The sequence below is a fragment of the Pocillopora verrucosa genome, chromosome 5 (assembly GCF_036669915.1).
Source record: "Pocillopora verrucosa isolate sample1 chromosome 5, ASM3666991v2, whole genome shotgun sequence".
NCBI classification, from domain to species: domain Eukaryota; kingdom Metazoa; phylum Cnidaria; class Anthozoa; order Scleractinia; family Pocilloporidae; genus Pocillopora; species Pocillopora verrucosa.
Window position 1 is genome coordinate 17,207,042 of NC_089316.1, and position 72,089 is coordinate 17,279,130.

At 39.1% G+C, this 72,089-nt stretch overlaps 2 protein-coding genes, 1 long non-coding RNA gene and 2 pseudogenes across 7 annotated transcripts; all 5 read right to left on the reverse strand.

Moving 5' to 3' along the window:
* Positions 1-1,526: 1,526 nt before the first annotated feature.
* Positions 1,527-2,285, reverse strand: LOC136280757 (integrase/recombinase xerD homolog). Its single transcript, XM_066166443.1, has one exon. It carries the CDS (start codon positions 2,283-2,285, stop codon positions 1,527-1,529), a length of 759 nt encoding a protein of 252 aa, XP_066022540.1.
* Positions 2,286-6,947: 4,662 nt separating this feature from the next.
* On the reverse strand, positions 6,948-14,187 carry LOC131787603 (tetratricopeptide repeat protein 28-like; annotated as a pseudogene).
* Positions 14,188-25,277: 11,090 nt separating this feature from the next.
* Positions 25,278-31,684, reverse strand: LOC136281016 (uncharacterized). 2 transcript variants are annotated; one of them, XM_066167193.1, is made up of 7 exons: positions 31,562-31,684; positions 29,954-30,294; positions 29,726-29,869; positions 28,782-28,904; positions 28,045-28,173; positions 27,044-27,424; positions 25,278-26,897 (listed from the first exon to the last, which is right to left on the reverse strand). In XM_066167193.1, exons 2-7 carry the CDS (start codon positions 30,276-30,278, stop codon positions 26,656-26,658), a joined length of 1,344 nt encoding a protein of 447 aa, XP_066023290.1. In that variant the 5' UTR covers positions 30,279-30,294; positions 31,562-31,684; the 3' UTR covers positions 25,278-26,655. The 2 variants fall into 2 exon arrangements, with proteins under 2 accessions (XP_066023290.1, XP_066023291.1); XM_066167194.1 differs by lacking the exon at positions 31,562-31,684 and adding an exon at positions 30,781-30,876.
* A 1,972-nt stretch (positions 31,685-33,656) lies between these two features.
* On the reverse strand, positions 33,657-38,758 carry LOC131787610 (uncharacterized). Of its 4 annotated transcripts, none has more exons than XR_009340483.2 (4): positions 38,676-38,758; positions 34,968-35,127; positions 34,752-34,860; positions 33,657-34,597 (listed from the first exon to the last, which is right to left on the reverse strand). It is a non-coding gene; the product is annotated as an uncharacterized lncRNA (long non-coding RNA). The 4 variants fall into 4 exon arrangements; XR_009340480.2 differs by lacking the exon at positions 34,968-35,127 and adding an exon at positions 35,292-35,363 and having other exon boundaries at positions 38,676-38,757; XR_009340482.2 differs by lacking the exons at positions 34,968-35,127; positions 38,676-38,758 and adding exons at positions 35,292-35,363; positions 35,591-36,728.
* Positions 38,759-43,824: 5,066 nt separating this feature from the next.
* Positions 43,825-48,231, reverse strand: LOC136280758 (uncharacterized; annotated as a pseudogene).
* Between the last annotated feature and the right edge of the window lie 23,858 nt (positions 48,232-72,089).

The window sequence follows — 72,089 nt, forward strand, 5'->3', positions numbered from 1 at the left end:
CTACAACAATAAAATATATGAGCAGATAAAAGTAATAAAATGTATTTGGACGTTATGACGTACCGGAAATGCATGAAAGACACAAAGGCTTTGGCAGGATTGCACCCTTTATTGTACTATTTTTCTTTATGGACAGGAAGGAGTGGTTTGGGTGCCTTTTTAATTGGGAATACTTTATTAAATTTGATGATGGTTGCATGGAGCAGTTTTCCATCTCCTTTTAAGGTACTAAGTTTTCAATATCCTTAGTTTCGAAATCAAAAACGCTCCATCTCTTGCGTCCTTCAAAAAAATAAACTAAAAAACAACTTGATTAACTATTATCAACTAGTTCCTTTTTTTTCCTGCTTTTCACCCTTGATCCAAACTGGCTTTACACCTACGACAGGGAATCATTCTCACCGATTTATAGAAATTGAAAGTTGTCGGATATCGTGTACTCATTGCGCGATAATGGTTTTAACCTCTCGTCTAGCCACTTTGCCACAGCGTAGTTGTACTTATTTATTGCAGACAAGATGGGCCGTAGTGAAGTGGCTAGACAAGAAGTTAAAACCATTATTGACCATGACGTGTGACGTCACAGCCCTTTTTACTCACGTACCTCTAGGAAGAAACTACTCAGATTTTAGCAGAGAAAGCATTTGACTGAAACTGGTTTAACAACACACACAAACTTAACAACAAAAGGCTTCTACTCCATTATCAGAGCCATATTGACAATAGATATAAACGATACCTGATAAAAACTATGCTTGATCATGCCAACCGTTTGTCATCCTCACCGGATCTTTTTTGAAAAGAATTTCAGGATCTGAGAACAATATTTCTGAAACTGAAATATCCTGAAAAACTCATTGATTCTATTTTCCAGAGTTTCCACGTTTCCAAAACCTAATTGAGTTAGTCGACAACTCTGTACGAATCACGTTGCTTTTCAAAGACCAGAAATCCGCCGACACCTAAGCGACGTTCGAAAGAAAATCGACAGTGTACAACAACCAGCTTTCACAAGCAGGAAAATGTCGGAAGATTTAAAAGTCATGGAAACAAACCCTTCTTGGTAAGCTTACAACGCGTTGAGTATGAATTTAAATGTAGTTTGTGTGGTGCGAATTATATAGGCTACACGAACCATCACCTCCACCTTGACATTGAGTAACACAAATATTCCGTCATCGGTAAACATCTCAAGGACGAAAAAATCAAAGACCGAAAAATCTTGGCGAGGGATTTGCCATCCTAGAGAAATTCCGCCGAAAGTTTGAGTGCTTTATTCTCGAGATGCTTTTCATAAGGAAAAAGAGACCGACTCTGAACACTCAATTCCAGCGAAACTGTTCTTACGTTCTAATTCGCTACGCTCAAACGAACGTAAATTATTTTCCTCTTAAATAAATAGATGAACAAATACAACAAATTGATGGTTGGATGCTCAGGCAGTCCAACAACTAACGTTTATTCAAGCTTCACATAAGCAGTCATAACAGTGTAGCTAAACTGAATATCACTAAATAAATGTAAATTTACAAACCAAGCTGAGAAGTTAGATGTAAACGCTTAGAAATATCTTCTTGAATGTACATATCCTTCGCAGTATCGGACTTCCACCGACCATGCCGTTTAAGTACCCTCTCCGAAAGACTAGGGTTATAACTAACAGCAGAGGCAGCTCCACCAGCCCTTAAACTATGAAGCCCGTACAACTTATGATCCACCCCTATTTCTTTAAGGCATTCTTTAAAGATTTCCCTACATTTGGTATATGATAATTTAACTCCGTATAACTTGTAAGTGTTGGTAGACTTAAATAACCTTACTGGACGGAAGGGAGCAACTGAACTTGAAAGTTCAATGTTACACATGGAAATATACCTTTCTAAAAGTGCAACAGGGCAATACTTGTTAGCTAACCTCTTAATATAGACATAATTACCTTCACGATAAATGTCATTTTTAGCCCTGGGAACAAACACTCTAAGATGATCAGGAAAAAATTCAAGATACATGGGCGCAATGTTACTAAGCTCATCATAACCAAAAAACCCCGCAAAGCCTAAAGAACAGATACAAGCAACTCCTATGTCCTTAAGATTAGCAGAAGATCCAGCGAACTTATCAATAATATCCTTAATAATTTCAGTGGAGATAGGCGCCTTTTTAACAGTAACTAGCTTATTACGCCTAGCAGCCTCCAGTAAATTATGACAGATCGAACTATCCAGTGGATTAGCGCCGTTACTTAAACCGAACGAGTGAAACCACTTAAGAGCTGCGCGAGCCATAACTAGAGAAGCATAAGAGTTAGAACTCTGATAAACCTTAAATAGATAAACGAATTTAAACGTAACAGGAAAAGGAGGCACTGGCTGAACGTTGGAGGAATTACAAAATTCAATAAACTTCGAAATCTCTTTCTTATATCTCCTCGATGTAGAACCCGCTTTAGACTTCAATAATGTCGAGATAAACTCTCTAGGTTAGGCTTTACACCAACCGGGATGCAACTCCAAACATCCTCTGAAGCAAACATCTGTAACGAGAAAACAAAAGAAATAACGCAAATTATGAAACCGCCAAAACAGTCGCATGCTGCAAAGACACTTCCACAACAACAGAGAATAACGACAAGCGCCTCCGCAAAAACATAGTAACAATACAAACCCCAGACCAGTGCCTGTTATCCACAAGAACATTGTAATAATACCAACTCGGGCCGGTGCCTCTTAACTACAAAACATGGTAATAATATCGACCCAGGCCAGTGCCTCTTATCTACAAAGATATTGGAACAATATCAACCAAGGCCAGTGCCTCTTAACTTCAAAACATGGTAATAATATCGGCCCAGGCCTGCCCTTTTATCCACTGAAATTTTAATGGTTAAACATCCCATGTAAATAAAGCCATAGAAACTTAAGAAAACTTCATACAAACGGCTAGGATGAAACCAGTGAACCTGTCACTACCCAAAAACGAATTTATATTCCGCCCTTGCCCTAAAGCAGCAGCCTCAAAACACTTATAATCCACAACAAATCTAGACAATTTTCTAGAAGTAATAGGCCAGAAATATGAAGACGGCCAAAAGGGCACAACTAAAGTGGCAACAGCCCTGGAAACGTGCAGGTAATGAATAGCTTTAGCAATAAGGCTCACAGGGGGAACAACCAGGCAATTTTCGCCCTCCAAGTTTTGTACGGAAAAATCCACTCCGCTACAGAGCGTGGGGGGTGGGTGGGTGGGAAAAGAAGTAAACGCCAGGATGGAGAGCGCGAGCGAGAGGAATCTGTCAACTCTTTGAAGCCTAAAATACTACACATCAACCAATCACAAAAACCCCTGGACACACGCCCTAACGGCGTGTTCCAATAAAAACGAAAAAACATAAAGTGCTAACGAACTGCATCAACATCATACCAGCGGAAAATACATATTCAATCATGTGCATTCTTTTGTGTTACTCCATCTCATTTTATTCTAATTTAGTTTCACACTTTCCTTTCTTTATAGAGCGTCACCAAACTTATAATAATTTTTACATTTGATGATGATGACATGTCGTCGCCGAAACCTCATGTTTTAATCTCGCTACTTTTATGGAACCTTTCAAACTGAAAAGGTTTCTGTATTCCTAAAGAAGTGTCTGCCAAGGCCCGCATTCTCGCAAAATTTGAAGATTTGCGAAATATTTCACCGTCTGACACCAAGTTCTTTTTTTCCGGTTTAGAGAAACTTGAACAAATCAACTTCCCTTCCTCTCCCGTTGGAAGTCTTAGCGTACATTTAAAACAAATTTCTGGCCTTCAAGGCTAACATCGAACTCTTTTTTGTAAAGAAATTAATTAACGGCAAAGAGTGAAAAAGAAGAAATGCTTCAATTGATTATATAATGCATATATCATTTTTCTCTATCGATTCGCTCAATTTCCCCTTTTCATCATTTTTACCCTTAAATTAAACATATTTTTTATTTTCTTTCCGTAATTTGAAATAATTGTAAGATCAATGTCCTCTTCTTCCTTTCAGTTCCTCTCGGTTTCCTTTTGAACTACCCAGAGAATCCTACGAAGAGATCAAAGCGAATTAAGGAAGACAAGCGATCATCGAAATGTACTAGATGAAGTCCGGTGTACCAGAAACTCCTGTTCATGAGTTTTGCAACATGGAATCGAAAGGTGAAGATTAATTTTTGTACAATCCATAGAGAAAGGAGACGAAAAGTATCTGGACACATTTTAAAACAAAATTAGGTGGAATAACCAATTAACATTAACAAGATATTCACTTTTCTCTTTAAACCTGTTTTAATTTAGTTTATGACCATGAAGCAGGAGTACCATGAAAAGTTCATATTAATGATTAGATGATTTAAATATTATATAGCAATAAATGTAAGCACAGTTCTTTTTTTTCTTTCTTTTTTTTCTCGTTTAGTTTGCAAACCGATGGGAGTTGAAAGTGAGACCCTAATTCCCGACGCCCAAATAACTGCAAGCTCTCATTACATGTATTATTATGCACACAAAGGACGTCTCAATGGAATTACGGGTTGGTGTTAAAATACCTCTAAAATCACCAATGACTTCATACAAGTGGATATGAGAGTACTGCGCTGGGTGTGTGCGGTAGCCACCCAGGGGAAGAAAAACGGAGGACTTAAGAAGAGCTACAAGATTATCTTTTCGGCAAATGGACTTGAGTGGATGACATATCAAGAATAACAAGTTGACAAGTCTGGATTAAAGTCACCTGAAAGAATTAAAGATGCCTTTGTTCCTTTTCGCTCACTCAACGTTCGTGCCAAATTTGAACACGAGAAAATCAAATTTGCGCCGTTTCAAACAACTTTCCTAGGGAAGCTAAGATTATCTCGGATAAACGAAGCTTGCGATTGTTACGACTTCGGTCCACTGCCCTTAGTGCCACTACTGACTGGAGCTTACGGCTCCCTGCAGTTGCTTGCGGCTGACGCTGCAGCAGTCTATTTCCATTAAGCTGTTCAGATCTTATGCTGCCCAGGAGAGCCCTATCTTACTTTGGTTTGTTTTTTTTTTTTTTTCAAATAGTTCTAGAGGAGATTTTTTTCCATCTTCTTTTTCATGGTGCCAAAATATCACTGATTATTCATATTTGTTTGCAGGTCTTTCAAGCCAACAAGGATTTGACAACGGTGGTGAAGAACATTCTGAAAAACCCGGTACTAGCAAGGAACGTTCGTTTTCAGCCATTAACTTTCTATAGCTATCCTTGTGTAAGGATTGAAATATTTGCTTATTACAAAAAAGGTCTGTGTAAATTTGAAAACTATATTTCCAATCCACAAATGTTTTTCCATTCTTGTTTAAGTTCTCGATATAAATGTTTTCGATTGTTTAGAGACATTTAGCATTGAATATAAAAAGTCTAAGCTACATCATAGGCTGAATTATACTTTGATTGCTTCTTACTCAAGATTCTGACTTGAAATTGATAAGAATTTCTTTAAGTTCAATCCCCCAACAGTGTACATTATACTCTAGTTGATACAAGTGATGCGAGCTTAAAGGTCCATCAGGAGGTAAAGATTACACCCGTCACCGAAAGACAGATCATAAATACAGCCGAAGCAGTTGCTACGAAAATAACAAAAACAGCTGTAAAAACGTCCTGAATAATTTATCAGGTAGATGCCAGTAAAGACAGCAAAGGAGCATAACAACTCTTACGCCAATTCTATCGAACTGCTTTACTGTAAAACAGAGTCTACTAACAATGGACAGAATCTAGATTTCCACTGTTTGTTTGAACTCCAGTATGACGTCACCCTAATGAGAACAAATGAGACCCATTACTTCACTTCGCTGAACATTTCGGATTCCCTCATACGTTTCATGGCTTCGTTAAAAATTACGAGGTACAACTATGATGGAATTCATTTAAGTGCAAGATAAATACGTTTACAGAAAAACACTTCAAAGGTAATTGCGTAATAATAACTTATAACAAAAGTAAACAGTTCAAATTTGTAGAAGGGCCTAACAACAATAACGCAAACTTTCTATATATTAACTAGAAAATAGTGATTCCAGTCACACTAATGGAAATCATTTCACAGGCTGTGAAACAATAGAAAAGATTATTTCTCATTAGCTGTAAAATATTCGTATGACATAGCTCAGGTCAAGTGACTCTGGAAATTTCCGAAAGAGATAGCCAGTAAAAACTAATTACAAGTTGTGAAACGATAGCCAAAATTATTATTACCGGTAGCTGTAAAACATTGGTTTGGCATGGCTTCAGTTCAAGTAGCAAAAAAGCGCAACATCAGATCATGGTACTAAATCAGTGATTCTAAAAATTCCAGGAAGAAATAGCCAGTTAAAGGCTAGTATTAGGTCAAAAGAGTGAAGACCAAAAAATAATTACTCAGCTTCATAGTCAAAAGAACATCCGAAAAAAGGAATATTGTACTTTAAAAGAAAATCAGTTTTAGCACATATAAAAGTTCGAAGTTAGCTATATCCCTTTGGGTTAAAACTGTACCAGAAAGTATTATCTAAATTACTGCAATTGAATAAGTTGTTCCACGCGTATATACTTAGAAGCCAATCCCGAATGCAAAGCACTTCCTTTCACATAATACCTCTACACTTTCATTCTAAAATAAACATGAACAATCGTTCAACTATTTGATTGATGTCAACAGTCAATTAATGCAACACCTGCCTACTAAAAAGGTGTAGACAATATTCAAGGTAACTTAAACAAATTCAAAAACAAAACACCAATCCCAGTTGATTGTTTATAAGTTCAAATTAGTTCAACAGATCCCGCAATCTCATTATTTAACACTGTGCATAATTTGACTCCTCTTCCTTTCTTTTTAATCTAGATGCAACTTCTGTGCGGAAGGAGAAACTTTAGAAGTTACTTATTAACTTCTAACTGAAAAATTTGAACTAATATTTCGCTACTCTTATAGGATTGGTCTCTTAGAAATAACAGCTTAAAGTAACGAACCATCCCCTAAAGCAAACTGCGCTCAAGACCTCCAGTGGTTCCACTGATTTTCTTATTGAAAATGTGACAACATCTCCAAACTATTTTCGTACTTAGACTTGAGTTTAAATGCAATTCCTATTTTACAAAGAACCAGTCACTTAAATAAACTTGGTTAATGAAATTGCTTCAAGACTATTACCGCAAATTAGGATCAAAACCACATTATCACAACGTCCATCGGCAGTATTTGGATGATCCATGACTTAAAATATTTGATAAGAGTTCTGAATAAAAATTGCTTGGTAGCTATTGTACCTTTTGAAAATCAAGAACCGATATCTCATTAATAAAATATATTGTTCGTATGTTTTGAGACCCAACCTCTTGTCTTACTAACTCCTAAATTAAAAGCATTCATACATTAAAATTATGCATACTTATGCTATAAAGCCGATTTTAAAATCAGATAAGTTAAAATATATCAAATAATATCAGTGACTATGGCTCTTTACGAATTACCATAAAATAAGCGTATACCTTTTCGAGTTAAGAGTTCACTTTCACCGTGCTAAACGGACCATTTTGCTTGTAAACTCCTAAATTATGATGAAGTATTTTGTTCAGTCTCTTAACTATTTCAAAGGTGAAACAACACTGTCCATCGCATTACATGGATTTATCACAACAAGGTCCATTCCAGTATTAGTCTAGGTTAAAGAACAACGATAATTCTAGTTTGAATCCACCTTCTTTGTTCAGCAACCATCTAAGGGGAGAAAAAAAGAGTCAGCAACAACAAAAAATCATGTATTTTGAGAAATAAAATCATGGTGTAGTTTTTTGAAAACCTCGGCCCTCTTCTCCTTTTCTCGGGGCAAGTACAATTCACAGCTGATACAATGTCTAGAAAAGTCACCTTTTTCCTCCACTAATCTACAAATTCTTCCAGACTGCGAAATGTGACCTTATCCAATGTTTAAAAGCCCCTGACCAAGGCCCAGCTATGGCAGCTGCGAAATCTCGAATAAAATGGTTAAAAAATAACTTCTGCCGCTTATAATTGAGATTTTAGAGGGTGGGTGAGAGATTCATATCGCAAACAAAAATACAAAAGCATAATATTTGTAAGATTTGATGTTAAAAGGCAGTTTAAGCATCCTAGAGAAAGTCTGTTAAAAAAATCCCAAAACAAGTAATAATTACATTGAGCAGCAACTAGATTGCATCGGTTCCATTCAGCTCAAGAGTGACATCATCCCCGATGAGAGCAAATGGTGCCCAATGTTTCACTTCCCTGAAATCTCCAGACTCTCTCATACATTTCATGGCTTGGTCCAGAGCTTCACAGACCCTTCTTCCTCTAACTAGTTCTTTATAAAAATGTTTCATGAACTGGAAAGTGGCTTCGTCATCAATTGCCCACAGGGACACCAAAACGGAACGAGCCCCGGCACCTAAAAATGCTCGAGCAATGCCAACTAACCCCTCAGCCTTTATTTCTCCACGAGCGCTATGACAACAACTCAACACAACCAATCTTGCCCGCAGCTGAGCCTGTAAAACATCCGCCATTGTCAGTAGAAAGTCTTTCTCTCTGGGACGATGGGATTCTCGAATAGGGTTTGGTGCCAAGGCAATTTCTCCCGTTTCCATGCTGCCATGTGCTGCGATATGTATCAAGGCAACCGTCGAGAGTCGCTTCAAAACTTCACCTTTAGTAGCCTTTTTTCCGATGAGGGGGGCCGTGCAGAGAATTCTTCCAATCATCTCTACTTCCTTCTTCGCAAATGGCAGCTCACACAATCTTTTACCATCATAAAGAACTTCCTCTAAGCACGGATCTCCAACAAGTAGTGCGCCGGTTTTATTGTGGGACTCTGTTGGACAATTAGTGACCAATTTCAAAGTGCTCAGAGATGGCATCATACGGATCTTATAAAGCTCAGACAGATATTTCAGGGTTGGGTTCACCAATGCTACATAGGGTACCAAACAAAATGGACCTTCAGGAACGAGTATGAGGTCATTTCCATGAAACCGATCAGCTATAGGAGCAATGATAATGTCACTCATCTTCTTTAAGCTTTCTCCGGGTGGAGTAGAGTGAGAAACACTAACAGGGGCTCTCTCAGTCGTCAATGTCACATCACAAGGCTCGTCAAGCGAGCGATTTTCGCATTTAATGCCATCTCGTACAGTTATCTCCTTAAGAAGACTGTGGTTTAAAGAGGTGATAAAAGTTCGCACATTCTGTTCTAATGAATGGTCTTCTATTCCCCTTCTTCTCAATTTGACCTCGCAATCGCTGTTTATAACCCAGAGGAAGATTTCTTTCTCACTAAACGCTACAAAAACTGTTGTCGATGGAATAGATGTAATGGAGAAGTTAGCTGACCTTTCGAAAAAGTGAGACTGAGAGTTTGCTTCCTTAAGCCCGTACTTATCCTCCATGAGATCCCTTAAAGCTTGGGCTCGTCCTTCCTCGGCATAAAACAAAGCATTAATTACTTCACCACGGTTTAAATGCAGACGCCACAAATTATTGTATGCATGACTATATGTATCGCGATAATTAATCTTCCACTCGTCTTTAAACTCGAGAGCGGCTCTGATTTCATTAAACATCATCACACTGGGACGATAGCATTCAAGAGCATTCGTTGACGATCCCTTACCTTCAAAGCTCTGACCGAGTTGATAAAATGAAACGGAAACTACAGCTTTGTCTCCTACTTCTTTAGCAACTTTTTGACGAAGTTCATAATATTCAATGGCTTTCTTAAAGTCTCCTGATTTATAGTAGGTGTTTCCGAGATTTCCATAAGCCCCTCCCTCTAAAGTTCTGTCTCCTATTTCTTTGGCAATTTGTAAAAGACACTTTTGGCACTCGATGGACTTACTAATATATCCTAATTTGTCATAGGTCGAGCCTAGATTTCCATAAGCTGCTGCTTGAACAGATTTTTGTCCTTGCTCTTCGGCAAAGTTTAGGAGACGTTTCCCGTACTCGATAGACGTTTTGAAATCTCCTAATTGATCATATGCATTTCCAAGGTTTCCATAAGCTGCTTCCTCTCCAGCTTTGTCTCCTACTTCTTTAGCAATTTCCAAATCCCACTTATAGCACTCGATAGCCTTCTTGAGATCTCCCAAACTATGAAAAGCGATGCCAAGATTTCCAAAAGCCCTTCCCTCTCCAGCTTTGTCTCCCACTTCTCTGGCAATTCGTAAATCGCGCTTGTGGTATTCAATAGCCCTTTTGAAGTCTCCTAAGCTGTGATAGGTATTGCCAAGATTCCCATAAGCCCTTCCTTCTCCAGCTTTGTCCCTCACTTCTTTGGAAAGTCGTAGATGGCATTCATGATATTCGATGGCCCTCTTAAAATCTGCCAACGCACGAAAATCTGAGCCGAGATTTCCATAGGCCATTCCCTCTCCAGCTTTGTCTCCTACTTCTTTAGCAATTTTTAGATGACATCCATGGTAAGCGACGGCCTTCGTAAGATATCCTAATCCACGAAAGACGTTTCCCAGATTACTATACACTCCTCCCTCTCCAACTTTGTCTCCCACTTCTTTGGCAATTCTTAGATGGCATTCATGGTAATAGATGGCCTTCTTGAAATCTCCCAACGCACGATACGCCAAGCCGAGATTTCCACAAGCCGCTCTCTCTCCAACTTTGTTTCCCACTTCCTTAGCAATCTTAAGACTACACTCATAGCACTCGATGGCCTTCTCGAAATCGCCAAACGCACGGTAGGAAATTCCAAGATTTCCATAAACCCTTCCCTCAAGTAATTTCTCTCCTATTTCTTTGGAAATTTTTTAAATGAAGCTTATGGTACTCGACGGCCCGCCTAAAATCTCCTGAACAATGGAAGAGATCGGCCAGACTTTCATAAGCCGTTCCTTCCCCAATTTTGTCTGGCATTTTCTTAGCAGTCTTCAGACGACGTTCATTATACTCGATAGCCTTCTTCAAATTTCCTGATTGGTTAGGATTATTCCAAAGACTTTCATTTGCATTCCCCACATCACCTTCTTTTTCTTCTTCTTTAGCAACTTCTAATTCTTGGAGTGCTTTTGCAATTGCTTCAGTTCGGTATGATTCTTTTTGTAGGCCTTAAGTAAAACAAATTGCGCCTTTTAAGTTCAGGTAACATATCAATAAGAGGAAGATTGAATAGACGGTCCCTCAGTTTCATCTTTTCACCTATACTAAGCAATTAGAGTTCCATCATGAAGTATCTATGTTTACAGTATATTTCCCCAGTTGGCCATTCCAAACTCTTAATGAACCAGTTATTCTACCAAGGCCATTGTTTTATCAAGAGAAGAACAATTTTCCCATCAAATATTGTTTTGAAGTCTCACTTTCTTTTCAAATTTCGTTGTAAGAATGAGAGAAGTTAAATATTTAAAAGGGCATCCCACATGATCCAGCCTTTGTTTTTGCTTGTTTTGCGTGCATTGGTGTGAATGAACTGATTTTCCAATTTCTTGCCTGGGATTTCTCGGGATTTATTGTCAGTTCGTCCTCTTTCTTCCATGTCTCCAATGTTTCTTGAACTGCGTGTGCCTCACCAGTACATAGTCTCCATAAGTTTTCCAAGACGTCATTGCACTTTACAATCTTCGTAGAGTAAAGACTGATTCATTTAACTTACAGCTCTTTGTTATCACTTGATACTTACACATTTGTCTTACTCGTATAGCCATAAGAATTCACACTTTTTTTCTCTCCCATACACATACATGGCAATTTTATTTCTCCCAGCCACTTGCTGAGTGTTCATAACCGTTGCTGCAAGATCGGGTCAATAAAAAATAAATATGAACCATAAATGCAAAGCAAATTAACCGATAGAGTGAGTGGTTATTAAGGGAGAAGTGTATATGCTCCCAGCAGTCAGTAAGATAATCTTGTTTCCTTTTTTAAAGGAGAAACGAGTGCACAAACGAGTGCAAACTTATTCTTATCCGTATCTTAAGATCAAATCCGTTTAAATATGATGTAGACTCTGTCTGGTCTGCGTTCATTATAATGTCGATTGAAAGACTCATGCAGTGGAAGTGTACCTCAAATACCAATCAGCAATTCATTTCTGATAATTTAACTTACCCAAACCGCTGAGACCATTTAAACTCCATATCTTTGGATGCCTTCTTGGCACTGACTGACTTATGAATAAAACATACGCCTTTTTTGATCGGAATGGAGCAAGCAATAAAAACAAATCGCCTAAATTGATTGAGATTCTGAAACAGTCAAGATGTGGGGATATATTCCTAAAACCTAAACAAAGGATACTGCCAGTCCCTTCTGACACCTCTGAATGGCCTCTGCTTGTAATTGAAGCTGCACACAAGCACTGGCTCCTAAAGACGAATGGCAATTGGTTGAATGCAGTTCGCTAACTTTTGTTAGGTAGTGAAAAAAATTCTTCTTTCTTTCATGAAATCGAACCAAATTCTGTTCACAAGTTATCAATCAGTGCATAGCCGCTGACGCCCTTTTGCTTCGGTCACATGACAAAAACACCTACTTCGATTTTAAGGAGAGGCGTGGTTTGATTGATTTGAACTTGCGTGCTGATACATGCATGAAAGTGAATGTGTCCTTGAGTGAAATAATGCGGAGGAAAAGCTCTCTCGAACATAAATGAGGGGGAGATCAAATTTAGCATAGTTTCAAATCATCAGCATTAGATGATTGTGTGACAGCATGAAGATAAATAATATTTCCCTTAGCAAAAGTTTCCAGTTCAGACAGTTATCCTATCGTTGATCGGATTTTTGAAAATAGCTGGCTCCGGTTTTACACAACCGAGGCAGATAGATTACCAAGAGAGTGATTAAGCCAGTTTTGATCTTATCACGTTAAGACATGACTTCCACTTATTATATAAAATCTGGTTATTTCAAGGATTTCCATCCCTTGGAAAAACCGTAACAGCACACGTATAATATTACGATAATAATTTACGTGTGATTGATATAGCCAATCAGCTACTGACACGTCACTCGCCTTTCGCGCCATTCTGTCAGGCCGATGAATGACTGGCACAGCTTTCATCATTACTTAAGTCGACTTTTCTCATAAGCAAAGGCTTATGGTGCTGATAAAATAAACAAATTAATACATAGTTGTCTGTGGATATTGAATTTGTCTTCTTGCGTTCAACTCGAAACATCACTCGTTCGCTGCACTCATTTTTGAGCTACCGAGTTACACATTCAAAGAGACATTGCGTATCTACGTGCGCCATGTATTATTCACCATTTATTAGTCTTATTTATGGCACCTCGTTAGTTACCTTGACTCAATTTATCGATTAACTTACCTAATTCTATGGCTTTAATCAAAGTTGGATCCAACGCAACAGCAACTGATGCATCATCCAGGGTTTCTTGGTAATAACCTGGAAAAGAAGGGATAAAACAATGAAGCAAAAGGAGGAAAAGTCAACATGCGAACATTATGAGCAAGAAAAAAGCAGCAGACATCACGAAGTGCAAGATTACCAAGAGAAAAACGATATTTTTACTTTTAATAGCCTCCCCTTAATGGCCACAAACTGTATGTTATGGGTTACAGGTCAACCTGTAACATTTACTTTCCGTATTCGAGCAAGAACTGAAGTCAAGCCGGGGATGCATTCGGAGGTTAAACCAGTACGAAAAAAAATTAAAACATTCTTACCTAAGTAGAAACTTGCTTCTGCCCTTTTGCTGTAAAGTTCGGCATTCAGTTGATCATCCCTACAGTTTACTTGGAGGCCCTCAGAGTAAAAGTGTATCGCGTTATGAGGCTGTTTATTTCTGTACTCGTCGTCACCCTCCATCAGATACACCTTCGCTATAGCTAACAAAATCACAAGACGATCATTTGCGCTAGCAGTGTATCATAGTTACTGTGCTTTGCCTATTTATTACTCCTCCACCCCTCATCGCTCCCCCCAGTAACAGAGTGAGGAAGAGTTTGTAAAGTAAAATCATTAGTTCTCAATATTATTCAATTTAACAATTTTTTCTTCATTAGCTGGCCTAATATTCTTAGTTCACTTACGAATCAGGTTATTTTTCTTAGTTTTTGACAACTTATCTTTTTTTTTTTGTTTTAATTTTTTTTCCATCTATGTTCTCTTCCATACCTATCGAGGTTTCATCGTCAAAATTTAAGCTTTCAGCTTCCGCCATATCTGAAATTTTTGAGAAAAAAGAGGTGTCAGCTGGACTTTTAAATCTGAGCGGACAAAAAGTAGATATGTACTTTACAATACGGAAGGAACTCTGTCAGAAAGAGATATTTATTCTTTACGCTTCAATCCGTGAGCAGTGCTTTACGATACAGCGACAGTACACTGTTTAAAATGTAAATCTTTAACAAATTTTATTGAAATTGTTTTGCGATATCATAAACAGACGAGGAATAGATTCCATGCTTTGACTCTGAGTGAAACTAGAAAATCGTGACTTTCGATGCTGCCGAGGATTACTAAACGAATGAGCAACGACCTGTGTAAGATATACCAAAGTGAGCAAACGCACTAAAAAGCTATAGGGTAAAGCCTGTACTCGAGCCAAGTGAACCATCCAGCCAAAGCATATCCCAGTTTCCATAGGATGAAGCGCCTAAGAGTATTACTGCTCCCCCTGGATGGGATGCCAGTCCATTGCAAGGTTACTCCTATCATCTCATCAGGCTTCCATAATAATTCGCTCTGGGCGGAGAGAGTAACTGTTAAAGTGTAGTGTTTTGCTTAAGAACAAACACACTCACCCAGCCTGGTCTCGAACTTGAACCTCTCAACTCAGAATCTAGCGCATCGTAAGGCAATTGCGTGTCTTCTGTCAAAAGTTATAAGCAATGACTACTTTCGCAGACAGCAGGACATATGCAGCCTTATCCACACTATAAAAAAATGGCGTTTCCCTGAGGATGGTTATATCCACAAGAAACTGAGACAACTAATTCTAATCTTTATTTCCACACCTGTGCTCTGTTTACTTACCTGATTGCCTTTGCGTTTTGATGGCTCCGTTGCTAAAAAGAAGGAAAAAAGCAGGAAGCCCTTAATTTTCTTACCTTTCATTATTTTACAGGATTTCTTACAAATTTATGTAAAGTATGGTCCCCGATCAAATGGCCTTACAATTTTAACTCATTTGCCACACTGCAAGAATTTTATCGGAGTTAATTCAGCGTGTTTCGTTCTATTCCACTTTAGCTTTAAGTTTTTGAAAATTGAACTGGAAAATCAGGACAGCTATTCCATCCGAAAAACACTGAACAACCTTTGTGAAGCGAAGAAAAGGACGTAATACTGGTTTCTTGCATAAATAGGCTTCGCATTCTTATAATATTTCACGTTACGTTTCGTTTCGTGACTGACAACAGTAACACCTAGTCAGCTGATTGATGTTAAATAAATCGCGAAGATGTGAAACCTTTGAAGAGGCAATGGCCCGCTTTTTGAAATTATACATGTTTACTCAACATTCGATTTACTAACTCTTTTCAAATATACATTTAAAGAAGTAAATTCCTAAGAAACAGAATAGGGACCTCTACAAAAATATACTAACAAATAACCACGAGAAAAAATGAATACAAAGATATAACAAGACAGAACTTCCCAAATGCCGAGGGAATAAAATGAAGCAGTCGTGGGAAAAAGTTTACATAGAAGTAAAAATAACACACATTACAAGAAGGAGCGTGAAACGTGAATTTGGGGCGGTGTAATTTTCATAAGGCGCGAAAATAATAGTGCATAACTCATAAGTGAAAAACCGAAATGAATAAGCATAAATCAATGGTGCGAAAAGTATTTAAAAGATTTGTACCTAAGGGATTTAGAAAATTAAAAAAACTCGCCACAACAACCAATAAGAAAAGAAAAGCCAAGTAACAATGTCATCTTAAGGGGAAACTATCATTAAATTTTATAGTATCAAAGTTCTATAGTATCAAAGTCTAAGCCACGTAGCACAGCAATTCACCTCAGTGCTTCATTGTCAATAGTCGCAGCGATAATGAGTAACACTAGCAGATTTCAGTCACTGACACGCGATGTGCAAATAACTTAAGACTAAATAATTTTGAATGACACTCATCATGTCACTTACAAAGCAGAGCTGCATGCACGACTGAGTCAGGATATTATTGTAATAAAAGGTTTTAAGTTATTAATTATTCTTGAAATTTCTATGATAAGAGCGAGGCCGTAAGGAAGAAAAAAAAATCATAAAACAATACAAAGCAAAAACAAAGGCCGGGTGCTCGCTGGTAGTCGTCAGATTTATCAACTGATCTCAAAAGCTGGTGACTTTAAATATTTAAGAAAATGTAAATTTTATGGAAATGAAGAGCCTCTAACACGGTGATTTCGGATAGCGGAGAAACTTATCAATAGTTTAATAATATTCGTCAATCCTGCCCAGCCATCAAACGGCCTAAAACAATACAAATGATGTGTAGCATAACAATACCCTATTGAAACCTTTCAATCACATCCGCACTGAATCACGCCTCACTTCAGATGTCCACCACTTAAACTGAATATTTTCTGTCGAATCGGTTTTAATTAGGCTGTATTTTGCCTCACTAAAGTGAATCAAATGATTAACTCACAATCTTCAAGCTTCTTCAACACTATTCCGAATTTAACTACAATGTTTAATTATGTGAAGAAAAAATATTGACAGGACTGCAATTAATATATGCACAGTGTACATGATAATATACCATAAACAATTCGTTGGGCTCAGTTATATTCAAATTTGCGGAATTCGTCTAAAAATTGAAAGAGGAATAAACCTTAAGTTTCAAAATTCTCTTCACCGTAGCAACTTGATTTCATGATAATTATATAACACGCATCTTTATCTACTATGCCATTTTAACTGAATAAACTTAGACCTAAGGTCGCATTTATAATATTTTTTCGTTGTTTCCCTTTGTCACTACACAGTTTGCAAAGCGGAAAATTCTCAAAACTTCGGACCTGTATTCTAACGGTTAACTTTGTATTCGATATTTCTGAACGAAATGAAATTAAATCTTGGATCAGTATTTGTTCTTGGGAAACTGAGCTCCGCTTTCTTGGCTTTTAGTTTAGATAAGCACTTAAAAAAAATTTTACCGAACTCTTCACGCGAATTATGCGCGGGCACAATTCGGTTCATTCGGCCTTGATTCAAAGGTAAGCGCACAAAACTTCATAGAATTTCGGCATACAAATAATTTATCAAAGAAACTTCGGGACTACATCATTCTCAAAACTTTATTATTTGAAATGTTCGGTGGTCATGCATCGACCACATTGCACATTTCCGCTCTCAGAAGAAGAAGTCTAGTTTAGTGTTAAAATTTTCTTTAAAAAATTTGGTTTGTCTTCAGGATATCGAAATGGAAGTCGTGGTGCAACTTTTCAACTCTTTAGAGCTCGCTTTCCCTTTTTTTTAATAACACTGGGTCTCATCTTTTGATTCTTGCCGCTTGTAATAGGCTTTCTCTCATTTGCTACCCACGCGTACTTCTAGGAAACGCTTCTTGGTTTCACTTCTCCTCGAGTCTCTATAAAGAGGCTGGATACTGTCTCTTACTCATTTTAACTTCAACAAGGAATTCGTGGCTTCCTACCTTAAGCTCCCCAGTAACCGAAAATAAGATAAGAATGTAGCAGAATGAACGCGCATGTTCTGTTAAACTTTAAGTTAAAGACTGTGACATTTATTTTGTATCAATCGCAATCTTTACGAAAGACACTCCTTGTCCTATATTTTTTTACGAATATAGTAACGAAACTCTCAGACAGAGTGATTGCAAGGAAACAACTAAAAACATTTCGTTTTACACCTCTCTTGTAATTAAACTCTGTAACCAGCGTGTATTCCAGTTTTGTGTAAATAGAAAAGTTTACGCAAGAAGGTACGCTGATATTAAAAAAAGTGGTTTTAACAAGGCAAATGCCAGTTTTTCCAGTTCATATAATCCCAGATACCCTTTTAGATGAGAAAACTTTGCAGTAAGTGAACTGAGTTAGGCATGATTAATATACAGAAATTGTAACATCCTTTACTGAACAATCTATTTTTTCATGTGCTCTTTTCGGTCTCTCGCTGACGCCGTATAACCAAACCATTCCAGTGGCTGACGTTATGGATTACTATTGCACATTTTTGCAGGCATTATTGCGATTATGTGGAAAATTGGTGTCATAGTTAAGCATAATTTAGCAAGGAATTGTCGGGTCTATGTGGTTTGTATACAGAGGGAAAGAGCTCTGCTATACATGGAAACATGGTAACCGGTAAAAAAAAAAAACAAGGAGGAATTGTTTTTCCTCCGGGGAAAACTCTAATTAAGAAATAATGGTGTAGCCAAGATGTAACCCAGTTGCAAATAACAGTTTTCCAAATAATACAATGGCCTAAAACCTGAGATCTACAGTCGCTATATTAACGACTGTATAAGCCACACTTCCTCTAACCATAACCGGTGTCAATTCGTTTCACAAGGCCCTGAACTATACCTGGGAAATTTCCGACCGATACTCCTTCGGCTTTTCTAGATATCAAAGCTTCTATCGAAAGCAACGGTCTGTGCACTGGCCGAAAGATTCCTCTGGTTTTTTTATTGTATTCATCTTCACACTCATCACATGTCAAGAAAGTCATTCCTTACTCTGTTTCCTATACTTCGATGTTTATCTAAGGATGACTCTGGTTTTGCCAACTTCGCGCCACGAAGTGCACTCTAAACAAATGTTCAACCATGAGCTTTTAAATACTCGCGCGCACGACGCAAAACTATTTCTTTAATTCATAACGTTGAGGAATATCAAGTACCAAGTCGTTCATTCTGATCACTAATCCTTTTATCTTTACCTCTGCCTATGTCATCTATGGCATAACTTACACTTATTGAAAATCTTTTTACATCGCCGAAACGGGAAGACGACAAGGCTACCGATTCCGCGAACACCTTCGTGACATAGAAAGGAATGACAAAGCAGTATCACCCCAATCGTTCCACTTCTCTCTCCACCATTCTCCTACAGTTTGAAAAGCCGCAAAAATCTAGAACAAACAATTATGTTTCAAATCGGCGCTCTTAAACCCAATCAACGAATCAAAGAACGCTTCTCATTTTACCGATTTATTCTTGTGTGTTTATTCCAGCCCCTTTTTTCCTTCTATCAAGTGAATCATTAATGCCTTTACCATTACCTTGATGTTCTGCGTCTTCGCCTTTTCAAATGGTTTTTAATCCCAAACGTTTTTGCGAGATAAGCGTAAGGTCTATGTTGCTCAATATCAATGAAACACGAAGATATCACATCTTGCCCTTCTCTTCCTCGACCTCTCAAAAAATTTTCTGAGACTCTCTCGTGGACTAACCCACGAGAATTTCTTTTGCAGAACTCTTGTACAAAAATTTAGCATATTGCTGTAATAATAATAAGCGGAGTATACTGAAGTTTGTTTGCCAGCGTCGCAACACTAGTTTTCAAATCAAATCAAAGAACAACGAAAGTTACAGTTATCAAAGATCGATACTTTATGCAATGTGCTGGAGTTTGTTTTCTTTTTTAATCCCCCCCCCCTTCAAACCTTGTTCACAGTCCCTTTCACCTCTAACTTTGGTTAATAAAAGTTAGGAAAATCTTTGCCACATTAAGTTAGGATTGAAACCCTAGAGTTGAGTTTCTTCTACTCTGCCATACACATATGCCTTGATATCACTGCAACATAACGGCTCTACTGCCTCATTAGTGCAAAGGATAATAATTGAATATTTTTGCCCATTGACCAAGCAGTTATCAATGGATCGTGTAATTTACATTCTCATATCAAAACTGAAAAATCTTGCTCAATCCATAGTTTTCATACCTTTAATCTCCATACTCATTAAACTTCACCCTGTATCAGTATAGGAATTAATTATTGCCCTTTTTTTGGTGTGCAAGTCGTAAGGGTCACCCTGATAATGAGTGCTGCTCACTGAGAAGTTAGAACATCCCTGATTTTATCACCATAGTTACTATGAAGAAAATATAAAACTTAAAAGCGATTATATATAAAGAAAACTCAAGTTTGATGTGTGTGAGTTGTTTTGATCAAGTAACTTCTATGAATCCAAGCAATCATTTCAGTGAATCTGTAATTAATGTTTGCAACTAAGGTAGTCGTTGAAATTTGCGCCTTGCGTTCATATTTTTGTGACCGCCCCCCGAAAAATGACTCTTTGGCTGAGAGCAAAAGAATGACCCTGTATTGACTATCATCGATGAAATAATAATGATAGTCATTTCCGCGGTATTTCTTTAGGATGGCAATTTGTTCGTGAAGATTGATCTAAGTATGTCCAAAACTACGGATCGACACAAGTCGTTTAATATATTCACGAGTCGTACGACTCGTAAGAGTCGTCTAATGTATTCATGAGTCGTACGACCCGTGCCTCTCACTAGGGAGACTGACAGTTTTTCACCTCACACCATCGAGCCCTGATTGTGGTGCGTCGATTCGTACGAGTGGTACGATTCGTCGACCATGAATATTCATTACGGAAACCATGGAAACGAAACGAGTCGTAATGCTGTGCTGTCTATCCATGAATGTCCTTAGGGAGACTTTTTCACCAAAAAACCACCGCGCGAAGTGCACAAACGAGAACATCCTCGCACTACTAAAAGTACAACGCAAAATGCACAAATAACGAGAGTATTCTTCGTTCTAAAAGCACCGCGTGAAGTACATAAACAACAACAGTCCATATTTAACAGGAGTCCATATTTAAAACACAGTCAACAAGACATATACTACTCTACGATCATTAAACCTATAATACTTTACGGCAACATGATTTGAACTTCTTGCACTAAAGGAAATCTTTTGAAAGTCCACGTCTTCAAAAACGTTAGAATAATTCTTGATGCTAAAAGAACAACACCTTTTGTCGCTTTATTTAACTCCCTAAAGTGGATTCCCTTTTATGCTGAATCGTACGTAATCGATGCACTTTAACCTACAAAAGGCTGAGTGGCATATATAAATTATTTACATTACATTATTTACATTATTTACATTAATTAAATATATAAATTATTTACCAATCAGAAACTCTGACACATAATAGATCAACTCGTTTCTGTAATCTTAACTTAAGTTGCCCTCGATATAAGAGAAGTAAGGGAAGTGGTCGAGCGTTTGTTGTGAGAGCAACAAAGGAATGGAAAAAGCTAAGTGCGGACCTCAAACGGAGTACTGATGTCAAAAACTTTAAGCGTTCCCTTTTTTAAAGTAATTTTAAATAATCAAATTCTTACGCAATTATTCATGTGAATATTAAAATCTGTATATAGCCACATTTTATAATCTTATTTTACGATGTACAAAGGCTTGTGTACTATTTTAATTACTATTAATATTGCTGCAACTATTGTAATTAGTTTGCTTGTTTGTTTTTTTTAGGGCCATTAGGTTATCAGTTTTATTACTTTCAAATGTTATCCTCATTCAATAAGGTCTTACCTACCTACCTACCTACCTACAGTAATCATTGATGTACTGAAAAGCAACGCGCGAAGTGCACGAAAAACATTAGTATCCTTCGTTCTAAAAGCACCGCGTAAAGTGCACAAAAAACAAAGTATTCCTCATTCTAAAAGCACTCTACGAAGTACACAAAAAACAAAGTTCCCGCGTTCTAAAAGCACCGTGCGAAGAGCACAAAAAACAAATTATTCCTCGTTCTAAAAGTACCGTGCGAAGTGCACAAAAAACAATATATTTCTCGTTCTAAAAGCACCGTGCGAAGTGAAAATATAACAAGAGAAATGTTTGCGAAGCGCACAACATACAAAGTATTCCTCGTTCTAAAAGCACCGTGCGAAGTGCATAAAAAACAAAGTATTCCTCGTTCTAAAAGCACCGCGCAAGTGCCTAAAAAAGTATTCCTCGTTCTAAAAGCAACGCGTAAAGTGTACATAAAGCAAAGTATTCCTCGTTCTAAAAGCACCGCGTGAGGTGCACAGATAACAAGAGAAATCTTAGCTCTAATGAAAGGCAAGGCGCAAAGTGCACAAACAACAAAAGTATTCCTTGTTCTAAAAGCAACGTGTAAGGTGCAGAAACACCAAACTATTCCTCTTTGTTCCCAAGAAAAGCCCTGCTCGCAGTGCACAAACAATCACTGCATTTTTCGTCCTAGCAAAAAGTACTGCGCAAAATGGATCAGATAATTTTCATTAGGAATGGTGTTTTCGAAGCCCCTTGGGCTAGAGGGTCGGCGGGAGATGAAATTATTTTCTTGCTGACTCTCATTGGCGGTATTCATGAATAATTTTATTGTAAAAGAAAATTTGTCACCTATAATTTGCTATAAATTGCAACTTCTACGGAACTTTGTGCAAGGAAAATGGAGAGACATTTCTATTATTATCAAATAACAACCAAAAGTAATGTGAATACAATGCAATGTCAATGAGCGGACAAATCCGACGCAAGTGTCGGAACACCGAATACATACATCGTTTTAACGATGATTAGGGAAGAAAAAAAGGGGGGTTATAATTTTTTCCCAAGAATGCCCTTAATGAGATCCAGCCAATTTTGTGTTGGTGTGAAAGATTAAAATAGGCGACGACACTTGAATCGCGGTGTCCTCGATGCTGATCAAAAACTTGTTCTTTAAAATGTTGTCGTACATGTGTCGCATTCCTTCGAACGGATAATATCCGTAATGGTCGAATACCTTACAACTTTTACATCGATTTGACATTCGACTGCCAAGGTAAGTTCCAAATTCGCTGTCATAAACCACAACAACGTTTGACTTTCCGTCCAAAATCAAAGACTTGGCAGAAACCTGATAAACCTGTTAAGTGATGAAGTGAAGTGGAGTGAAGTGGCTAGTTAGCTCAGTTGGTAGAGCGCTGCACCGGTATCGCAGAGGTCATGGGTTCAAATCCCGTACAGGCCTTAATTTTTTTCAGGCCTTACTTTCACTACTGCTCAAGTAGTGTTCATTACTGCAAAGATCGCTTTTATACTCATGTTTTTATCCGCAGTTCAAATATATGACTTTCATATCTTCACAGTTGTTAATTGATCACTTCACGGTTTTATTTGGAACCAACGTAATGACCAGCTCCCAGTTGGCTTGCTAGCTTAGAATGAGTTTAACTCTTTGTTTACAAGACTTCTGCGCCTTTTATCTATCGTTTTTATTTGCCTTTCATTGATTTTTTTAATAACCACCCCACAAACTATTCATAAGTGTCGAAATACACTTGTTACGTTTATCTCCACTGCCAATTATAAAGTAACAAATATATATGGAAAAAGACACAAAAGCTATCGACCACTGACCCTTGGGACTATTTTATATCTGAATCTCGCTTTTCAGTCATGAAATATCGAGTTGTAATTATCACCACTTTTAAAAGTTGTTAAAAAAAACCGCACTTTCCGTACTTACGCTTTACGAAGACAATTCACGTTATTTTCATAATACATACCAGCTGAATTTGTTTAACATGAAATGCCTTCATATTTCATAAATATTTTGAAAAGGACATACATTGGTCGTACATCCTCTCTTCGCTTTATCATGCGTCTGCAATTATTGAATCACGAAAAGTAAAGTAACTATTCGTGGTCGTATTCTTTCAACCTTGGGAACCCGCCGAGAACCGGCTTTCTTTTTCTGAAAAATTTTTCTCCGCTTTTTGTTTTACCTCATAATGTTCTTCTAAAACTTCCCCGAGAAAACTGATCCTAAAAATTTGGAAATCCGCCATTGTTTATATCTCAGAAATTTGCGTGGATTTGTTAGCGTTGCTTTACATGACACTTCATCTTTATCAGCGATAACCTTACTGACAATAGTATTCGATCAATGAGCGCGCGGTAAATTACGTTGAAGTGATATTCTCCCACAAGAAGTGAGCGATGCAAATATTAGAGCCTCCTAGCCCTTTTTTCTGGAATTTCGTCAATTTTTTTTTACCTTTGGGAATAATTCTGGCATTAGTTATTATAGCCGCAAACGTTAATCACTCGTATTTAAAACTTTACTAGAACAAACTTGACACATTGTTGAATACGGTAACTGAAAATGACAAAATTACAAACACGCAAATGAGCATAAAATAACTTACATCATATGAGTGAAAGTACTGGAAAACGACAAAGCGAAATAAACAAGGACACTTACAAGACGAATGTGACCAAACCAAAGACGAAAACATGAAACCCAGAGCTAGATATGTAACGATAATTTTCACAAACTAGACAACTAACCAAATAAATTACGCGCGAACAATATATATACGATATGCAAATAAATATAACAGGTACAAAACTGGTAACTGACAAAGGACACTAATGAAGAGGAGAAAATAAACACCTAACGCGAAACTATGAAACACCAACACTAACAAAAAATGATAATACAAATTCTTGCGCCTACAGTTATCACTCAGAGGTCTTCAATCATTTTGTAAACTGGAAATCTTAAAAAATGCAAGTTAGAAGGGTCAATATTTGTACGGAACTGAGTAAATTTCGCTTCCGAATTGCATCTATGAATTACAGGATGAACAAACTCTCACACCTGAGAACTCATTAAGCAATAAAGCAATCAGAATCACATGGAAAAAAGCTAGATTTTATCAAAATGTTTTGCTTAATAGGGTGAAAGTCGTTTCTGCACGGAACTTGCGCAAGGTGAGAGAAAAGTTCCATTATATTCTATATAGCGATTTACTTTGAAGTGAAAGCAGCATGAGCTCAGTTAAAAAAAGAAAAACAATAATTATTTCCATTGTATTCTATATAGCGATTTACTATGAAGTGAAAGCAGCAGGGGCTCAGTAAAAAAAAAACTAAATGTTTATTTATCGGGGTCGGCTTTCATTGTGAAAGTTCCTTAAGGAATTTACCTTCTGTTAATCATAATTAATGTTATATAGACCGCCATTGCGTGGGGGCAGGGGAATGACACTTAATCTAACGTCGAACTTCGTTTTGCTCGGAAAAGATCACAAAAATATACCTCCAGGGAGGCACTAGTCACAGTGACTTTAGGAGGCTGATTTCTAAGCCAATGCGCTCTGAAGACCCAGGATATCACTTCTGAAAGTTGTTGCGCTGCACGGTCATGCAATTGTTGCTCACTGTTTTCAAAATAGTTTTGCATCACATCGAAATTAAGAAACCATTAAACTCGTTTAAACACATCTTTTGTGTTATTCACTTTTATTCGCTTACTAAACTATTTTTCAAAGCAGGCATTTGTGGAGTTTTATTTCTCTCGTTATTAGAGGGCTGGACAAGAGCCTCAATCCATTTCTGGTTTGATTTGTCCAAGTGAGTAAGGAAGTAGTAATATGCAGTCTAGAAGTCTAGATCTGTAGTACAAGTGACCAAACGGAAGGAAAACCAGTAAGACTCTATTATCATAAGGATAAGATGAATAAGGATAAGATGATAAAAGCACAACAGGCTATTAAGAATGAAACTAACTTTTATGAAAATCATCGGTGACATTTTCAAATTTTAACATAAGCATAAGGTTTGACTTGAAAAACCCCACCACCGAATACGTTGGGAAATTGATGAATTAATCATCATAAAAAAAACAAATCAACACCGACTATTCTCTGTCCTGCTGTAAAGCATAGCAGAAGTGTACTCAAGAAAAAGTAGAGAAGCACCTGACTACGTGTTTTTTCGTGCTCTACCTTTCCCTTACAACGGCGAGAAGTCAAGACTCTGTTTGTCTTTATTTGTTAATTATTAAGTCTTGTGGTCGCAAAGTGAGTTCTTGCTAAGTTTTGGGTCTATCACATCGCAATAATTCAGTACAGATAAGTTGAGCCGATATCTTACAAAGCCATGTATTAAATACACAACACTAGGAAATTTATACCTAAACTATTGCGTAGGGCAAGGTAAGTGTAGTATTACTTATAGAACAGTACCCCTTTATATTTTTGACTTTCGTGACAATAAAATAGAATTAAAGTGCCTCACGCAAGGTAAGATAGATTTTTTTCTCCCTTTCGTGTGAATATCTGCCAGTCGTCAAAATAGAAAACCAAAATATTGTTATTCGATTCATTTCAGAGGTATCTAAAACTTGAGCTTTTGATAGTGCAAAGTAAAAAACATCAGGTTGTAATGTAAGTATATTTAGGATGAAAAAAAATCCACCTGTGTTCGTTGAGAATATAGTTCACGTCTGCCTTATGACTTCCAGACCATGCATATTCGGTTCCGCGTCTTACATTCGGTGGTCGCAGAACAAAAATTGACGATGCGTAAACGTAAATTTATTTAATGCAGGTAAAATTGGTTTTTGACGGAAAACAAAACATTTTGCTTCCGACACACTTAAAATGGAAGACGTATTTTATTTCTAAGGGTACGAAACTACTCAATTTATGAAATAATTATATTCTTTGCAATTACTGCTGCCTGTTTCTGTGACGTCATAGTCCTACGTGAGTTGTTCTCAGCGTGTAACAGGGAGGAAAAGAGAAAAAAGCCTTTCTTTATCACCCTCACTTGCCCCCAGTCCCCCTTCCCACTAACCAAGGCTTGACAAGAGATGACAGAGGTGGGAAGCAATTAAATATCTGTCCTCGATTTCTATAAGTTGATGGGTCTCATCTTCATTTCAGCTCTTTTGGCTGAGTGATGTAGGAATCCGTGCCACCGAATGCTATCAACACCAGTGTACTTTCCATGATGGTAAACACCATTTAGGCTGCTTTCGTAGCAACCTCTATACCACCAAGCTCCTTTAAAGGTCACAGCACAATTGGAAGAGGAAACATCTTTTGTCATGAATGGATAACCATTATGGTAAGCCAGCGAGTCACTAGCGTTTCCTTAAAAAAAAAAATAAACACCGACGGTTTGTTCACAGCATTAGCCATTTTAGAGGTAGGGGCTTAGACATCAGGGTAGTGGATTAGAACTCAATTTTTCAAACGTGAAGCACAGGCATTTTGAAAGGATCGTAACGAAAACTTACCTGAGTAATTGTTAACGTTCAGCTGGTACTTTGTTGCGTCGTTGCCAACCGTAAAGACACTGTACTCGGCATAGGCTGTATTTCCCGACATGTCTTCCAAATCAACACGAAGCTTGTTATTACTGCTATTAGTAAGGCGGTGTATTCTGTCCAGTCCAAGCCAAAACTCCCCATTCAAGCTACCAAAGCCAGTTTTGTAGTTAGTCCAGTTGAGATAGAAATCAACAGAGCCATCCAGTCTTTTCTGGAACACAGTCCACCCCCCACCAGCTGTTGTTTGGTCACAGAAAACATTGAAGGCACCCGAACCGTCCGGGTTGATAGAGTAGACGCCACTGCTTCGTTCGCCTGAATTATACTTATCAGCACAGTTTTTAGCATCTGTAAAATAAACAATAGGGTGGAAAATTGAAATGCGAGCGAGACTTTTCCAAATTGAGTTAGTGACGACTTCAAAATGCCGTGCGTGATCAAATGATATCCACGTGAAATAAAAGCAATAGGGGAAAAAAAACACGCGTTTAAGGTTCTTGTGACCCAAAGAAAGTATTTAGAAGGTCAAGGAGGTACAACTCCGATTGTCGAACGTTATGGGAAACGTTTTTGATTTTCCTATGACAGTTCAAGAACAAGCTAGGATGAGATAAATTGGTTGGCATTTGATTCAAATAATTCCTTTTTTTTTCTTTTTTCGCCCAAGTATGTATTTAATTTCTTACTTATATTATTTAGTAAACAGATTTGTCTTTCTGTCTATTACAACGACAAAAATACACTACACTGCAAACAGTAGCACCACTTTGTTGCGGCAGTGCGCTTTGATATTTGAAAATAAATAAAGCAGCCCGCTAATAATCTTAAAATGAATCTGAAGTATAATAGATTACACTGAGACTCTTAATCGTCACATCAACTCCCGATTTGGATACTTAGGGCTTTAAGATTGCTCAGAATAAAAATGAACACGACCGGGTTTGAGATGGGTTTTAAAGAAAGTTTACCTCGCTTTGCACATGTCATTCCATTACCAGTAAATCCAGGCTTACAGGAGCAGCTATAAGAGCCAAGGGTGTTGTGGCAGTCGGCATTTATGTTACACACCCGAATAGAAGCACTACACTCATCAATATCTGTTGGCAAATTTACCAATATGGAGATGAGATTTAAATGAGCGCTAGAATTTAAATGTGAATATGAAAGCGATTTTCGCAGCAATTATCTATTTTCATAGTCACGTCTTTATCCGCAGTTCAAATATATGACTTTCATAAAGTTACAGTCGTTAAAATAGAAATGTCCTTGGTGATAATACTAACCTCGAAATATTTGTTAAAAATTATCAACTTGAAATCGAAACAGCCTAATACCATAAATTCTCTTTCGGCTTACTTCATCTTTTTGCTGAGAATATTATTGAAATTTAACTCAATGGCGTGAAATCTTCAGACCCAAATGAATGAGGAAGGGGGGGGAGGCTAGAGTTTAATTTGCCACATACATGTATGAAAGTTATCTTCAATCTTCAGTTCGGTTCAATGAGATTTCAGACATGGCACTTGAGGATGATAAGGGCTTTTGGACCATAATAAATTACCATCTGCTCGAGGAGGTACACATTGTAAGGAGACGGTGATCGAGAAGCCAGAAATAGCATATACTGTGCCCCCCTCCTCTCTCTCTTTACCGCAAGGGTTCTCGCGTTACACTGAAGTTTATATGAATTAATGTGTCTCTTCACCTCTACAAGTTTTTCCATCACCCAGGAATCCGGCTTTGCACGAACAACTGTATGAACCCAGAGTGTTCTTGCAATCAGCGTTAGCGTCACAAACAGGGATAGAGGCATTGCATTCGTCAGCATCTACAAATAAAGGGATCATAACTTGTTTTATTAAAGTCGATAAATAAGTATGGAAAAGGACGGTTTCTTTTGTAGGTTTCACGCAAGCATTTTGTTATTGACGCAATTCATTGGATTCGAGATATCATGTCGCACAGTTCAAGGGCGACCCGTGTCCCCGCAGTTCTGAACTGCGCAACCGGCCAACATAGTATTATTCGCCTGATGACTTCTTTCATTTAACAGCATTCGTTTCAACTGCTATACGTCATTCACTATCATGCCTCCTCCCCCTTCCCCCTTTTTGTTTCTTTAAAGCCAAATCTTTAAATCTACTAAGAGTTTGACTCAAAAACGATATATTCTTTTAACAAGGCAAGGCAATGGTATAGCCCATCTGGGTACATTTATTTTGAAATGCAATCTATCGAATGTATCAATGTATCTATACGTAGTCGAAAGAAATCACAGAGGCTATTTGACATCAATAGTACCAATGACTGTAAACATATGAAAACCATATATGTGAACTGCGGTTTAAGAAATAATTTTGAAGATTTCGCATTAATGAACACTACTTAAGGAGTAGTGAAATAAGGCCCGAAAAAAAAATCAGGCCTGCACGGGATTCGCACCCATGACCTCTGCTATACCAGTGCAATACCCCAGTTGGCTTGTTAGCTCAGTTGGTAGAGCGTTGCCCCGGAGGCGCACAGGTCATGGATTCAAATCCCGTACAAACCTGTTTTTTTTAGGCCCTAATTTCACTACTGTTAAGTAGTGAAAGTAGTTTGAAGATCGCTTTCAAATTCATTGGCATCATTATTGATCAATAAAATTACCTTCGATCTTCATGTCACAGTGAAGTAGAACTGCTCTCTTAATGAGATTCACCCAGTAATAACCACTGACCGCTTGTCCACCTTCACTGGCCTTGATTTCCTTGCACGAGCCTGCGGGAAGCTCTGGAATGGCACCGAGGATGACTATAAATTGGAAGAGAGAAAGACTCTATTTTGTTTCCGTACTGGGTAACTGGTAACCTTTATTATTTTGATCCGAAGGCTTACCTCTATTCATGTCTCGTCTAAAGTAATATCTCTCAGAGTTGGGCACAAAATCTTCAGGTCTGGCTTCCTTTGTACGATTACTCAGCTCACACTTATCTTGGGTGAAGACATAGTTAAAGCTTTGGCATCTGATGTCATGATAACATTCCCGTAAACACTCATCGCCGAATGCAGCTCTGGTGATTGTTTTAAAGATGTGATTTTGTAACATCATCCCAAAGATGGAGTCTTCGCGAGTATCACGGTGGTACTGTGTAAATACTGAATGAAACAATACCAACAGGGAGAGGACAACTGGCAAATGAAAGAACCCTTGGACCACCATCGTGGTTTTTTCCTAACTGAAATGAAAATCGGAATTTAATGCTGCACGTATCTATACTTATGTAGCCATCCACAGAAAAACAGGGAGCATGTAATTATAGGAGCACGCGGGTTATAACACGATACGTGCAACGGGGCATGTAGTTCATGAACAAAGCAGAGAGGCATGGTGAATTTTGTTTGGCTTTGTTCCAAGCAGTCTTACAAACGGGACCCCGTGAAACGTGCTATATAACACGCATGCAAAAAGACCTAATGCGCAAGCGTGTGTGTGCGATGTGGTACGATCTGGTGCGGGTCGATAAGACACGGCTGCTAAAATAGTACTAAAGTGCGTTTGTCAGGGGTTCTAAATTGCGTCAGGAAGCTCCATAAATGCAATTACTGAATAGCACCCCTATGCAAGAGAGAATTATAGAGCACGACAGCTATATCTGAATCTCTGTGGGAGACACAGAGCGCTACCGTTTCAAAGCACACCCATAACACCGAAAGCCACTCACTCTGGAACGAAATAAAAATTTATTGATCGTAAGCCCTGTTATTCGTCACTTGCAAGGTAAAAACACGAGCCGCAGCTAAGTTTGTCACTGATGCTCTTATTTCATTTTGACGTCTTCTTACTTTTCGCGCGAGTTCAGCGTGACTTTATTTGCTGGTTTTTTTTTCGTTCAAACACAGCCTGGACTGAAACAAAAGTTAAAAAGTTAAGTTAAAGTTAAGTTAAAACCTAATAGGCGGGGCATTTTCAGTCTAATCTTAAGTCATTTTGATTACAAAAGGGAACATCTTTTTGTAAACCAATAAAAAAGCAAAAAAAACAGGCGCTTGAGTTGGGGAATTAAGTTCTGAGTCTTCGAGGAGAAACTGTGGCTCATTTTGAGTCATTTTAACTTATATCTATAACCTTCGTGTCTTACGATCTCCTCGACACCATTTTCATATTTAGAGGTACATGTATCAACCACGATGATAAACCGAACGTTTTCGATCATATTTAAACTGATAATCTGTTGCCATATTTAAACTCGACTTCAAATATGATTTTACCATAGATTCAAATTATAAGTGGCTAATAATGATGACTTAAAGATCTTACTTTCCAAATACTTTTCTTTTGTTTTTGATCCAAATACAACTTTCCCACAAAATTACAACAAATATTTTTTTGCCAACTTGAAAATGCATTTCCTACGCTTGGCAGCGCTGAAGATTTCCATTAAGAATGGAACTGTTAGTTAAAATGTATCTCATCGAACAACTTCTCTTATGCTAGAGACTCACCTGAGGGAGTATCACAGAATTCCTTTCCTTTCAAGATCAATACAAAGACCTTCCGTTGGAAACGTAATGGTCGTTTAAACCCAGCCTTCGCTGAGATAAGAACCTTCTAAAGGCTGATACGTGCTAAAATGATGCAGCATGGCAACACGATACCCTATTTTAAAACCTCCCTTAAAATGCCACCCGAAGATTTACTTTGTAAATTAATCTGAGTTGAATATCTGTTTTGGCGGGGAGTCAAAACATTATATCCTTGTCATAACGTAAAAAAAGAAATTAAATTTTTAATATTCCTATAAAAATCTCAGAATTCGTTCGCCTCTAAAAACTCGTTCCTTTCCATCTTCCATGAAAACACAGTTCATATCATAAAGGAGCTAGTATAAGGAGAAAGTCAAACTGGGTGCGCGTGAAATGTATCTAAGACAGGTTATGACGTCAGCGAATGATGTTTTGAGGCTATTTGTTTGAAGATTTGAGTAAACAACGGTGCTGTTAATTCTGGGTCTCCAATGAGAATTAAAAGTAAGAAAGATATCGTTTCATCCAGAATTACACCCTGTAACTGTGGTGTTTTTGGGACCCTGGCCGCCCTGTTATGTTAAGAATCATTTGTATATATTGAGTGGATACGATTATACAAATGAAGAATACTCCTTAATTGCAATTAAACACAACAGTTTACGACTTTTAATGTTAAAGAAAGTGTTTTTCTTTCCAGAAACAATTTTTCCTACCACTTGGCTAGAAAATGCATTTTGTAGCCAATTCAGCATCGAAATTCAAAAATTGAAAATTTAAACATACGTTTTGAACAAGGAAAATTGCTTGTATGTTTGTGTCATTAATTATTCAGCGCTTTTAGCCAATGGTTTTTTATCATTATTACCTATTTTGAAAATCTGAAGTTTACAGAGAGGTTAAGAGGAAAAGACAAAAGTTGATGATTGTTCAGGTCTACAGGATGTTCACGAGGGTGAACTTATAGGGAAAGTTCGGTTTGCCGAGGAATTGTTGCAAGCATGTTAGTTTATGAATAACTTTATATTCCTTTAATAAAGGAACAGGATAATTTTCTGGAACAGTACTGTAAAATTTTGGTGGAAGAATAATCTATCATAAACTATACCTTCTCCTTACCCTCTGTTTTGCGCGCAAATTTCGCACCTTTGAGATTAAACTGCCTTAAATTATCATAACAAAGCACTTAGAAGGAAAAAAAACAAGTTGTTTCTTTTGTTGAAAATGAGTGACTTTGCGGCATAAATTATTTTGTGACTAAGACTTAATTTCGGCTATTCCCGTCTCGATCTCCTGTCAACTGATTGTGATGTCATCCGTCAGCAGACAGGTAACTAGTTCGTTGTTTTTTCGTCACTTTCAAATTGATTGAGTTGACCATAAAGAACTTGAACGTTCATTTAAAACAAAGGTAGAAAAAGAAGATTGTGAGAAGCACGCACTTTTTTATCATAGACACGACTGAATTAAACTCTTTCAAGTCAACTCCTTATTACAAAGGTAAATGCTAAATTTTGCTTTCAGCAAGTGAATTCGTTTATTTGATACATGTATAGTGAGGGCACAATTCCTTGCTGAGTCACTGATCCGTAAAGTCTTATTGATGTTTGTTGAATGACTTAGAATTATTTCGCAACAAAAAATGTATTGGAAAGTTTTAAGTCAGTTAGCCATGACTGGCTTTATGGTTATTGAGCTGACTCTCTCGACTGATATTAGTGTGATAAAATATAAACCAATAGTTTCACTAGCAACCCATGTGGCTTTTTCAGTGTTGGTAAAAGGTATCTCAGATGTATGGGTCTCCTTTCCACTAATGGAGGATCAGTGGGTGAACTGAGAAATTAAACTGAATAAGAGGGTGGGAAGGTGTAAATAAAAAATAAAATCGGCGAGGATGAAAATGCAAAATTGTCCTCAGCACCCAATGATTAACTAGATCACCGAAAACAAACACACAAGCTAAAAATGTCGGGTTTGAAAAACAATATCCATTCGCGCGAAATGGCCGCTTGAAATGTGGACAGGTGAAAATCATTTATTGTTCACACACCAGATTTAATTTAGCAGGATGCTAATTGTCGATGCTTCATTTATTCTCACTGTTACGCAACAAAAGTTACCTCGCATATAAACACTACATAAATAGAGAACGTGATTATTTTCTTTACATCTTAAGAAAATGCACCTCGGTCATACATGAAAATAATCAATCCTAGTGATCTCCCCATTAACAAAAGACAAAGGAGAAAGTTAAAATATTCCAATTCCTTTTCGCACAGCACTGACAACATCTCTTATTTTGCAATTGTTCCGCTATTTCTCTTTGTCAGAAATTATTATGTCATTCCTTTCTCAAGTGTTACATCTTAAAAGAAAACTCCATTCAGGGAATGTAGACGTCCAGTGTGCACACATGACCTGTATACTTTGATTGTTTGTTGACTCTTTTCTTGTGCCACGCACGTGTGCTTAGGAAGTGCGGATGGTAAACGCGTTTAGGTCTCTGACAAGGCACGCATTGTTCTCATCGTTGAACAGAGGTAAACAAAGAGGCAGACATCTGAGCCATGCGCTGGCTTGAGACATTCCATACTCATAGTCCCTCCTTTCTCCGCTGCTGATCATTCCGGAAAATGAAAAGAGATGCTTTGAAGGAACCTGATAAGTTTCTCGTGGCATTCCATCCGGGAGGAGGAACAGTAACCCATGTTACTAAATCCTATAGAAATGGGGATGACTTTTTTTTACGGGAGGGCAGGTCAAGTCACCTGTAGTCAGGTTTTCAGGATACCACTGATGTTTACTGAGCGTGGTAGAATGTGGTGGTGTATTCCAATTGATTGTCTTAGGATGTTTCATCTTATCATAAACCAGATCCATGTGACTGACCTTGGAATCCTTTCACAAGTTATGGTAGCGAGTAATTGGGAATTTTGGGGGCTCTTCTTCTGATTACTATGCAACAAGAATGTGACTTGGGTGGTGCAGGTAATAGCACAGCCAATGTGGTCCCTATGGAATTTGCAAGGGATGGTTATCAAGTTCCTCTGTTGGTAACCGTTACGCAACTGATTATTTGACTTTAAATGGTGACAGCATTCTCTGCCTCTAGACATTTGGCAAGTTATTTAGCGGCACTATTTTTTGTGTCTAACGGATTAATTACCTGTAAATGTCTCGTGGGCTGCCTTTTTATCGAGAGCAGCACTGCCGGCTGAAGTATGTTTCTTATGGTGCTGCAAGTACTGATGGGTGCGGCTCCTGTCCCTGCGTTCCTAGTTTAGATGAATTTTGATAATATGGCTTTAAATTCTCTTTTCCAGAATATATCGGCACTCAAAACTTGTATTGCTGAACTGAATTGGACTAATTCTCCAAATACATGTCAGAGCCATTTTGGTGTCAATTTGTCAGTCTCACTGCCAACTTGGAAGAAAAATAAGTGAGAAACTTCTGGGATGAGGTGGTTTGTAACACACTGAGGAACCTCTCTGGGAACAAGTTTCTTTTGGAGGGGTTAAGCTGTGCCTGAATCTTACAGGCTAAAAGGAAAATGAAGGAGTACTGCAAATGAGTCTCTGAGTCATGAGGTTTTAGGAAATTGTTGGTGATTGCAATATAGTGGACTATTCCAATAACATGATTTGCAATTCAGGTGACATTTTTAAAGAAAACATGACAATTTTTATTTACCCTACATGTTTACCTTACATGTCTCAAGCAGGAGATCCTCAGATATGAAGCTTTTCCACAGTAGATCTACAAGTTATATTTCCCCCTGCATGCATAATGTTTTAAATAGTTTATAAATAATATTGGAATTGTAATATAGCATGTTTTATTTTATTTTAGCTTATTTTCTTGAAGATATTAGCTCTACAGCTACACTGTGAATTTCAAGCATAAATAAAGTATATGTATGTATGTATGTTTAAAATAATTTATGCTGGCTGTTCAGATTCACACAAGCTGATGATAAGTTTAACATTCTGAGTTTTAGCTCACCACTTTAGATCCTCAGACTTCTACTAGCCAAGATGAAGATGAGTTTTAAATCTTTAGCTCTCATGAATGACCAAGACAGAATTTCTCCTCAAAATATCAAAACAATATCAAGCAGACAAGTAGTGAAAATGAAGGAAAATATCAATTTGGAACTTATTAGTCCATGTTATCAAAAGAATTGTACAGTAGACAGTAAAGAGAACTGCTAATGAGATCTTGGGAGTGAAAGAGTTAAATAGCATTGCCATAAGAATGCACTGCTTTGTTTTGTGATGCAATTGATGGGGATGATATTGTAAATCAAAGTTCCTTTGTACTGTCCCTCTGGTCAGTAGGATCTTGGATAGCTTAGAAAATACTATCAGCCAGAAGAACAGGTTGTGGACAAACTCTGCTTAGCTTAAGTATATTCACAGATTTGGTAATATAAGAGTTCCACACATTCCTGTTAGACTAACAATTCCTTAGAATCACCCTAAAAGAAAATTTTAATTCTCTCCTGTCTCAACCCTCTACACACTTGCCTTATCATGCGTGTTATCACATATGTTCTCTTGACATATTCTAATGTGCAGACAATGAAAATTTGTGTAACAATTAAGAGCTTCCTTGGTAATGTGTACTTCAGGGGTAATATTGTAAAGAGAAACTAGATGCTAGTCACTCTTAGGGGTCAAAGGGTTAACTCTACAGGCTGGAGAAACAGCTTAGTACTTAGGAGCAAGGCTGTGCATTTACCCTTTGATATATAGGAATTGTGCACATTTTTCTTTCATCTTTCATTACAATTAAAAGAAGCTCTTGATTGTTAAACACATTCTTCTTGCCTTAAGAAATGTATGGAGAACAGTGAGAGAACATGTATACTGGTACTAAGATGTAAGGGGTTAAGTAATGTTTAGTCTTGTCAACATTATTTTCAATCATAAGAAAACATCATGGTGATACTGTTCCTTTCAAAGAATTTCTGTCCAGGCTTAAGCAGAATACATGTCAGATTTCAGTACAACTGGCTGAGGTGTTAAAGTTTACAAAGCCTTTTAGATTCAAGTCATTTTAAAGATTGTTATGGATGATACCCATAAAGATGAGTTTCTAGAAATTTCTTGAATACCTGGTCATGCTGACATGCATGCTATGGAACTTTCTAGAAATATTCAACTAGGCCATATAAATCATGATGTAATACTACCAAAATAGTTGTGTTGAAAGCTTTGAGAATGTTCTAGAATACTTTGTAAATGTATACAAGGATTAACTCATGTACTAGTTGTAGATTTTGTGATTGTCAACTGCTTGGAAAGCCATACTGACAGAGAGTTACTGTGCAAGATTGTTCATTCAAGAAACTTTGGAGAAAACTGTGAGTTTCTGTTAGTGGTGAGCTGGGATAGAGACTGTAGAGTGCTTAAACAAGTTTATTAACCCTTTAACTCCCAGATCAAATTTGTAATTCTCCCTACTGTCAACCATACAATTCTTATAATGTTAGTTCAAAGAATTTAACATTGTATAAACTAATTATCCCCAAACTGATATTTTCATCACTTATTTGGTTGATACTCAATTGATATTGTCCAGAGAAACTCTGTCTTGGTCACTCATGGGAGTTAAAGGGTTAAGGATAATTACTGTACAGCTTTAGGAATTGCTGCTTAGTTAAAATATTACAAGTTGGTTTGAAGTAGTTGGGTTTGAATGAGTATTGTGTTCTTTCTGCCAGATAACTTATACTGTAACAAGATGTTTAATTTTTAGTAGTAAAGAGATCTCCAAAAAAAGAAAGTACAAATCAAAGTTATGTGATACCTTTTTGAGCCAAAGCTCATTTTCAAATACAAAATATAAAAACTTTCTCATCATACAATTGTATTTTCTGAGCTAACAAGGATCATATTGATCTTAGTAACAAGACCACAGAGCATGAAAGTATTCCTGAAAAGTTATTCCAATGAAGAGGTAAACAAGAGGCAGATGTAGAAAAGTATCCCATTAATCAAACTGTAAATGAAAGTAAGCTAAGGCCAGGTAAAATAAAAGGTATCCTTCCAACTGGTGATTTTCAAAGAGGCTAGCAAACGGTTTATACATGATGCATGATTAAGGCCAAAATAAAAATGTAAAGCATGAATTTCATAGAAAAGCAAGTGTAATTAATTAATGCATTTATGAACCAGCATAAGGTGTCATCTGCCTCCTGAAATATACATGACTTGGAAACCTTTTCTGTCATTTCCACAAGATTCCCTGAAAACTTTTACAGAAGAAAAGAGATTTGAAGATTTTTCTCTTACGTGTGTAAAACCCAAAGTTTCCTTATACTTGTGCAAGAAAGAGGATCAGGACCACCCCTCCCCCCCTTTTAAGATTCTATTGACCAAGGCCCAGTTGTTCAAAGGCTAGTTCTTAGGTTAAGTTTAAAGTTTAACATGGGTTTCTATATTCCTTTGTTCAGAAGCCTTTTTGGAATAATTTTCTCTATCCTATTTAGAACATCCAGTTAATCACATTCTAGTCAGAAAGAATGACACTTAATTTTTTATCTAAAGCTTTGAGATCTAAAATCAGATTTCATAATGGTCCCAAGTTGACATAGAGGAATAAGATCACAACTGAGTATCAAAATTTTCGTGTAAAACAGTTCCAACTGACTTTTGGATAGGAGAGAATTGCAGAAAAGTTTTCTATCAATCAAATGGTTGGTAAAATTGGGCTAAGCTGGCTTTACATATTAGCTGTCCCTCTGGCTGTAGTATTTGGAAACCCTCCCTCTCCCATAAGTGATTAATCTTCAACCTCTCCCTACAATATTCATTCATTATCCAGCCAGTAGGTAATGAGAATACTCAAAGTTATCCGGCAGAAGTTGTTTTCTTGATCTAACATCAATTTCTTGTAACTTATTAATGAGTAAATGAGCAGGATTAAGAAGAGAGAATTATCGATCAGATCTCGCGAGTTAAAAGGTTAGCTATCCGAGATTCTATGACCCGACTAAGGAACCTTTGATTTAGAGGATCTCTCGAATCAAATGCAGTACAAAACATACATTCTTGTGGCAAAACTATTTAAGATTACATTTTACCTTCGCCATCGTAGGTCTCTCAACTGTATTCTTTACATTTGAGGTGACTAAACATGTTTGTGTCTAGTTCTAGAACCTTGACTGTTGGTAAATGGACTCTTGTAATAGCCGACAATTTCCGAAAACCATACGACTCGGAAACTTGTCAATAGTACTCCTCGACTGTTCGCTCGGTTTTACTACTAACCAATAGGATTGACAACGAATGATTCTCGGAAACTCGTTTCTAGTACTCCTCGGTTACAATTCTGGCAATGCGAGGTCGCAGTCGATTTCGAAGCAGGCTCATCAACTGGGGGCTGTCCTGGGACACGGGGGAATTCCTGTTGTTTTCATATCCATACATGGAGTTGTGACGCATTCGTTAATGTTTCGTTCCTTTGTGTACCGGTACACGAGGACACAACCTATCAACTGGGCAAACTTAACTGAGGCGTACGCCGCATTCTCCCAGTTGACGGATTTGCTGCTTCCCATCTACTACAACTTTTTAAAAGCTGTTTTTTTCGAGTGAATGGTTAACACTCATGAAACCGAAGACCTGCTAGTATTTTTGCCCTTCGTCGTGGACCTCGTTGAGCAGTCCAGCTCTCGTGGTTTAACACATGGCTTGAACACACACTTGCAAAACAAGGACCGAGCGCCGTGAAGTAAACTTTTCAACGTTGGTCTTACAGATAAACTCCTCAAATCAAAAAGACGTAGAAAATATGGAACACAGATACACTGAACAGGAGGAGGATAAGGTACGTTAAACGTTCGTTCAAATGAAGCTCAATTTCCTTTAAGCTAAATTGGTCACATTCCTGCTTGTGCACACTTTGCTGCATTAAACGCGAACACGAGATGAACGCAAAGAGCGAAGGAGCATAAATAGGTTTAAATGTGAGACCTCTGGTTAAAGACACAGATAAAACTTAACATTGATTTTATGGTTTCACAACTCTCCTGGAAAAAAAATCCAGAATTTGGGAGTTCACGTTGTATGGAAATTGTAATGAATAATTCATTAACTTTATTTTGCGACAAGTTTTCCTTCGTAACTCGCGCACATCAAGATTTTCTTTCCTATTTTATTGTTATTGGGGAAAATGTAACTTGCGTCATGAACTTCGAATTGACTAAAATACATGTACGAAAACGGAAAAAAAACAAAAAAGTATTTCGGAAAAAGCGTTCGCGCAAAGGTATGGTTTACCAGTGGTTGTGATAGTGGTAATTAAACTGAAATGGCTGGCGTAAAACAATTTTGTCTTCACAGAGATGTGAAAAGTAGATTTTATAGGTGTTGTTTTCATACAGTGGCAAGGAAACAATGAATTAAAAAAAAATGGAAATTAAACAAATAATTACAAAACAAAAATATGCTTAAGATCACCGGGTTTTCCTGTGATCTTTGTTCATGTCTTACATGGTTCAAACTCCATGTGTGGCATGCTGGTTTCTTAATTTCTCTTCCCCTACTAGAAACTGCTGAAGCCATGGATGTCTTTTCTTCTTGTGTGGTGTTTACACTTGGCTTGGTATTCACTGGTTCTTTTATAGTAGTAGTGGTGGTTGGGTTTGGCTGCAGAGTTTCTGGACCTTCAAAATCAAGTGGTTCATGTTTATCTGGGGATGCTGGTTGATTTTAATGACAGTGTTTCTTGTCTTTAATCTGGCTTCTTAAAGTAGGAAGTGTTGTCTGTGACTTCTTTCTGGTGGGTAGTTTGTCTGGTAGTGACTAGTAATCCTATGACATTTGGGATGGCAAAGGTACTGGCTCAAAGAGCAAGCTTGACTTTAACTGCAAGGTTGCAAGGCTAAGTGTGTTGTTTGAGGTCAGGGCAAACCTTTGATAAATTCTAATTGTTAAGTAGCTCTTTCAATGTGAAATATTGCCTGGATTGATTTGATCGTAATAATCATTGTCTGCTGCTCCACTGTGGGCTTTTGATTGCAAAGGGAAAAGTGGTGGTGTTTGATTGAGGTAGTGACAGACTATTGAAGCTAATTACATTTGCACCTTTGAAATTTTTTGTAAAGGAAAATTCACAGTTGTATTGAAGTCTCTTAAATTTATTTTTTGGTAAACAATCTTATAGTAGACAAGATAAAAGGTGCCAAAAACCTTTTCATTCATTACCTTAGTGGCTTAAAGTAGTAGTGAAGCTGTAGCTGCTTACTGCAAAAGGGAAAATTTAGTTGCAAATGGTACTGAAACCACAAGAGGTTCTTGGTGATGGACTCAGCCAACTTATTTGTGGTATTCTTCATATGCATGCGTCAATGACGAGTTGGCACTTTCTCTATGGGTATAGAAATGATAATAGTGTTTTATTGATAACACCTCTAGAGGGTAGCCGTATATCTATCAATTGAAATGGTTAAATGAGGGATAAATGAAAATTTAAAAAGTATCATTGTTAAATACCACATTACATCATGGATAAAAATGGAAGAAACTGGTTTACAAATTTAGGAGGTTGACCTATTCTAGTGGCTTAAGCTTTGCCAAGCAGAGAGTGCTTAACCTCTGGTAAAAATGTCAAGTTCCACATTGTTTCTGAAATCAGTTGAGAGCTTGTTTAAAAGAGTAGCAGCATGGTCTCAAAAAGTAGTTGCTCTTGGTTGGATTTGTACTCGAGCACCATCAGTAGATCTTAAGTTCCTGGATGACTCGTGTACATTTATATGCAAGTGCTTGGGCTGGGACTGGTTATAAAAAGCTTTGGGTCTGTGATGTTTCATTGTCTTTCTTCTTGTACTGAAACCATGGTTATTTAAAATCACATGATATGAGCCTGAATATTAAGCAGAAAAATACTGAAGAGATAAATTGTCCCTGCTTGTGTTTGGATTGCTGAGTTGCACCTTTTCCCAAGAAGTGATTTATAAATCCTCCTTCTTGAGACAATGTGGGTAGTACTAGAGGGTTAATTTAAAGAGTTATTTGTGCAAAGTCAAAGCATTGGCAGATGATGGTTTTCAGAATCTCTGTATCAGGGGTTAGATCATAAACACAATCTGATGATACAAAAGTAACAGTGTTAAGGTTTTTATTGGCTGTATCCTCCTAGAATTTGATTTTACAAGATTCCAAGGCTCTAGCTTGTCAAAAAAAGCTATCTGTACTTATGAAAAACAACTTCTCTCAAACGTTTAAACTAAATTTTATAAATTTAAGTGCTCTTAGACACAATCTAGTACATTTTGGGTGCCCAAATTAAGCAAATGAACAGTCCACGAACACAAGAAATGGTAATGTAATTAAAAAATGCAGCCATTTTCTGTTATATCATATGATATTTTGCAAAAAAAAATGAATATTACTATTTGATTCATCAATCACACGAATCGTCTGACATATTTTAAGCCAATAATCATCAAATAAGGCAGTCACCTAATTCTACAGCTCAGAGAAGAGCCGATCCAATATGAGGTGAAACAGACCTACTTTTTTTTTTTTGCAAGTGGCATCCCCAACAAGGGGAGCCCAATGGAGTTTGAGGGCCCATGATTTGTTGATGACACAGACCCCCTTGTTTCCAAGTGTGATGAAAGATATCACATTAAACCAATTCAGTTTTCCCACCCCACAAGAAGTTCCAAATTGCTTTAGAGACCGTTGTGAAGACCCATTTGGGCATAGTTACCATGGTAACCATGTATTAGAGACCAAAGGTGTCAAGAGTATTAAGAATCATGGACTTGCCTTTTAATGATGGGTGGGACAACACCAGAGATTAAGGTTTTTAAATTTTTCAGGTTTTTAAATAATTTGATTTTCGCCAATCAGTCCATCTAATTAGCTTGATCAAGGTTAGCATTACCAAGATAAATGCTGAGGATTTTAAGGTTGTTGGCAATCCAGGTGTGAGCCAATCCTTAAGCCCTCAGTTTTCTTTGGATCTAGTTGTGAGCCAGAGCCTTACTCAAAAATGTTAATTATTGGTTTGTTTGTTTTTTTAAAAATCACATTTAAAGAACAAGTTACAGACATAATTAAAATTACTACACAGAAACAAGGTTTGGCCAACAACAGCTGTGCAATTGCTGTTGTGAGCATTTCACCAAAATTAACATAATCGCTCTAAAACAATTTAATTATATTAATAATAAGACATTTACTGTACAGTGTCACTATTACAATGAAGTTAAATACAGTTACTATTGGGAAAACTAATACAATTATTGTAATGATTACTGATGAAAAGTGAAAGAGAGAAACACAAGATAAGAATGGAAAGTTTTCAGTCCATTTTTTAGTCTGTTTTTAATTTTTTTTAACAAAATGATAACAATGTTAAAAGCCTTGACAATGGAGTAATCATTTGCCAATATTTAAGTGGTTTCATTGGTGCATTGAGACACATTGCTTACTTAATTATGAGAGTCAGGGATTTGAATTCCCTGAATGCTTGAGTCTTGTCAGATAGCTTGACTTAAATCTCATCTACCTGGCAATATAAGAGAGGGTAAAGGGGGCATCCTTGCCTTTTGGGTGAAAGAACAAAGAGAGCCAGCAGCTGTTGATAACTGAGGAGGTTATGTTGGTGTAAATAACCCAAACCCACCAACAGAAGTCAGAACTGAAATATAATCTCGCCAGAACCTGTTGAAGGAAAGCATGATTCATGTGATGGTGTGTTCTAATGTTGAGACACCCTGAAAGTGCTGAGGACTTGAACTTTACTGAGGGCTCTGAAAAGAATTTCTCTTGTTTATTTTGTATAGAGTGGACATTGTTAGGGCTGTCCACAAGTTGCTTCAATTTTCTCTAAAAGTTGCTCAAAAGTTGCCCTAAAATCCAAAAGTTGCTCAAAAGTTGCTTTCAATTTTTTTGTGTAAGAGATTGATTAACAACTTAAATAAAGATTTAATGAATAGATTTCACTTTGCATAGATATTATATACATAATTACACCATACTGACTCGTCAATATTGTAAGACTGAGTCTCTCTCAACCCAAGTCGTAAAAAACTGATTCTCTGTATTGGCTTTCTATTACAATAACCACGTGATTATATGTGAACAAAACAAACTTTGCTAATATGCTTATTAAATATATAAAGTTTCTCTGGCATGCACGAGTGTATGTGGTATAAAACCACCGTCTTTCAATATTTACATCTTTGTGGATGTAGTACAGAGAACTGTCCCTGTTGGTCAATGTTTTGCACCACCAGCTAGTCCTCTACAGACATATAATTCAAGATTTCTTGTGTGCTTATTTTCATTGTAATGTAACACGACCAATGTTTCCTCTGTTTCCTCTAATGCTGCCTCTTGCTGCTTGCTAAATGCATTTTGCGGCAGGCTAAACACTCGTTCAGCTGATGCTGAACTAGGCTGTACCAACAAGATCTTTTTGACTGCAGCAGACCAATTTGGGAGAGCAGTGGCATGTGTAGCCCACCTCTGTACTTTGCCTTCTTCTGTTTCAATGGCTGCACCATCAGCAATGGACAGATAGTTTGGCAGCTCTTCCACAAGCTGTACAACTTCTGCATCAGTAATGAAACTAAATTGCTTTAGTTCCTGGACTGATGCAGCAGTTGGATGTAGTGCTTGCACCTGTATTGGGCAGCATAAGTGTGCAGCCTTAAATGCACGGACAATATTATGGAATTGCACACTGAATTTCTGTTGGTAAAAGCGGAAGCCTGGATTGATACATGCCTTTGCTTGAGCAACTAACTGGTTGTACAATGCCATATTTCTACCTGCATGTTGGCGAGCTTTGGCCTCAGTGTTTGGATAAGAGTCAATGTCTATTGCATGTGCTAATGCAAACAAACGCTCATAGCAAGTAAATACTAAGGGACCATCCCCCTCAAGATAATAAGTTGCTTGAACAAAGTGCTTGCCTGCATCAATCGTAGCAGCGAGCTCAATGTCTAAGACTTTAGCAGTAGCCGGATCATCAAAAATCTCCAACAGGCTTGCACGGCAAACAGAAGACAGTGTGACGGTGTGTTAGGACATTAATGTACCAAAAGTTCCAAACCTCGATATTTTATTACAATAAATAACGGATGAAGGTTATGACAAAATCTATGGATATGGATTGGAGATTCGAAATCTGTAAAGTAATGCGTTAACAAATTAGTTTCAGTTCATATCGATAATATCGAAAGAAATCAAGATAAATATTTACCCATTGGTTCTAGGTGTCCATAACACTGTCTAGCGATAGAAAATCTTAACAATTATATCTGTTATGTCATCAAATTATAATGCGCAAAGAAATTAGAATTTTGCGCAATATACTCCCCGCCGGCAATTACAGACTGTTTAAAGTTTTCGGTAAAAATCATTTCAGAATTAAACATAATAGTTCAGAGTTATTATTGCCAAAATGTTTTGAGATAGTTCATTTGTCTTCTGATGCAGGTAGGATAGTTATCAGCTTGTTAACTGGTCGTTCGATAGTTGTAAAGCCTTTCCCTTTGTATTCGGTCACTTTTTCGCCAGGCTTGGGATTTTTGTATTCGATGAGGGCTCGTCTGACCTTCCCGTCTTCCCCTTTGTAAACTTTTGATATTTTCCCAAGTTTCCATTGTCCTCTTTTCGCGTTAGAATCTTGGATAAGAACAATGTCATCAATTTCAAGGTTTCTCTGGGCCGTGTGCCATTTTTGTTGGACTAATAAGCTTAGAAAGTAGTCTCGAGTCCATTTCCGCCAAAATGAGTCAGTTAGTTGTTGTACAAGTTCAAAGCGCTGTTTGAGGTTGGACGGCTCTTTGAAAGGTCCACTTGGTACTCTTGATGTTGCTCTACCAAGGAGGAGGTCATTGGGACAAAGATAGGTATCATCTGTTGATGTAGGATGTCGGCCGATTGGTCGTTCATTTACAAGATTTGCCGCTTCGCAACAAATGGTTTGTAACTCGGAGAAGGTTAGAACGCTTTCACCAATAGCTAATGTGATTGCTTTTTTCACGGATTTAATAAGTGCTTCTGATACACCGTTTTGCCAGGGGGCATCTGCTGATGAGAACTTCCATTCAAATCCTTCCATTACTCCGAACTCTAATAGCTGTTTCTTATCTAAGTCGTTGATGACTTTCTTTAGCTCGGCGCTTGCTGCTACTAATTGGCTGCCATTGTCAGAATACAATTTGGAAGGGTATCCTCTGATCGATACAAATCTTCTTAGTACCATTAAGAATTTGTCAGTACTGTAATCAGGAGCTATGTCGATATGGACAGCTCTGGTTCCCATGCCTGTTTTGTTTGGTATTTCGTTGTTGTTCAACTGGATTGTCATCTTTCTTGTCAGTATGATTCACGGAACCCTTAATTTTTTCACTGCTCAGGCGTAACTCTGCGTTCTGGTATTCAAGAGCTCTCTTCAGGTTCAGTAGAAATCTCAATAGACTTGGAAACTTATCAGTTTTATCAATGGTGCTCGTGTCGTTGCTGACTAATTTCGCCCATTCTTTCATTACGTCAGGGGGTAATCGTTTCTCAATGATGCTGATCGAGCTAGTTGTAGTTATCTCTTTCTCCAATTTTAGGTTGCATAGATCGCGATAGCCTTCTTCAATGGCATTGACGAATTGAATGAACTTTTTGTGCTCACCTTCCTTAATACATTTAACATTCTGAATGGAATTGATGATGGCATCAGCGACTTTAGCAGGATCGCCGTATTTGGAGTCTAGTCGCTCCCACATTGCTTGGATGTCGTCGTCTACGCTTTTTACATGAGCAAGGGGTTCCATTCCTAAGCAGGATCTTAGCGTATAAGGTGCGGTATTAATATTCAAATTGGGCATAACTTGTTTCTCGAAGTCTCGTTTGAATTGGGGGTAATCTCTTAACTCGCCATCAAATCTCGGCATTTTGATCTTCTCAAGGTGAATATTGCTAGGTTTCATGGCATTAGTGGTAAGCTTAAGGGTTGCTCCGTCATTGGATTTGATGAAGGTTTTGCTTTCATTTTCATCGACGCGGGTTTCCATTAATTCTGAAATTTCACTGTAGCGTTGTTGAACGTCAAAAATCCACCCCAATTCTCGTTCTGCTGAGTCTTTATCAATGAGCTCAATTAACTTTTCGTGTTTTTGTTTACAGTCGACAAAAGCCTCTTCAAGCTGACTTTGCAAGCTTTTCATGTGTGTCGTTGTAACCTTTTCGTTTTCCATCGTATGGGAAGCATTACCATATAAGGCATCAAAGACTGCGCGTGCAGTGTTCCTTTTGTTGAGAATGCATTCCTTTTCTTTGCTTGCAGATTCGTCGCGTTCTTTTTCTGCGCGCGCTCTTGTTTCATTTTCTATGTATTCAAATTTTAAATTTCTCGCGTCCGTGTATAGGTTTTGTAGCTCTTCGAGCCAATTTTCTGCTGTGTTCATCTCGTCATCCTTCAGGAGCTCTATATAGGCGTTGTGTTTACCTTCTAATTCCTTCCATGCTTTGACGAGCTCAGCATAATCGTCTTCAATCACATCTGCTATTCTTCTGTCGCGGACAGATCTCAGCAGCTCATTCCTTTTCCTTGTGAAGATTGTTCTGGCATTCTTCCGGTCTGTTTTCGCTTTTTCTGGATCCATTATTTTTGTGTTCACGTCTCACTGGATTTCGAATGTGACGGTGTGTTAGGACATTAATGTACCAAAAGTTCCAAACCTCGATATTTTATTACAATAAATAACGGATGAAGGTTATGAAAAAATCTATGGATATGGATCGGAGATTCGAAATCTGTAAAGTAATGCGTTAACAAATTAGTTTCAGTTCATATCGATAATATCGAAAGAAATCAAGATAAATATTTACCCATTGGTTCTAGGTGTCCATAACACTGTCTAGCGATAGAAAATCTTAACAATTATATCTGTTATGTCATCAAATTATAATGCGCAAAGAAATTAGAATTTTGCGCAATACAGACAGGTTATCCTTTTCTTTTAGAAAGGGCTCAACATCCCCAAAAAACTCCATGACCTGATTGAGGACTTCCCATTTGCTCCACAATCTGGTTTTGGAATGAAGTCACATTGCTGTGCCAGTTCTTGTCTTCCACAACAGCCGAGCAGCTGGACTGAGAGAAAACATGGTGTGTATAGGACACTAAATTCAAAGTGTTTCCCAACATTATCGATTGTGTGTGAGAAACAGATGACATTAAGAATATTGGGGAAGAACAACATGACTTGATGCAGTCCAGCTTAATTTACCGTTGCACCATCTCTCATTGCTGGTAGAAGATGGTTTGTTTGCATTCCATACTCCACAGCCAGGCACTGAATCAGCCTTTGAGCAAGCTCTTCTGCATTCATACTCTTAGCTAGCATTTCTAATTTGAGAAGCCTCTGCTGTATATTCCAATCTTTGTCAATGAAGCGAACGATAATTGCCAATGCTTCTCCAAGTCTGGTGCTCCCATCAAAGATCGCAGAAAAAGCATTGTTGGCAGCTATTTCGGATTTCACAAAGTCTATCTCCTTTAGGCGATGTTAAGCGATGACCATATTTTTCAAGAAATGGTCGCAAACTGTTGACTTTTAAAAGGGGAATACCTGCCTTCAGTAGAGCTTCCACAAGCTCATATCGATAGAGCCTCATGTTTTCAGGTAATGTGGATCCTTTTGCTCCTCCGCTTGTTTTTGCAAGATCCTTGACATTTTGATCTTCTTGCTTTTCTTAATATTCTCCAGCGCTTTGATGTGCTTTATGGATGATACACGTTTCTTGACAGAACTCTTTATTTTGGAAAGAGTTTCTCTGCAGGCGTCATATCTTATATTTCCCAACACTGTAGTTAGGCACTGGTCTTTAAACTCATTCACTCTATCCCACACGGACATATTTGGATCAACTGATCCACGCACATTTCTCTTAGTCTGCACTTTTCTTTTCCGAGAGATACTGGCTTTTTCTTGAGTACTTAATCTAGTACTAGCTGCTACTTCTAAAGGATCTGAATATTCATCATCTTCACTCGAGCACGAGCATGGATAATCACTCACCTCCGTCATTTTGAATTTTTCAGCATATCTGCTGACCACCTTCGGCTGCTACCACAAGCAGACCACCAGGGGAATAGTGATTTTTTGTTTACAAAAGGTATTTTATGCAAAATCATGCATACAAGTGACTGATGCTTTAAATTAGAACTTGTATGAACGGTTTTTTGTTACAAATTGCCTTAAAAAAGCAAGAAAGTTATTCAAAAAAGAAAAACGTTGCATGAAATCCGAAAAGTTGCTTGAAGGACTAAAAGTTGCTCCAAATCTGAAAAGTTGCTCAAAAGTTGCTGAGCAACTTATGGACAGCCTTGGACATTGTGCTTCGTGCATAGGATGTGTAATACACCCCTTTAACTCTGATAAACACAGGCCACCAGTATCCACTTGCTGCACAGTAGGCAATGTCAGCTTTGCACAACCATGTGTGATTGAACAACTTTTCTTTCTTGCCCTTATCTGCCTCTAGCTGCCTGGAAATCTCCTCTCTGCTGAAGGTACAACCTGCATCACAAATATGATGAATTCCTGATTTTCTCCAGGAAAAAGGTCTTCCAAAATCTCTTGTGCATGTGTTTTGGGTGGATTATCCAATCACTTTTTGCTTACATTTTTCAGGGTCACTGAAAGCTGAACATGGGAGCTGTTGTCCTCTTAAACTGATGTCTGGTTGAGTTTTAATACATGTAAGTCATTCAGACTTTATAAACGAAAAATTCCAAACAAATATGGTCACTTTGTTTTACAAATATGTTAATTTATACAGAGTGAGATGTGCTGTGGAAGCATTTATTTGTAGTCACCATCTTAAAAGTTTTCTTATAACCTAAATCCTTAAATTTCTCAAGAGGCCATATCAGACTAAACATTGAAATTTCAGACAAGAATTTACTCTAACATCAAGCTTAGAACAAGTACACAATGAAAACATTAAATAGAATAACCTGTGTATTGTGGTGTGGGGCTTGTGATGCCTTCTTATCTTAGGCTTAAAGAAATCTTGAATAAATAACTTTGAAATATTTACAGAAAGTACAGTCCCATTTTTAAGTGAACTGAGAATGAATTCAAAGAGACTAAATTGGAAAATCTGTTTATGCAACTTACATTTTGCTATTAATAACCTGCGCTAGAGAAATGACATAGGTGAAATCAACAAGGTCAATTGAATATACAAAAATCACTTGAGTGTTACACCTTGCTCCTTCAACGGATGTTTTTACTTTAATCTTCAAAGTATTTTCTACCCTTGATTTAAAGGTACAAAACATATATTCATATTAACATAAAAGTCACTTAAAAAATGAAAAGTTGAAGAAAGAAAAAAAGGAAACCAAAACAAAACAAAACAAAAATTAATGTAAAGAGACAAGTTTCTTTCGGTTTTACTATTCATATAACAATAGAACGTGCAGGAAGGGCTGGCACAAGAAGGGCACTTTTCTGGGAAGGAAATGGGGTCTTCATCATCAATATCAAGGTCATGGACCCACCTGAAAAAGACTCGCCAGCATGGTTTTGATCGAGGTTTTACAACCATTGTCTCCTTCAGAGTTGAATTTCTGCACTTTGTTAATGAGACAGAGACCTACTACTGCCAAAATCTAACAGCAAGGGCAATGTTTTCTGATAAGACGATCATCTTTGCAGATACAGCAAAATTTTAGACCCATACATTCCCAGAGTTTGTGACTGATGCCCTCACAATTAGAGCATATTTTGTTAACACAATTGACATTGGTCAAGGCAGTTGCACCCTTACACATTGTATTATGATCTATTATTTAATCAGGATCTGGCCTTTTCCAAGCAGTTCAAGTATTTTAAGGGCGATCAAAATAACCACAGGAGTAAGAAACAATTTGACACCAAAGCAACAAGTGTTTGATCATGGCCAGGTCGGATAATTTGAAAGGCACATCATCAACAGTAAGATGCATCAAAGCACTCTCAAAATCTTGATCAGCATTTGCGTTGCTAACAATTTGAAGGGCAATCAAGGTTATAATGTGTTCTTTATTGCATTTGATTTAAAAAATAATGTCAATACAACCCTCCTTTTTTTGTAGGACCACTCATTTCTTTTCTCAAAACAGTAACACTACACTCATTGATGCCCATTTGTTCAACAGTGCCAAATATCGGCTGCTCCCCTAATTTCATGTCCCTGGGGGTGTGACCTGTAAGATTCCTGGGCTGTTTTGAAGCAGTGGAAGTTGACAAGCTGGTAATAGTTACACTCGTAGGAGGGTTGTTAGTAGTCTCTGGGATCTGTATTTGACCTTTGAAATTTGCACTAAAGAGGGAGTTGTCTGTGAATTCAGCCATGGTTAAGTCTGAGGTACTGCAGTGTTTCTGGTTTATTGAAGTGCCCATAATGTGAATTTTTTTGTGGGTATTTATTTAGCTTAATGTATGTACAAAACTGATCAGATAGTAAAAAGAATGTAAAGTCGTTCTCCATCAGGCATGGACAGTCTTTAAGGTGTCAAAGATGGTTAGGGGTAATGTCAATAATGCAGATGATAGGTGTGTAGGCACATCATAGAAGCTATCAAAATCCTTAGCCCAATGGAGTCCATTAGTATCTGCAGCGGTATTTTCTGAGGCCTTTTGAGATGTATGTGACTTACTATCGACCAAAGAGGAAGAGTCACTTATTGGAGGAGAGGTGGTGCCTTTAGAATTATCCACATCAGGCTGTGCACATTCCATGCTCTTCTCGATCTCAGCATCATTTATATCTGAAAAGCTCACGGAAACATTCTCAAAATCTCACCATCACAATCTAGCAACAGTTACAAACTAATGAGAAGTACAATTATGTACCTTCACATTCAAATCAAATATACGAATTCTTATAGGAAAATACTGTGTGGTTGAAGAAAGGAGGAAAAAGGGGCAATATTTCAAAAATTTGCCTATGTTTACGTCCTAATTTTGATTAACTTATTATTTCATCAAAAAACTGGCTAATTACGGAACATGGACATTCTATGAGGTCAGGAACATTGCAATAAACAACATTGCTTGTGCTAAATGAAATATCAAACTAGTATTGATACAAATCATATGATTAAGTTTGTTTTTGTCTTACGGATAGACACGACTTGCTGTGTAAGCCCAGTAGTTTAAGAGTTATTTGGTATCTTCAGTATAGCATCTTGCCGAACCTTCTCTTAGTATAAAACCAGCTGGGTGTATCTTTCCTGATATTTGATGGCTTTACTAACACTGTTCATTAAGGTTAACTAGTTACCTTAAGGATCTTTTAGCTCTGGACTTCTAAATATTTTCTCTAAAAGCCAAAGATTTAAATGCAGTAAATGCTGCTCTCTTTTGACCGACCTTGAAGCCTTGACTTTGTCAAGTCTGCTGGAAATGCCAAAAGCTAATCCTTTTAGTGTTGTTACTTCGCTTTGTTCCTCTGGTGTAGTAACCACTCCCCTCTTTTCCAGTTGCTTTCTTGGTCTAGGGTTACTCACTAAGCTTTTCAGAACAGCTGCCTTTTTGGCTTGTGAAGCTGGGAGGGTAATTTTCACCTTATCAGTAGCACATTTATTTGAGAATTTCTTCTACGTTGTGCTCCTGTCTCTATCTTTGATGATATTTTCGAACTCTCTCTCAACTTTTTGTGGCTTTGATCACAATGTCCACTAGTAGTTGCGATTCTTCTCCTTTTCTCTGTTATTATCTCAGTCTTCTCCCTATTATGATTTCTTTGCTTTAATGTGTCACCTTTGTCATCTTTCTCAGTAGTTCCTTTTGCTGAAAGTGTATTGGTGGCGAGTTGTGGGCCCCATGATTGTTTGTTGTATATCTTTGTTTTGTGTATTCATTGTCTTCCAGAGATTTGGTTTTTGCTGCTGCGGCATACCATGAGGGACCATGTGCAGCTATTTTGACATTTACACTGACAAACAGAAAAGGGCTTCTAAAAGTGTCATGTGTGGACCCCCGATGGATAGATCAAAGAGCAGTTCAAGGACAATCATGAATCCGGTGACCAGTTTCTTTGCAGTTAAAACTCCCGATTATTGTCCTCTAGTTAAGGGACCCTCTTCACTGCAGTAGTGACATGAACAGTTATGTGGCAGGAGCAGGGAATATATTTCTCTACTGGTATCGTTGCGCTTTAAATCTGTTTCAATCAAACAGGTCTTGTCAGATAGATGGCACTTTCCCTGGATGGGATTGTTGGTTCCTTTATTTATTTGTTTGTTGGAAAAAATGTCACTAGTACCTCGGTTTGCCCCATACTGGCTATGGCCCCTGGAAAGCATGAGTTTATGCACGTGTCTTTTTTAAAATATGAAAATGATTAAATTATTTTGATTGAAATTTTTTGGCTAACTAACCACCAAAATATTTATTAAGGGTAAGACTCTTGCTCACCCAAAGGCTACACACTACAAAGAAGTTTGTTACGGGTGAGGTAAACTTTATTTTACCAGGGTGGTCCAATCAGCGGTAAGGCTGGCATCCAGAGGGGCCCTGGACCAAATAGTATCATAATTTAAAAAATCCAATAAAGTAATTAAAAAATACAGGATGTAACAATGTTAAAATACAAAATGGTAAAAATTGAGTTTTAATCCAAAATTTTATATAGTTGTAGTGACATAAATACTGGGGTACCAGCTAATTTGAGCATTTATAAACTAAAACACATTTGTGTCTTTTCTATTTCATTCTAACTCAGCCCACTCTAAAACACTGAAAGTGTCTTTAGAGAAGTCATGCCTTAAAGGAATGCGGACAGCATGATTTTGTAACTGTGGAAGGGTTTTTTGCTGGGAGTGGCTGACAGTTCACCCCATGGAGTGTTGTTATAACAGAGGATTGCCTTAGTAACGGTATTAAAGACACACTTTGCTGCCCAAAGAGTAAGGCAAGATCTTATCCATAACTTAAGTCCCAAATGCTTGTTTACTTTGTGACAAGTAGAGCCCGTATGGTCTTTCCAGAGGGGCTATTTATCAGCATAACCCAAGATAACTGATCACTCTCTATGTTCTTGTCTTGGATCTGCAGCACAAAGTCTGATAAGGTTTGCAATAGTTGCCATCTTCCAAAGAGTAGGCTTTTCATTCAGCTCAAGTTTAGCATCCTACAATCAAAAGTACAGTAATATTCTAAGCAAGCCTATCTTAATGGACCTACATTTAATTCCTGTTTCTTTAAATCATGTTTTCTTTCTTTATACTGTTCCTCTCAACCCACCTACTCTTCCCCCGGTCCTCTGTACCTACTGTACCTCTGGTTCTCTAAACCCACAATTCCTCTTTTTCAAGTGTACCTCTGGTCCTCTATTGTTATTGTTCCTCTGGTCCTCTGAACCCACTGTTCCTCTTAACCCGCTGTTCCTCTAAACACACTGTTTTTCTGGTCCTCAATGTGAAGGTGAAGGGGGAGGCCAAACTCATTAGTGTAATCAACAAGGTCATGCAGCGATGCCACATTTTCACCATTAAAGTGCCAAGGAACCCCACATGTCTGTTTAGAGGCAACCGTGTTCTCAATGAAAAATATTGAGTCTCTTGGAGGCAGACAATGTCGGCACTCACAGAGAGACGGCAACCACTGCACAAAGCCAATCTTTTTGGATTGATTCCCAATCCTTTTACAGAATCCTTGGCCTCCACAGGGGAAGAAAAACTTTGTATGTCTATCACTATTTTCTCTAGTTTTGTCATTACTTTCACTGAGATGACTATTCTTACATTTGCTATTTTGAAGTTTTTCATTACTGTTACTACTATTTCTTACATCACTTTGAGGCATTTCACTAATATTACTATTATTGCTTTCACTAATTTTGTTAGTAATAAAGTTATGTAGAGGGAAAATACCTTAAAAGTTAAAAGAGAGTCAAAATTAAAACTAGAATCTCATTGAACTTTTGTGATTAAATCAGACAGAAATTTAAGAATTGAGGTGCAGAACTTGGTTGGGGTGAAAGCCCTGGGACTGGAATTGTCTTTAAAATAAGACCACCCCAGTCTCATCTGAAGGTGTAAATCTACATTGTTTACTTTTACTAAAGGCAATTACTGCATGGCAAACAGATTCTTTGACAAAATCCCACCATTGATGAATGGAAGAGATTGTATTCTGAGATCATTTGGACAAAAGAAGGATCCTCGAGAAGGTCTAAATTCAGATGCCAAACCCCAGTCTGTGAGAATCAAATTTATGCAAACCAGGACACAATAAATTGAATCATGATCTTAAAAAGACAGGTAACTTTTCACAAGAATCACTGAAGTACTGAATTGGAGGTAATGAGATATTTATCAAAATATGAATCAAGCCTAAATATTGGTCAGATTGAGTAGTAAATTAATCAACCTCATCTAAAAGGCCAAGAATCCGGCCAGGTCTATGCTTTTTCCACGAAAGGAAGAAATGCTTAACTCACTGAATTAGTAGAGCCTCAGTTTTTTAATGTATGAATGTCACCTCAAACCCCTGACTTCTCTCAGGTGGATGATGACTGCTCTGGAGACAATAATTATTTCTAAGGAGGCTTTTTGTGAGAGTTCCTTTCCTTCATCTTCCTTTTAAAGAATTTCTCTGACCTTGGGCTTTGTGATTGGTACAGATGTCATGATCATCTCTATGAACGTAGCTCTCAGCCTATGAAGCTCTGAAGATGAAAATCGGTTATGAACACCACTTGCCTCTGTTGTTTTGGTATGTATTTCCCAAGGTCGGTTTATCTTTACGACAAGAGATTTCTCCACTCTTTCTCCTTCTCTTGTTTGTCAGGGAGGTTCACAAGCTCTGATTGTGTGAAGGAAGGAAAAGTGCTACATCCGCATCTTGTCAAGATTATAAATCTAAGCCAATCTAGGATTATTATTATTAGGATGATATACATCAGCCAAATTGATGATTTTGAAGATTCTGAAGCTATTAATACTCAAAATGAAAAATGAAATTTTGCCCTTAATTTTATTTAATTGCAACACAACAACAACAATAACCAAGTTCTTAGCACTAGGCGGGTGTGTAACCAATCGTTACAATTATACATTTTCTCCTATTTTAGCACTGGATCGTACTTTCAAGACCCTGTGCAAATGTATGGCAGTATTTTAAACTTAACGCCCATGAGGGTGTTTTCCATTCAACTACTGAGGTTTCAGAACTAAATTGTAAACTTCTTTAAAAAAAACAAAAAAACTAGGCTATATATTCCTTTCCATAAATTTTCAGCAGTGGCAAAACATTTGATAGAAATTACCCTTGGTCTGGCCCAATCAAAACAAGTTACAAACTTTCAAGGAGGAGTGTCTTTCAACATTGCAACTTCTGGGGTTGACAAGGAAGTTAATTTCTCGCGCTTTCTTTGTGACTGCATGGTTGAAAGGGTAAGTGCTATACTGCACACGTTTGATAAGTACAGTTTATAGAAAATGGTTATTTTAAAGTGTACTCTAAATTATGAAAACTTACCTGAAAAACGTTCCACCAGGACTGGCCTGGCAGACGTTGGTGATGGAAAAAAAAAAAACCTCACTTTTGTGGCTGTTTAGGCAGAACTTCGATATCATTGATGGAAGAAAGATTTTTATCAAACTTTCTATGATAAAATAGTATTATTCATCTGCAAAAGAACTTGTCAATGCAATGTGGTGGAACCATGTTCTTAGAGAGAAGATACAAATAACAGCTTTTAGTGGACATGTCAGTCACAGGGCAGCCGACATGGGGACAGGATGAACCAAAGACAAGAGAATTGCAAGACGTGGCAAACAAACCGTTCAGGCCACACTAGGCCAGAAGGAGAGCGCTGTAAAACGGTGGAAAAGGCCTGGAAAAGACAACAGACGGCAAAACACCAAAAAAAGACAAAACCCAAAAAGACATGAGTGAGGACCAGCCAGGGGAGGAGGAGGCGAACCTCCTCACCCACTGGCCAAGAAGAGCCCACACCTTGTAAAGAACACTGACAACAGAAAACTACCAAAAAGAGGGGACTGGATCATGACAGAGCGAGAAAGAAGCTCACACTGGCCAGACCAGAAGAAAGAAAAAGCCAGAGAAGAGAGCTCCTTTGCCACCCAGGCAGGCATGTGGATCAAAGAGGCCACATACCACACCCAAGAGAGGGAAAGAGCATGAATGACCAGGGCCTGGCCACAGAAGGACAGAGGACGAGAATGTCACGATTTGAGAACATGGTCCACTGCATCGATACAGGGATGCCAATTGTCATCATCCAAATCCCCAATAGCAACAAAAACACCCAGAACCTTTATTTTGAAAGACGACCAGTCAAGAACGACAGGAGGGTCAGAGTGGCCACACCAGCCCCACAAGGATGACCACATGCAAGAGAATGAAGAAAGGCGAGATGTTGCCATTAACATTAATGCTAGACTGTACTGATGATAAAAGAGGTCCACCCAAGCCACAAAGGACCAGCCAAAACCCATCACTGCAAGAGTGGACCACTGCGCTGAGAAAGATAGAGACAGCCAGAATTAAGGCAGGAATTAAGTACAGAAACAAGATCAGAGCCCATAACAGACCAAAACTTAAGATAGAAGTCCATGGGAAGGCCATCAAGACCAGGGGCCTTAGGTCTGGCCATCCCACGGAGAGAAGACAGAACCTCTTCCATAGAGAGATGACCCTCACAAAGAGAGGACTGATCACCAGAGAGAGGGGATGACAAGTTCTCCAGGAGTTCAGCCTGGATGTGAGGGTCAACCAGGGAAGCACAGAAAATATCAGAATAAAAAGACGACAGAGAAGCACAAAGGTCACGAGGGGAGGAGATAATAGAGTCATCCCTATCCCTCAGTGCAGAGATCCACCTATCCAAACCACGCTTCCGTTTGAGACAAAAAGTACAATGAAGATGATTCACCCTCCTCTACTCACTTGGCATGAGAGCAGACTTGGGCCCCCTTAGCTGCATGGGAATTGATAGCAGCAAACTTAGCTAGGGCCGAGGCACGATGAAGAGTCAAGATCGACTTTAGCCTTAAGATGGTAAATCAGTTGGACCAGAAGGTCCTGGAGATGCGACTGGACCCTGGACTTTTGGCAACAGTGATGGATCCTAAGACCCTTCCCCCCATCCCACCACTTTGCCACTTTCGCATCTGTGAAAATTCAAATAGACTTGGCAGGGTAACCTCTCAATCTAAAGTTGAAACCAAAATGGCGCTCTATCAAGCAGCTGCCACTGCAACACTTGATCTGGAGGCCAGAAGAAAGGCAAAGGAAGCTTCGAAGGCTAGAAGAAGGAAAATATGCTGTCTGAAACAGCAACAACGGGTGAGACAGTTTTTGGTCTAGCAAGCACTTACCTTTGTTTTGGCCTTCCTGTTGATAGTTGTCGATCAAACCGTCGTGAGAACAGTTTGGAGTGAGCCAAGGAGCTAGCATTAGTGGACTTTGATTCAGCGAGAGTGGGATGATAAGGATTGGATGGAGCACTTCCGAATGGGGCAAGACACATTTAACAAGCTGTGTACTGAACTTGAAAATTACATAGTAAAACAAGATGCATGCTTTTGGAAGGCGGTGCCCTTGCAACAACGTTTGGCTGTGACACTGTGGAAATTGGCTATCAATGTAGAGTACAGAACACTTGCTCAGTTAATGGGAATTGGCCGTTCTACAGCTTGTCCAAAACACGAATCCCATGCAAGATACTAAGACAAGGGTGTTGGCCTGTGTCAGGTAAGTTTTTTTTATGTTTAAGGCAAACGGCCAGGCTCCCGTGAGGGCGATGCAATGCCTGCCGAACTAACCATCTAATTCAACCCAAGGCAGGGAGTGCAAGGCCTTGAGGTAGGGTTCACCATTAAACCCCAACTTGCAAAACATTAAACACACAAACACCGAAGAATAAACACACATGCTTGGTAATGATAACAAAATGATAATAATATCCCCTAACCAGCCAAGGGGCAGCACGCGAACAAAAAACAAAACAGTAGTCATAACCCCTAGCCAGCCAAGGGGTGGCATGCCAAACAAAAACAAAATAATAATAAAATCCCCTAGCCAGTCAAGGGGCGGCACACAAACAAAAACAAAACAAGCAAAGCGGCCAAGAACAAGCTAAAGAACAATAGTCAAAGCTTTACCACTTACAGAGGGGACGACACCAGGGGCGCCCCACTGACGATGGAAGTAACGGCGGCGGCGGGAAGACTGGAAGCGCTTAAAGAAAATAGGGAGATGGGACTTGAGACAGGCTTTAACTTTGGCAATGACATCCACGGCGCATGGCGGGACATGGTGAAAATGAAAGTCGTTTCGGGACTGCCAGATGTAGAACTTGCACAGATTTAGAAGGTATACAAAGACACGGGGGTGACGCACAGTTCCTCTGAACTGAAGACGAAGCGAACATGACGCACCAAAAGAGCAGGACACATGAAAGAAAAACTAAACAACAGCGATTGCAACCAGGACAGGACACTATGAGCTAACAGACAGTAAAAGAATAGATGGTCAAGGGATTCTACAGATGGACTGCAGAAACAAGAAAGGGGAACTGGCAGTCCGAAGGATGCCAGGCGCTGTGCCGTATACAACACGCCATGTGCCAACTTCTAGTTCAGATCCATGACCTGATGGTTGACGTCGAAGAAAGACCGGGAACGCCACATGGCGGGCTAGTTGAGCGGGCCAAAAGTGAATGAAAACTTACAGATGCAGTGCGGTTGGACCATTTTCTCCAAAAGAAGGTATAGATAACAGGACCTGGTGGACATGCCCACCACCGGGGTGCAGACCAGAGGCAAGCTTGATATAGTAAGCAACAAAAGCGTTATGTTAAGTTTTATGGAGAACACTTTGATGAGAAAAAATTCCAGCTTTTCACATTTTTCACGGTACTTTCCCCATGCAATAGAAACAAAGGAAAAGGCTACCTTTGGAAAAAATTGCAACCTGTTCCTCTTGGTTCAAAATCTCAGAAAAGGTTTTATTCTTAAGATCTGTGTCTACTCTACAAAACCCATAGGCTAACTTTTCAAAAGCGAAAGTATTTAGCTCACAGGATTGCCAAACAAGGGCAATTTTAGCCATTTTCAGGCCATTTTTTTTTTTCTTATCGGACTGTATGAAATGCTTGGTTGATTTAAATTTAGAGCGTCATGCATGAAAGTCGCGGATGATGTCGCCTAATTCTCCATGATGCAGACCAAACCCAGAGAGAGATGACTTATCCATTGTAGATTGGCCATACGATTATTATTATCCCTAAGGCTGTTGATATTGAGGGATATCCGTGAAACTGTCATGGCAATGATAATAAAGGAACAGTGGAACACTATTACATAATTTTGGAAGAGACAGAGTTTGCTTGTGCCCTTTTCCTTGGGACTCCCACTTAGGGGGTGTAAGTAGCTCTTTTCTTTAATTGAGTCACACTCATGGCGGTTGAGGGCATGACAACCCATTTGGGGGACTGCCTCAGCCGAGGAGGCCTATGAGAAGCTATTAAAAAATTGTCAAGGGAAGGAGAAACTCAGGATGTCTGCACCATCAGTGTTTTTAAGCCCAGTGCTATTATTATCATTGCTATTATTTAAATCATAACTATTTGATTCACAATTTGTTTCACTATTTGTTTTATCATTATTTGTCTCGATTTTCATTTGATAATAACTTTATTGATACTGCAGAAATAGATCAGCTAAATTTAAATATAAAGACAGCTGGTAAAACTTACGTGCAGTTTAAAAAATATTTCTAATTAGTGTTAGCAATAAAAAATATTTAGAACTAAAAGGTAAGATTTGGACAACGGTAACAGAGATATGTATATATATATATATATATATATTATGAGAGGAAAAAAGGACGCAACTACATTTCCTGACAAGCCTGTTTCGTGAATCGCTTCACTCTTCAGGGGATTAAACCCCTGAAGAGTGAAGCGATTCACGAAACAGGCTTGTCAGGAAATGTAGTTGCGTCCTTTTTTCCTCTTATGATATTTATTCTGCTCTGCTTCAACGTATTGAGCACTGTTCCACGCGAAAATCGACTTGCAGACCTCCCACATACATATATATATATATAGATAAGGAGGAAAAATAGAAAAAAAACATGCTGCATTTGTGCTGTATTCTGTCTTGCTCTAAAATATACCAGAATGTTTTTGACTTAAATGATCTAAGGTTAAGTCTTAAGCCTGCAATTCTTTACTTAACTTAAGTGATCTTTATATACAAGCAAAGCCTAGACAATTACTCTACAGTTTATTGTGCACAGAGTGCTGGTGCAAAAAACCGCTGCCACGATTGAGTTGTGTCATTCGCAGGGTGACCAAAATAAAATTGACTGTTACTCACCAGTCATAAAGTTGTTCACTGAGAAACAGATCAAAGTGGAAGTAGTCATGTATTTCTAGGAACTGGCCATCGTCATCATAATCAGTGTTCAATGTTTTCATCATCTTGAGCCTTGAGCCTCTTGTAACTTCACTTTTAAATCCTTTTGAAACTGATGATGTTTCTGTTTGTCATCTGGTTTGCTTAAGCTCTTGTTGGCATTATAAAGTCTTTTCTTCTTCCTGAACAATCTTTAAATCTCTTGTGAGCTATGGGATGTCCCTCCATGTACCCAATTTCTTTTTGGGAACTTTCTTGTTTAGCATTTCCATTTGACCAGCTTTAATGAATTTCCAATTCTCCTCAATGGAGTGGTCCTTAGGATTTCTAGCTAAGAAAGCTTTTAAAGAAAGACTCAAGAATAGGGTGTATTGTGGATTTGAAGATACTGATAACCGTTACACATAATATCTGGTACATTGAAATCACCTGCAAGTACTACACGTGGGCATCCATTGGATTGAAGAGAGAGCCAAGATAGTTTGAGCACATCAAGAGGTCCTTCTTGGCATCCCGGTGGTCGAGAAATAAATGCTCAATGTAGAGGGTTTTGCTTGACAAATACTATTTTAACCTAGGTGGCTTCTGTTTGATTGTCAAGGTTTGGTTGGTGTGTTGCCAGAATAGTATTAAGACAGTGATAAGAACTCCTCCACCAGGATTGTTGCTTATTCTGTCCTTAGGAAAGATCTCTTAATCCAGTGGGAAAACCTCACTGCTGGAAATTGAAGAGTCCAACTTTGATTCACAGCCCGAGTAATATGAGGCTTCTCAGAGTTAAGGGTTTTGTTAGAAGTTTTTAGAAGAACACTTTAATGTTGACTTCTGATACTATTACAATTGAAATTTAAAAAAATTCAGTTTAAAATTATTCTAGTTGGAACGTCTCTTCCTCTTAGGTGTAATTTTAGAGTTCAGTAAAAGTTGACTGTTGTAAAGATATAAATTCCTGCAATAACGAATAAGGAATTGAAAAGATCAAATGATGCTTCAAAGAAAAAAACTGGGTAGTCCACAGTCCACAACGTATCTATGTACAAGGTGAGCCAGCAAGGATATGGTACATTTTATCACTATCTGAGCAGCATTTTGTATGATACCGCAAATCACTATCACACTGGATATCTTTGCAGTACTTTCCCAGGCGATTAATTATGGTGGAATCAGGCATTTCGTATGGGCAATCGAAGATCTCTAGATAGGCTAGCGGGCGGTCAATATCTTGTATGGCGAAAGGTTGGCCATTAATCTGTAGGACACTTTTAGCGAGAAAAGCATTGCGTTGAGAAACTCCTCGGAAGGTTAGATTGGCGTTAAATGCAAGACATCGTTTGTGGATCCACTTGTGCTAGCTGGAGACTCAAAAAACTCATCCGGCGTGAAACAAACACGTGGGTTCAGAAAGGCAGAACATGGGCGATCGGGGAGGTCGTTTTCCTTATCATGTGCGGGAATAAAATTCTGGTTGTCATTAAGTGGTGGTCGGGCAGCTGCTGCTTAACTTGGCGGATCAATCGAAGCGCGCGGGATAAAATTTTCTGGTAAAAATCCGGTTCCAATCGGGGAAGAAGGCTCCCCGTATTCTCGTGACGCTACATCTTGTAAATCTGACACTTGCATGTCAACTTCCATCATAAGTTATAGTTTACTCACCAGGCCAAAGTAGTTTCCCTTGTCTGGGGAGCTTGATAAGAACAGATTTTAAGTTTTGAAAAAAGATTTATTTGGAATAAATCATTATGTACAGGATAAAAGTGCGGAACGCACGTGGGCTTGGCCCTTACTAATTAATTACTAATCGAAAGTAGTTCCAGAAAAAAAAAACTAATTAAATACTAATAACGTCCATATTAGCTAATCGAAAAATGTTCCAAAGTCCAGAAAAATACTAATTAGATACTAATAAAGTCCAAACAAAGTCCATGACAGGTCCATATTTACAAAGGGAGGATCTCTTAAATATTAGACCTAAATATTGATAAACTTAACTAATATACTAGATAAATCGTAAGATTAACTAAAGCCAATAATAGAAGAAAACTAAACAATAGGACCTAATATTAGAATACTAACCTAACTTAACCTAAATAACTATTTACAGAAATATTTACAGCAGCAGTTTGTAAGAGTCGCAGTTCAAGCGGCACAAACCCGGAGCTTCCCAGCAATTTTTAAAATCGGGGAAAGTAAGCCGATAATAATCGCAAGCTACTCTGTTCTTGATATCGCTGAGGATATAACAGATCATACCCTCAGGGGTATCATTTCCATTATGAAAAGTAGCTTTATTACGAAATTTCCAGATACCGTACAGGATCGTTTTGATTAAAAAAGGAATTAGTTGACCATTTTTAGGGGTGACGGGAGCCTAACGGAAAAAGAAGACACGAGTACAAGACGGTAGAAACACATTACCAAGAAGAGAAGAGAGGACAGGAGAGAAAAAGGACCACACACGTTTCACACGAACACAATTCAGAAAACAATGATCAATTGTCTCTTTACGAGAACAAGACGCGCATTTATTAGAATCAATATACCCCCAATTTTTTCATAGAGTCGCGCACTTTAACCGCGCGAAGGACAATTTGCCAGAGGATGTCGTTCTTATAGTTTTCGGAGAAACCATCCCGCACATAATCCCAGAAGAGGTCGAGATCAAAATCAATCAGGAGGAAGGAAGACCAGAAACGGTGCAGAATCGGTGAAGCAGAATTCTCTCTCAAGAGAGCTGAATAGCACCTCTTGGAGGAGAAAACAAAATCCTGCCACTCTTGGCGGGAAATAATCCTTCGAAGAGTGGTGAGAACCGAAAAACATTTCTCATAATAAGGTGTCAAATTTTGCGCACTTGGAGTGGAGTTATCGCGAAGAGAACGCCACTCCGGACGGCAAGAAGCGAGTCGAGAACCAAGAAAGTATTTGGTTAGAAAAAAGGACTTTGATTCACGATCCTCAAGGTTACAAATAAGGGAAGCTAACTTAACAGAGTCACTTTTGGTCTGAAAGTTCAAAATGCCAAGACCACCTTTCCCTAGGGATTGATGGCAAGTCATCCGGCTAACCGTTTCAATTCGAGATCCCCAGAGAAAAGGCCAGACTAGATTGTTTACCTTTGAAATAACCCATTTAGGGACACACAAAACGGCAGAAAGATACAGAAGTTTACTAATTCCCAAAACATTGATTATAAGCGATTTGCCAACAAGAGAGAGAGAGCGAGATTTCCAGAGATTGAGATGTTTCTCTAATTTCTCGAGTTTCGGTCGCCAATTATCTGTGTCGGTATCTTGTCCAAAAACAACACCTAGAATTTTCATTTTCGTCACCCATTTGAGGCCAAGTGGCTGGTCGCCGCGAGAACACCATGCTCCCAGCCACATGGCCTCCGTTTTTGTGACATTGAGACGAGCTCCAGATCCACCCTCATACACATTAATCATTCTAAACAAACATTAGAGAGAGCAATAGGACTTTACAATACAGGTTGTATCATCAGCATACACACCAACTTTGTAACATAAACCTCGTGCGCCCGGAAGGAGAAAGCCTTCGATATTGGGATTATTTCGGATCTTACACGCAAGAGTTTCAACTCCCTGTCTCACCCCGCGGGATAAAGGTATCGCGTCAGACAGCCACTCATTCACAATAATGCGCATATTGGCGCCATTATATAAGGTATTGATCCAAAAACAAAAGGATGGACCAAAACCGAAACGGGACAACAAATTTAACAAAAAGGTGCGATTAACACGATCAAAGGCTTTCTCTTGATCAAGGCTAATCAAAATGCCGGTTTCAGTAGTGCGATCGATATAATCTAAAACATCTCTAAGAACGTGTAAATTCGATGTAATTCTACGTCCGGGCACGGAACAGGTTTGGTCAGGATCAACGATAAATTCTAAAACCTTAGATAGTCGGAGAGAAAGAACTGTGGAGCAAATTTTATTATCGACATTCAGAAGAGAAATTGGTCGCCAGCTTTTCAAATTTTTGTGATCACCTTTTTTAAAGATGACGCACGTGTTACTTGTCTTCATAGACTCACACATCTCCCCAACACGATAGCAAGCATTAAGGACACGGCACAGGTACGGACCTAGCTGATCCCAAAATTTGCCATAAAATTCCACAGAAAGGCCGTCAGGGCCAAGTGCTTTATTAGCGTTCATGGTTCCTAGTGCAAGGGTCATTTCGTCAAGCGTCATCTGGCCTTCGCAAGACGATGCTTGATTGGAAGAGAGTTGACGTGACAACGAGGATGAAAGATCATCTTGCAAAGCTGCGTCAATTGGCTCCTCGGAAAAGAGCCTCGAATAAAAGTCAACATGTGCCTTTTCGATCTCCTCCTGGGAGGAAACTTCAGTGCCATTTAAATCGTAAACTGAAGAGATGTGAGATCTCTGAGCTCTAATCTTTTGCAAATTAAAAAAGTACCTGGGCCGTTCGTCCTCCTCCAGCCATTGTGCACCGCTACGAATCATGATCCCTTCGATCTCTTTGACGCGAAGAGCTTTCAATCGACTTTCTGGATCGGAAATCAAAACGGAGACGGTGTGGTCCCCATCAACTAGACGTCGACGGAGACGAATTAATTTATTCGTTAGGAACACTTGTTCTTTACGTAAACGTCTCTGCTTATTGCGAGAGAAGACGATCGATTCCTCTTTGATGGACAGTTTCAAGAACTCCCACCAATCCTGGAGACTCGCGAAAGACGGTCAAAAAAGTAAATGACAATCAATCAATTTCTCAATAGACGTACAGAAATCCTTATCTTTCAGCAGAGAATTATTCAAATTCCAAACACCCGGGCCGCGTTTGATCCCGGTGGTGTCATTTTTCAACGATTCATATTCTTTATGAATAGAAACATTTCCACCAAATTTATCTAAGGCATTATCGTAGCAATTAAAATCTCCGATGATGATCGCAGAAGATGGAATAAAAAAATCGTGAAGAGAATCAAAGGAAATCTTTTGCTCTGCAAGATTAGTGGGAGCGTAAATATTAACTAAATTAACATCTACATCGTTGCTCCTGACCAACAAACTGACGATACGGCCGTGTGAGTCCTTTTTCCAAGAAACCATTTCGTCTGAACATCTCGACGAGATCAAAGTGATGACACCCCCCTGTCTACCAGAGGCCGGAGACCAAAGACTTCGGCCCAGCCATCTGCGAGACAGGGACTTATGGTAGATTCTGAACTAATTAAAGTTTCCTGAACGAAACAAACATCACAATTGGAGGTCTCAATCAAATCGAATAATAGATTGTAAGTAAGGGAGTTAGCAAAACCCCTTGCATTCACAGTTAGAAGCTTGAAAGGCTCAGAAAAGACACTCAAAAACCAAAACACTTACTTTGGAGCTTTCTTAGCTTTACTCTTTCCTTTCTTAGCGCGTTTCGGCGAGGAATCCGAAGATTTTCTCTTTAAGTCTGTTACAGTTTCCCTCTTCTGGGAATCAGAAAGAGAAGAAAGACGGGCAGGCACTCAACGGGGAGGCGGTTTCGGCGGGGAAGGAATTAAAAGGCCTTGAGAATCTAGAATATTAGGGGACGGAGAATCGTCGGAAGAAGAAGGCAAGAGTGTAGCAGTGGAAGGTGGGTCGAGAGCAGCTGGAGCAGCTGTTGCTTCTTCGATTTCGGCAGGTCCGATAGTTTCATCCGATGCGGGTGGGACAGAGACGAGAGACGTGTAATCTTCGTCTCGGCTGTATTCACTCATTCCATCATCCGAGGATTCAATGGCCACATCGGTATTCTCATCCGTAGAAATGCCTCGGGTACAGGGAAAAAACCAGGAGTAGTCGCAACAAATGCCGTGATGTCCTTCCTCTTTGCATATACAACAGAGCGTCGGCAGATTACAATATCGGGCCTCGTGGCCGATATTTTCACAGATGAAGCAGATTTTGTTTGGGCATGCATTGCTAAAATGCCCAGGAAGGTTGCACTTTCAGCAAGTGGGAATTTGCGAGGTATATTTGATATAGATCTGGTATTTGCCGAACCGCGAATAGTTTATCCACAGCAATCTCATTCTCCCCAGGCATCTCATTAGCGATCGTCACAGGCATTTCACTATGACCATCTTCTATTTCTTGACTGAAAACTCTATCGCTCATGAATTATGAGTAAGGGGGTTAGCAAAGCCCCTTGCATTAACAGTTAAAAGCTTAAAAAGAAAACTCTTGGAAAAAAAGACTCACGCATGACAACTAAACTCACTTATGAGCAGGTTTTTTCTTCCCTTTCTTTGTGCACTTCGGAGACGTGTCTGCCGATTTCCTCTTTAAATCGACGGTGACGTCCATACCGTTATCCAAGGAGTCAGGTGACGATGAAGGGGGATCGGGAACAGGTTCAGAAGGAACAGAAGGCGTCGATTTTGCAGTAACAGGAGAAGAGGAACGTCTGGAAACGGTTGAGAGAGTCAGGAAGAAGAGCAGGACACACGATTAGGACACACGTTACTAAAATGACCGGGACAATTACACTTACGACACGTAGGGACTTGAGAATTATGTTTAACAAAGATTTGAAATTTACTAAAACGGAGGAAGCTGGCGATCGGTTTCGAGATCCTGACCCGATAGTGACGGAGGCAGTTGTAAATATTTGGAGCCAAGAAATGTTTACCCCGACGGTAATGTAGGACTTCACAGTATGGCGAGAGGTGTTTAATGATAGCAAGGTCAGAAAGCTCGAAGGGAGCGTCGTAAATGGTGAGAAAGGACAACGGTTTGTCCACATCTTGAAGAGCAAAATGCTCGGCGTCTACTTGCAGCGAGTTAAGGCGGGGGAATTTCTCCTTTGCTGAAATAGATTTGAAGGTAACGGTGACCTCTCCATTAATTTTTCGTTGGAAGCATGCGATCTCCGCTGCGTCGATTTCGGCTTTCTCAAGAGCTTCAAAGACCGACTTGGCCGTCGTGTTCTTGCTCGGTGTAAAAAAAGCAGTTCTTGGCCGCTATGGCATAACATTTTCGGAATACAGAGCTCTCTGTTGTCGTGGTGGGTACTCGTAAGAAACAGTCCTCGCCGCCCGTGACGTGTACGATTCCCCGTTCACAACATGGCGGTCTTCAACATTCTCCATATCATCTGCACTCGTTTCGGGCAATTCATTAACAGCACTCACAGGCATCTCATTATTCAATTCATTAACAGCAGTCACAGGCATCTCATTATCACATATATCCATATCTCTAAGGAAAACTATATCGCTCACGAAGCAAAAAAAAGCTGAGAAAAATCGCACTTAGCAACAATAAAAAGCACTTACTTGTTGGTTGATGTAGCCAAAAGGCCGAGAAGCGATGCCGAAGCATGCCCTGGGTGAGGGGGGTGGTCGAGGGATCCTTCCCACGGTTTATGGTGGATAGTAGCAGGTCGTCCCCACAAGCCCTTGCGAGTCCCACAGACGGTCCCAGAGGCTGACCCGTTTGGTATCTCCTCACTGTAAGATTTTAAAGCCAGATACACACACCTACGGACCTAAAACATTGTATGATAGGTTTTTAGGACACGTTATGTCTCTAGAGACCCCTCCCTTCCCTCCCTAGGGAATAGTGCTTCAAATCGATGCTCCTCAATGTGTTAACTGGGTTGGGGAAAATACATTAGGGTTAGGTAACGACTTTGGGGTTAGGGTAACCATTTCTTAGGGTTAGGGTAACAATTTCTTAGGGTTAGAGTATCAACACATAGGGGAAAAAGCAAACAGCAAAGATTGAAGCCAAGGCAAAACACTCTGAGCCAAAGGACACGAAAAGAAAACATGCTCCAAGGATTCCACAGGAGCCCCAGAAAAGCAAGAGAGAGGAACTGGCAACCCGGAAGACCCAAGACGCTGCGCAGTATAAAGAACCCCATGAGCAACCTTCCAACTCAGGTCGACCACCTGACGATCCAGATCAAAAAAGAAAAGGGAATGCCAAGTGGCCAGCCAATCTAGAGCACCATAGGCCCCAGCAAAGTTCTCCACACAATGTGGAGAGACCATACTTTCGCACAAAAGGAACAGATAACAGGCCTTGGTACTCGAGATCAACACGGGGGAACAGACATGAGCGGAAGATGTGCCATTGACGAGAGCACCACGAGACACCGAAAAAGACCCATCCAGACCGCGCCAAGCATGAAGAAGAGACCTATAGAAGGGTGGCAAGACCCTGGGGTCATAAGAATACAGCCGGGAAAAAACGTTGAGAGGGGAAGCACCAAAATGAAAGTTAAACCAAAATCACATAAAAGAAACCCAGCCAGAAAAGGAGGAGGCGAACCTCCTCACCCATTGACCGAGAAGAGCCCAGACTTTAAGTTTGACATCGACCTCCGAAAAACCACCAAACAACGAGGGTTGGACAACAACAGCAAGAAAGGAAAGTTCCCTTAGCACCCAAGGAGGCATGTGAACGAGGGACGCCATATACCAAACCCGGGAAAGGGCCAGAGCATTAACAACCAGGGCCTTGCCACGAAACAAAAGAGAGCGAGAACGCCAGGAATTGAGTACATGTTCCACAGCATCAATCCTGGGGTGCCAATTATCAGCCTCCAAATCACCCACACCGATGAAGATGCCAAGGACCTGGAGCTTAGAGGACGACCAGTCCAAAGTGACTGGGAGGTCCACCCGACCACACCAGCCACCCAGCCAGAGCCCTTTAGATTTGGACTGATTCAACTTGGAACCCAAAGCTTGCTCAAAAAGGGCATACGTCTCGAAAACCGCAACAATGGCATCATCGGATGTTAAGATGAGAGACGTATTGTCCGCGTACTGGGAGATTGGAGAAAGCGGAAGCGCCCCAGGAAGACAGAGACCAGAAATGCGGGGGTTACATCGAATGTTAACCGCCAGCACCTCAGAGACCAAAACATAGAGCAATGGCGACAGGGGACAACCCTGCCGCACACTGCGAGAAATGCCAAAGAAAGATGACATATAGCCATTAACATTGACCACACTCTGAACCCAATGGTAGAACAAGTCTACCCAGGTAATGAAAGAGGGGCCAAAGCCCATAGTACACAGATTGGACTGCATGAAAGACCAGTCTACACGGTCAAAGGCCTTCTCCTGATCCAGGGAAAGGATGGCCACTGAGGCGCCAGAGGAGGAGGCGTAGTCAACAACATCCTGAAGGAGCGCGACATTTTCGCCAATAAACCTCCCGGGGACCCCACACGTCTGGTCCTTAGCAACAACAAGATGGATTACTTTGAATAGCCGCCCAGCAATAACTCGGGAAGCCAACTTATAATCGACATTAAGAAGGGTAATCGGCTGCCAGTTACGAGGCTCCAGGCGATCACCCTTCTTAAAAGACAATGAGATGATGCCTCTGCGCTGAGAAAGAGCAAGGGAACGCGATTCGAGACAAGAATTTAAGACGGAGACAAGATCTGGACCGAGAACATCCCAGAACTTAACATAAAATTCTACCGGCAGACCATCCAGCCCAGGGGCCTTGCGCCTGGGCATACTGAGGAGAGCTGAAGAAACCTCCATAGCCGACAGATGACCCTCACACAAAGCCGCCTGATCACCGGGGAGGACGGATGACAAGTTCCCCAGGAGGGTGAACTGAGCACAGGGGTCCGTGTCGGAAGCAGTAAAGAGATCTAAGTAGAACGAGGACAACAATCGACACAAATCAGCAGGAGAGGAGACAATAGAGCCGTTGCTCTCCCTCAGCGCAGAAATCCAGCGATCCGCGAACCGTTTCTTCTCAAGACGGAAAAAATAAGAAGACGAAACCTCACCATCCTCGACCCATCTGATGCTAGCCCGAACCTGAGCGCCCCTAGCAGCCTCAGAGTCCAAGACGGCCAATTCTGAGAGGGCAGAATGATAAGGCCCAAGACAAGACATGGAACCAGCATCAACTTTAGACTTCAGATGGTCCACAAGACGCACAAGAAGGTCCCAATTACAGGACCGAGCCGCTGACCTCGAGCAGCAATAGCGAATAGAGAGCCCCCTAATGCGACTCTTCCCCTCGTCCCACCATTTCACCAGTGAGGGGAAACAGAGGACTGAGGAGCGCCATGACGCCCAAAAGTCACTAACTAAACGGACATACGCCTGCTCCTGCAAGATAGAAATATTGAGCTTCCAGAGACCGGGGCCAGGTGGGACAACATCCGGGACCGTGACAACAGTGAGGAGACCACAGTGGTCAGAAAAGGGACAGGGAAGGAGATCACACGAGAGAACAGAAGAAGCCCACACATAAGGAATACTGCAGAGTTCGATACGGGAGGCACGGGAGCCATCCCACCGGGTCCAAGAAAAACAAGATGAAGAGGGATGGAGATACCTCCAAATGTCAGCTGTACAGCAGGCATCAAATAGATCCTGGAGCGAGGAAAAACTCTCACGAGACAGGTCAGATGGGTCCAAACCTAAATGGTCAACTGACCGATCGAAAACCGCGTTGAAGTCGCCAGATAGGATGGTGGGAACCGAGGGATCCACCTTCACCTGAAGATCATCAAAAAACTGGTCATGTGCAGGGTTGCGATTAGGCGCATAAATACAACACACACGAAACGATATGCCACAGAACGCGAATTCATATTGGAGATAACGACCATCGTCGTCACCCCATGAATTTACCAAAGACAGAGAAGGCCGAAAAAGAACAACACAACCACAAGAATGTACCGAGCCACAAGAGAGGGCACAACTGAAACCGGAAGACTGGAACCACAAAGAACACTCCGACAAAGACAAACAATGCGTCTCCTGAAGGCAGACAATGTCTACACTTACAGGGAGGGAACACAACCACTGCACGAGACCAGCACGCTTGGGCTGATCCCTGATTCCATTGCAGTTGAGGGAGAGAACAGACAACGCCATAAGAAGGAGAAGACTGGTCATTTTTTCACGACAGATGAGGGACCCCGCGAAATAGCAGCCAACACCCGCCAGCAGTTCCACTAAGGAGCGAGTTGGAGCCCAAAGGGGCTGGAACTTTCAAGGCAGCCCTCTTACCAGACTTAGGAGCCTGAGAAGGCGGAATCAACGTAGCATCCGAATCGGAGGAGGTGGCCTCATCCG

Coding starts and splice junctions, on each gene's coding strand:
- LOC136280757 (XM_066166443.1), bottom strand. CDS start 2,285: ATGGCTCGCGCAGCTCTTAAGTGGTTTCACTCGTTCGGTTTAAGTAAC.
- LOC136281016 (XM_066167193.1), bottom strand. CDS start 30,278: ATGGTGGTCCAAGGGTTCTTTCATTTGCCAGTTGTCCTCTCCCTGTTG. Junction 28,905..29,725: donor CTGTGACATGAAGATCGAAG/GTAATTTTATTG, acceptor CTTTATTTGTAG/ATGCTGACGAATGCAATGCC. Junction 27,425..28,044: donor AATGACATGTGCAAAGCGAG/GTAAACTTTCTT, acceptor TTTATTTTACAG/ATGCTAAAAACTGTGCTGAT.